Genomic DNA, 72089 nt, shown 5'->3' with positions numbered 1-72089 from the left:
GTGTGAGCCAGTCAACAAGGACAACATATAACCCCCAAAGTCACATTTCCAGTGACCTACTTCCTCCTTACACACCCTATCTGCCCACAGTTACCACCCAGTAATCCACCACAGTTAATCCACCAGTGAATTAGTCCACTAACTTAGTTAAAACTCTCATAATATAATCATTTTACCTCTGAACATTCTTCCATTGTATCACACATGAGCTTTTGGGAGACACCTCATATCTAAAAAATAATATTCTGTCCTGTCCCTCTAAAGCACATGAACATCTCACAATGCAAAATATATTTAGTCCATTTTCAAGAGTACCCATAGTCTTAACATTTTTTAATTTATTTTTAATCTAATTTGTTAGATATGACAGCAAAATTCATTACAATTCATATTACACATATAGAGCACAATTTTTCATATCTCTGGTTGTATACAAAGTATATTCACACCATCATGTCTTCATACATGTACTTATGGTATTGATGTCCATTTCATTCAACTATCTTTTTTTACCACCATGCCCCTTTACCTTTCCCTCCCCACCTTTGCCCTATCTAGAGTTTGTCTAATCCTTCCATATTCCTCCTGCCAACCCCACTATGAAACAGCCTCCTTTTATCAGAGAAAACTTTCAGCATTTGGTTTTTTCAGGATTGGCTAACTTCACTTCGCTTTATATTCTCCAACTCCCATCCATTTACCTGCAAATGCTGTGATTTTATTCTCTTTTATTACTAAGTAATATTCCATTGTGTATATATACCACATTTTCTTTATCTATTCATCTACTGAAAGACATCTAGATTGGTTTCACAGTTTACCTATTGTGAATTTTGTTGCTATACACATTGATGTGGCTGTGTCCCTGTGGTATGCTATTTTTAAGTACTTTGGGTAGAGACTAAGGAATGAGATAGCTGGGATAAATGGTGGTTCCACTCCCAGTTTTTCAAAGACAATGCACCACAATAAGTGAGGCTCATTCCAGGGATGCAAGGTTTATTTAACATATGGAAATCAATAAATGTAATTCATCAATCACATCAATAGATAAGAATCATATGATCATCTCAATAGATGAAGAAAAAGCATTTGACAAAATTCAACACACATTTATATTCAAAACACTAGAAAAACTAGGGATAACAGTAACATATCTCAACATCATAAAAGCTATTTTGCTAAGCTCAAGGACAACATCACTCTAAATGGAGAAAAATTGAAAGCGTTCCCTCTAAAAACTGGAACAAGACAGGGATGCCTTCTTTCACCACTTCTATTTAACATAGTTCTTGAAACACTGGCCAGAGCAATTAGACAGACAAAATAAATTAAAAGGATACAGATTGGAAAAGAAGAACTCAAATTAGCACTATTTGCAGATTATATGATTCTGTACATAGAATACTCAAAATATTTCACCAATAAACTTCTAGAACTAGTAAATGAATTCAGCAAAGTTGCAGGATACAAAATCAAGAACCATGAATCAAAGTCATTCCTGTATATCAGTGACAAATCCTCTGAAAGATAAACTAGGAAAACTACCCCATTTACAATAACCTCAAAAAAACTAAAATACTTGGGAATTAGCCTAACAAAAGAAGTGAAAGACCTCTACAATGAAAACCAGAGAACACTAAAGAAGTAAATGAAAGACGGCCTTAGAAGACAGAAAGTCTTAACAATTTTAACACTATCCAAAAGTTCAAGTCCAAAATCTCATCTGAGTCTCAAAGCAAATTCTTGCTTGATTTCCTGGGGAAGATTAAAAGCAAGTCATATTTATCTGATATATAATGGCATAGAGTGCCATAGTCTGGCTGGGCACAAATAACCGAGCCACCACAAAGCACTTCACGCACACACCCCGGGAACCCTCTCTGCCTCCATTGGGCTCTATGCCCACTCTCTTGGACCCCGCAAGAACTCCAAGGGAACTCCAAAGTTGCTGGCGCCCAAGGCAGCAAGAGCCACCCTATTGCAGGACAGTAAAGGTCTATATACAACTGAATACACAGCTTATACATAACCATCATCATCTCAATGGCTCCTGGCATCACCTCTCAACCACTCCCTTCTGGCAAAATGCCATGCTTCATCCCCATTCAGCTGTGGCCCTCAACATCTCCCCCTTCTGTCTAATTAAACAACAAGCATGTGGCTTAGGGACCATGCCTGTCTTAGGTTGTCCAGTACTACATATGGTCTTACCCATAATCAGATGAGCTGACCTCAAGGCATCAGCCTCCTGTCTTAGATTGGTACCATTCAATTGGATCTTGCCCCTCATTGACTACCAGTCCGCTGGCTCTCAACATCTCCCCCGTTCTGTTTAATTAAACAACAAGCAATGTGGCTTAGGGACCGTGCCTGTTAGGTAGTCCAATTCAACATATGGTCCTTACCCATCATCGGATGAACTGACCTCTAGGCGTCAGCCTCCTGTCTTAGGTTGGTACCCGTCACTGACTACCGGTCCAGCATACAGCCATACTTGTGGATAGGCCTTTGCACCAGTGGGGGGTGAGGTTCTTTGCCTCACCTCTGTTGGCCCCCAAATTTGGCCTTGGTGCCAGTGGGGGGGGTGAGGATCTTTGCCTCACCTCTGTCGGCCCCCAAATTTTAGACCATCACAAGCAGAAGGGAGAAGATGCAAAATGCCATGACACCAAGCCAAATGACGGTTCCTTTTGGAAAAATTGTACCACTGATGACACCATCAGCATAGATACCCCAGCACTACCACAATTCGCTGCACCAACACATAGTTCATAACGCATACAAGTGATACATAGTCCAGGCAAGTTCTGCAAGCAGTTCAAAGGAGACAAATCCATCAATATGTCCATTTCCTCCCAAAGTAAATCGACTCCTTGATTGAGCATCACTTGTTGAGTTATTATTCATTGATGCATCAGTTTATACAGTTTACTGTCATAGCTATCGAAGAAGCTGTAGTTTGGTTTTTTCTTTGTCTTCACCAGCACTGGGATGAAAATAGGAATTCTGGCAATGATGGCTAAAAAAAATCATGTAACATTCCAGCAGGCACTAAGAAAACAATTTTCTGAACAACTTATATTATCCTGAACAGAATTATTAAATATAATGAAAAGAAAAGGTGAAAGTAAACAGACAGATCTGTTAACCACCTTTAAAAACAATCCTCAACAGCTGTTTACCTAATTTAAATTAAACCATTTAAATCACGAGAATAAAAAAAAAATATTTGGATCCATTTTTTCATGAGCACTCCTCATATATGATATACGGACATACGCACATACAGACAAACAACACAAAACACAAGTGTGCACACATAATACAATACATACAATACATAACATAATAGTAAAGGCCTTGTAGTTTTCACAGGTGAAATCTCCATTGCAATGTTTAAAAACTCTACAGTCAAAAATAGAACTGATCAGAAAAACATTAACCTAGGTCTATATGAGCTCAAAGTATTAAATAGAACTTCATGATGTGGAAAAAGGCAATAATAAAATAGTTATTGAAAAAGGCATCCTGGTTACCACCTGGATTTGACTCTTCTTTGGATATCCCATCCTTTTTCCTGTAACTTGCATAATGGGTCTGAAGGTATTCCCACAAGCAAGTCCCAAGGTTTTTTTATATTTGAAATAGGCATTAATGCTGTTCATTATTCATTAGCCTCCAGGTGTGGGAGAACCACCGTCCCAGATGTAAGGATATCAGCTGTTATGGATTTGAGCCAAGTCATTTTATTTTTGGTCTGTGGAAATCGCTTTAGTTAATCTCTCTGGAATCCAAATCGGCTGCTGTTCTCCCTGTGGAAACACACAAACAGACCCCCGACTCCAGACAATCACTGGGTCAGGACCTTTCCGTTGTCCTGTTAGAATATCCTTCCAAAGTACCTTGGGCTTATGTACATTTTTTGGACACATATGCCTTTCCGCAGCACTAAGCCCTGATGAATCCAAATTTAAAAAGTTTAGAGTAAAAAGGGTTATTTTACGTTTATCTTTGAGGGATATAAACCCCTTCCTAATTCCCTCTTTTGCTTTAATAAGTACATTTTAATAGTTTGATGAGCTCTTTCAATTATGACTTGTCCCTGTGGATTGTATGGGATTCCTGTTATATGAATAATGCCAAATGATGAGCAAAATTGTTTAAAAGAGGTAGAAGTATAACAAGGGGTATTATCTGTTTTTAACTCTAGGAACGCCCACAGTGGCAAAATTTTGTAAGCAATGAGCTATAATATCTTTAGTTTTTTCTCTGGCATGAAGGGTGCCCATCAAAAATCCAGAAGAAGTATCAACTGTAACATGCAAATATTTTAATTTTCCAAATTCTGGCAAGTATGTGACGTCCATCTACCAAATATGGTTAGGTATCAGTCCTCTAGTATTGACTCCAAGACTAACTTGTGGTAAAAAGGTCACACAATTTTGACATTGTTTTATTATTTGTCTAGCTTGTTTCTTAGTTATTTTAAAATGCTTTTGTAAAGTATTAGCATTGACATGGAACCTTTTATGAAAATTTGTAGCTTCTTCTAGTGTAGAGAAAATATGTATGTCATGTGTAGTTTTATCTGCTAAATCATTGCCCAAACAAAGGGCTCCAGGCAATCCTGTATGTGCCCTGATATGTCCTATAAGGAATGGATCTTTTCTGTCCCAGATTAGACTTTGTAGAGTGGAAAACAAAGAGAAAACAGTAGAGGAAGGGGAAATACTACCAGCATCTTCAAGGGATATTATAGCATTAACTATATACTGACTATCAGAAAATAAATTAAATACAGAATCTTTAAACATCACAAAAGCTTGTAATACTGCATTAAGCTCTACATTTTGAGCTGATTGTTTGGATACTAAAAATGTAAAAGTTTGATCAGGGGTAACTACTGCTGCTGTACCATTATTTGACCCATCAGAGAATATATTTGGAGCATTCAAGATAGGTGTTTTTCTTGTCATTTTTGGAAAAACTACAGGATGCAAAGACCAAAAAGACAATAAAGGATTAGATGGTAAGTGGTTATCAAATGAAACATTAGATTTACACATGATTATTGCCCAAGTATTTAACTCATTAGCTAACTCATTAATTGATCCATAGTATATGGGATAATAATTTATTGGGAGAAATTCCAAACACTCCCTTTGCTGCTTTTATTCCTTTGAGTATTAATTGTCCTACAGACTCAGGATACCTGGTAAGAATAGTGTTAGGAGAATAAGATAAATGTATCCACAATAATGGACCTTCTTACCAAAATACTCCTGTAGGAATATTTTTTGTTGGTAGTACAATAAATAATAAAGGCAAACATATCAATTCTATCCAAATGCATATTTTCCATATATGTTTCAATAATTTTAATGCTTTTCTTGCTTCAGGTGTTAACATGCAGGGTGAATTTGGATCTGATGGACCTTTTAGGACACAAAATAAAGGTCCCAACTCTCCTGTTGGTATGCCTCGATAAGGCCTTATCCAATTTATGTCTCCTGATAACTTTTGAAAATCGTTAAGTGATTTGAATTGATCTACTTGTATTTGAATTTTTGGTGGATGGACCATGGTTGAAGATAATAGAACTCCTAAATAATTAATTGGAAAATTTAATTGTACTTTATCTATTGCTATCTCTAGATTATAATTTTTTAATAAGTTTGTAAGTGTGGCATAACATTCTAGCAATGTGTTTTTATCTTTGTGTGCTAACAATATATCATCCATATAGTGAAATATTTGTAGTTCAGGATTTTGATTTCTAAGTGGCTGGATTGCTTTGTTAACATAAATTTGACACATAGTTGGGCTGTTAGCCATCCCTTGAGGGAGTAGTTTCCATTCATATCTCTGATTGGGACCTTCATGATTCAATGAAGGGACAGTAAGTGCAAAACATGGACTATCCTCAGGATGAATTGGAATTGAAAAAAAGCAATCTTTAATATCTATAGCTAAAACAAACCAGGTTTTTGGCAAAGCAGACAATTGAGGAATCCCCTATTGAGCAGGTTTCATAATAACCATCTCATTATTAATGGCTCTTAAATATTGCAATAATCTCCATTTACTAGATTTCTTTTTAATGACAAAAATGGGAGTATTATGGGGAGATATGGAAGGATGTATATGTCCTTCCGCTCATTGTTGTTTGACCAGGTCATGGGCTGCTTGTGTCTTTTCTTTAGTCAGGGGCCACTGAGGAACCCACACTGGTCTTTCTGATTTCCAAGTAATTTTTATTGTCTCAGTGACCCCTCCTGAAAACCCAATCCATGTCTATCTATTTCTTGATCTATTTGTATTGGTGCCACTATACTTTGTCCTTTTCCTCCTAATCCTTTTCCTTTCCTAAAATTTTGTTTAGCCATAATAGTGGGTACATTTGAATTGATGTTATTTGTTAATGTCAAACCTAATTGATCTAGGACATCTCGTCCCCATAAATTTATAGGAAGATGATCCAATACATATGGCAGTATAGTTCCTTCACATCCTTCAGGATCCTTCCAATCTAATACCATTGCACTTCTATGGGGATTAGTTGCCGCTCCTAGGCCTTGAATTGTTTGAGTGGCTTGTTGTAATGGCCAATGTTTTGGCCATTCTTGATGAGAAATGATGCTAAGGTCTGCACCTGTGTCCAGTAGCCCATTAAATTCATGTCCTTGAATATTTAGTTTTAGCATTGGGCGAGAATCTAAATTTAAAGACAGCATAGCCCAGTCTACACCTGTAGAGTCTAATCCCCTGGAACCTCTTTCTATAGTACTACTGGGAAATTTATCATGCAGGCTGGGTATTATTAATAACTGTGCTATTCTATCTCCTGGTTAAAATTACTGATATACCTATTGGAGAACTAGCTATAATTTTTATTTCACCTTCATAATCGGGATCAATTATCCCAGGACTTGTCATAAGTCCTTTTAGAGTAGAAGAACTACATCCTAATAATAAGCCTACTGTTCCTTGGGGAAGAGGTCCTTTTACCCCTGTGGGAATGATTTGAACTCCCATCTCTGGAGTTAGTACTGCTCTGGCGGAGGTGCAGATGTCCAACCCTGCGCTCCCTCTGGTTTGTCTGATGAGAGAGCTGATGGATAATGTGTCCTGGGCACTACACAGATGGTGTTGCTGGGTTCCTCCAGTGCCCCATATATTTGTGGTTGTGGGCCCCAGAGCATTGGGCCCCCCTGTCCGTTTTTTGGCAATGGAGCCCGATGCCTTTCTCCACAATATCGTGGATAAACACCTGGTCCTTGTCCATTTTTTGATAACAGAGTACCCTCTATGGTGGTTTGAGAACGGCATTCATCAGCCCAATGTCTCCCTCTACGGCATCGTGGGCAAATACCTGGTATTCTACCCCTTTGATACCTGGTTTTTTAAATCCTCCTCCTATGGGGCAACTCCTTTTAAAATGTCCTGTTTGTTCACAATTGTAGCATGTTTTTGGCCTGGCATCTAAAGCCTGTTGTATTGCAGCTTCCAAGACTTGCCCTTGTTCATTAATGTCTCTACATAATTTAATATATGTGTTTAAATCTTCATGTTTCCATGGTCTAATGACCTCCCTGCACCCTTTGTTTGCTTGCTCATAGGCTAGCTGTTTAATTAATGGCATTGCTTGCTCTGTATCCCCCAAAACTCTGGTAGCTGTTTGAATAAGCCTATCTACAAATTCAGCGTAAGGTTCATTAGCTCCTTGTATTACCTTAGATAATTTACCTTGTAAATCTCCATGTCCTTGTAAAGTCTTCCATGCCCTAACAGAATCTGCAGCAATTTGTAAGTATATGGCAGGATCATATGCAATTTGTTGCAGCTGACCCTCATAAGGTCCTTTTCCTAACAACATATCTAGATTTCTCTGAGGATTACCAGCTGCTGCATTTCGCCTAGCTGTCTCCGTGCAAAATTCCTCATTGGCAACCTTCCATAACAAATATTGCCCTCCATTTAGCACAGCTTTACACATGCTAGTCCAATCTGCTGGCATCATGTCCAAGTTGGTAATGGATTTGACCATGCTTACAGTGAAGAGTGCTTGGGGACCATAGGTTGTTATAGCCTCTTTTAGCTGCTTCACTGTTTTGAAATCTAGAGCAGGGTGAATTCGCTGCCCTCCTGTCTGCTCAAGTACAGGGCATACTAATCTTTGAGGTCCTGTCTCAGGATCCCATCTATCAACTACAGGGGTTGGGAGCCCCCCAGCATATGTTGTCTCCATAGGTGGAGCTGTTGGTTGGACACTTCCACCCTCTGGTGATAGAAAGGTGTTATTAGCAGCCTCCTGTTGTAACTTTTTTCCTCCTGATGGCCCTTCTTCCTTTAAATTTTCTTCCTCTGTCTGACTAGCTCGAGAGACCTTCTCTTTTGCTTGATCTAACATGTTTTCTACCATAGTCTGAACCTCTAACAATTTACTTAACACTCTTTTGGTTTGTTTTTTACTAATTTCTGATCCCATATTTCTACTATAAAGATAACACAAAACAAAACTGAAACAGAATTAAACCAAAACGGAACAAAAATTCACTGTATCAATTTTCCTATTTTCTTTTTTTTTAAAGAGAGAGAGAGAGAGAGAGAGAGAGAGAGAGAGAGAGAGAATTTTTTAATGTTTTTTTTTTTTTTAGTTTTCGGTGGACACAACATCTTTGTTTGTATGTGGTGCTGAGGATCGAACCTGGGCAGCACACATGCCAGGCAAGCGCGCTACTGCTTGAGTCACATCTCCAGTCCAATTTTCCTATTTTCTTGAAATGTATATTCCTGGTCTATTTCTATCTCTATCTCAGGGGCGAACAACTTCAAACCTTGAGCCAACCATTTTCCCCAGTTTGTCTGAGAAAGTTCTAGGGATAGGCAGCTTGAAACAAAAACAAAAGAAATCAATACAAGAACACATTGTGTTTTGAAATGGTCACCCATTCTCTTGCTCTTCCTCAGGGGTGAGCAATTTTACTTACCCCCAAGCTTCAGGAGTCCCCCGCACGGGCCACCAAATGCCGTAGTCTGGCTGGGCACAAATAACCGAGCTGCCACAAAGCACTTCACGCACACTCCCCGGGAACCCTCTCTGCCTCCACTGGGCTCTGCGGCCACTCTCTTGACCTGCAAGACTCCACAGGAACTCCAAAGTCATGGGCACCCAAGGCAGCAAGAGCTGGCCTATTGCAGGACAGTAAAGGTCTATATACAATTTAATACACAGCTTAACATAACCATCATCATCTCAATGGCTCGCTGGTGTTATCTCTCAACCACTCCCTTCTGGCAAAATGCCATGCATCATCCCGACTGGCTGTGGCCCTCAACAATAGAGTAAATATTTTCATTTCACAAAGGAGAAATAGGGGTATGAATTAAGGGATAATACCAAAGCAAAACTAAAATCTAGCTGGACAAACAAGTTCTAAGCTCTCTGTTCATTATGTCGGGCACAAGTTATGGTGATAATCTTTCAAAAGGGATTGTGTAGATTCACCCCTATAACCTTGCTGGTTGCAAACCACATAGTCTTTCTATTGGACTGTTTTTGGTCAATTTCTGCAGCTTTCTTTGGTTAATGGACCACATTATTGGCATCTCTCATTTTGGAGCACTATTCTGCAGCTTCAGTTTTTCTTCTCCCATCTTCCATCTCAGGGATAGTCTTCAGGGACTTTAACACTGTTTACCCTTTGCCTGGCTTCCCAGGACTTTCTTTGACATCCTAGTGGAAATCTTTATGATTCTCTAACTCCAACATCCTTCATCCTTGCAGAACCAGCACCATATGGTTGATGCCAAGTTCTGCCACCATCTCAAGCAGTAGTCTGGTCTCTTGGGACCATGGTTGAAATATCCTCTTAGTTTCTTGGTGGCTTAGCATGGTGAAACAACTTCCTAAGCTCTCCAGAGCAAGCAGGATGCCCCACTGATTTTTATCAAAGGGATTTTTACCTTCATTTCCTTGGGCCTGATATGAATATGGTCTTGCCAATTCTTAAGATGCCTTAAAGTAATTATTCCTATTGTCTTTGTGCAAAGTATTTAGCATCTCTCTGTTTTAAAAAGTACTTCTTAGTTATCCATGACATTAGAATCCATTTTGATAAAAGTATACAAGCATGGAACATATATTATTCTAATTAGGATCCCATTCTTATGGGTGGGTTTGATGATGGAATTCACTTAGGAATTTTCATATGTGTACATAGAAAAATTACAATAGTTTTATTCTACTGTATTTCCTATATCCATCCCCCTCCCTCCCTTTTGTTTCTCTTTATCTAATCTATTGAATTTCTTTTCTTCCCTCCCCATTTATTGTGGTTTAGCTTCCACATATTAGCAAAAACTTTTGACCTCTGTTTTTGAAGGTATTTGTTTATTTTACTTATCATGCTAATTTCCAGATTTATTCATTTACTGGCAAATGTCAAAAAGTCATTCTTATTCTTTATGGCTGAGTAATATCTCATCATGTGTATATGTGTATGTGTGTGTGTGTGTGTGTGTGTGTGTGTGTATATATATATATATATATATATATATATATCATATATAACCTTTCTTTATTCCATTCATCTGTTGAAAGGAACCAAAGTTTATTCCATAGCTTAGCGATTGTGAATTGTGCTACTATGAATGTTGATGTGACTGCGTCACTATAATATGCTGATTTTAATTCCTTTGTATATATATCAAGGAGTGGAATAACTGGGTAAATGGTGGTTCCATTCTTAGTTTTCTGAGAAATCTTCATAATTCTTTCCAGTTGTCTGCACCAGTTTGCAGTCCCACCAACAATATATGAGCATACCCATATCCTTTTCCCATATCCTCACCAACATTTTTGCTTGTATTCTTAATAGTTGCCACTCTGAATGGAATAAGATGAAATCTCAGTGTAGCTTTAATTTGCATTTCCCTAATTGATAATAATGTTGAACATTTTTAATATATTTGTTGACCATTCATATTGTTTCTTCTGAGAGGGTTCATTCAATTCCTTTGCCCATTTATTGATTTTTTTTTGGTGTTAAGCTTTTTGAGTTCTTTGTATATCCTGGAAATTATATCTGAGATATAATTTCATCTGAGGAATTAGCATCAAATATTTTCCCCCTTCTGTAGGCTCTCCATTCATGCTCTTGATTGTTTCTTTCTCTGTGAAGAAGTTTTTATGTTTGATGTCATCTCATCTATTGATTTTGATTTTATTTCATGTGCTTTAGGAGTTTTGTTCAGGAAGTAAGTTCATGAGCCAATATGTTGAAGTGTTGGACCTACATTTTCTCTATTATGTGTTGTATTCCTGGTCTAATTTCTAGGTCTTTGACCTACTTAGAGTTGTTTTTTGTGCAGTGTAAGAGATAGGGGTTAAATTTCATTCTGCTACATATTGATTTACAATTTTCCTGGAACCTTTTTTGAACAGGCCTTTGTCTACCATGAGATAACAGTATCTATGTGGCTTTTCTGTTACTTATATTCTAGTCCATTGATTTCCGTGCCTGGTTTGATGCCAGTAACATACTATCTTTTTTACTATAGGTCTATAGTGTAATTTGAGGTCTGACACTGTGATGACACTTGCTTCACATTTCTCACCAAGGATTGATTTGGCTATTCTGGGCCTCTTACTTTTCCAAATTAATTTCATGACTTTTTAAAAATTTATATGAATTTATTAGAACTCTAATGGAAATTCCATTGAATCTGTATAATGGTTTCTGTAGTATCATCATTTTGACAATATTGATTCCACCTATCCAAGAACATGGGAGGTCTTTCCTTCAATTTATTTCTTTAGTTGTCATTGTAGAGATCCTTCACCTCTTTTATTAGAATGATTGCTAATTTTTTTTTTCTGCGAGACTATTTTGAATGAGGTAGTTTTTCTTATTCTTCTTTTAGCTGATTCATTGTAGTTGAATAAGAATGCAGTTGTATATTGTTGTGCCTTGTTTTGTGATTTAATCTATCAGCCTATGTCTTTTGACTGATAAATTTGGACCATTTACATTCAGTGTTATTACTGAAAGATGCTTTTTATTTCCTGTAACTTTGATCTATTTCTAGTTTTCAAATTGAATTAGATTCTCATTAGATTGAGTATTCTCCTAGTGTAGTTTCTTCCTCTGCTGGTTTTCATTTTATTGTCCATTTCTTCTTTATGAACTATTTATTAAGTATGTTTAATACTGCCAGGTTTCTAGTTGGGAATTCTTTTAAATTTTACTTACCATGGAAGGTTTTTATTCCATCTATAAATCTGTATCTCATGAGATAGACATTTACCCTTGGTACATGTATGACTGCACATATGGTGTGACACTACATGATTTACAAACAGAGAAATGAAAAGTTGTGATACAATTCTGTACAATGAATCAAAATGCATCCTGCTGTCATATGTACCTAATTAAAATAAATAAAATTTTTAAAAGCTGAAGCTTAATTTTGCTGGATATAGTATTCTTGGTTGGCATGCATTTTCTTTTCTTTTTTTTTAAAAAAGAGAGAGAATTTGTAAATATTTCTTTTGTTTTAGTTTTTGGTGGACACAACATCTTTATTTATTTTATATTTTTTATGTGGTGCTGAGGATTGAACCCAGCGCCCCAGGCAAGCCAGGTGAGCAAGTTACTGCTTGAGCCACATCCCCAGCCTAACATGCATTTTCTATTAGAGCTTGGTATATATTCTTCCAAGACCACCTAGATTTTTGGGTCTGGGTTGAAAATTGGCTGAGATGTGGATTTGTTTACTCTAAATGTGACCAGTAATTTTTCTCTTACTGCTTCTAAAATTTTATCCTTTTTCTGTATGTTAGGCATTTTCATAATAATATTTCTTGGAGTGGGTCTGTATTAATTTTGTATTTTTGAAGTCTTGTATGCCTCCTATATTTGATTTTCCATTTAATTCTTAAAGTTTGGGATATTTTCTGATATTTTGTTAAAAATATTGTACATATATTTGGGTTTTTATTTCTGAGGCTTCATCTATCCTGATGAATCTTAAGTTTAGCCTTTTATGTTATCCCATATTTCTTGCATGATCTATAAAATGAAAAAAAAAAAAAAAAATATATATATATATATATATATATATATATATATATATATATATAGTAATTTTGCTAATGACACATACTCAGAAATTGTATTTTAACAATTGGAAACAGAAATATTATAAATAGGAGACAAAATGTTTGGATCATTCATTATATGTGTATGTATTCATGTGTGCATATGTGTTTGGCAATCCTTCATATTTAAAAAAAATTTCATATACATTCTGAGAGCTTATAAGAAGACTATATATACCATATTGGAGACATCATTACTGCTTCACGTGGAAAAATCCCCATATGTCATGTCTAGTTGCCCACTTCATTTGTTTCTTCAGAACTTAGAAAAATAATTAACATTAACATTGCTGAAGGTAAATCAAAGCAGATTGTAGATTGTTTCTCTGATTCATGTTCCTTCACTTTGCCTACAGACATTTGACTTAAGTCATCTGAAGTAAAACTAGTCTTACTTTTCTCAAATACCAAAACTCAAATAAAGAACTTCTAATAACAGATAGAATAATAACTTGACATCAGTGACACTATGACCAATACTAGTTTGCTTTATTCCAGTGTGGAAAACTGTACACACCGACATTTGAGATATTTATCTAAAGACAAATATTTTTCTGATGATTGAAAATAAACTCATCTAAAGGAAAAGTCTCTCAGAAAATGTCAAGGACATTTGACTTTTAGTTATATTCATTTTCTATTCATTGGTCCTGCTATATGATAATGATTGGATTTAGAGAATAGTTAGAATTAATCTTTTTGTGTCCAATAATTCAGAATTCAGAGATTCAGTAATTTCAATATCTTGTGAAGTTTAGTGGCTTTAAAATTTTGTTGATTAGCTGATTATCAATATTTAACATTAAATAATACTACATCTTGTGTTGATCAAAACATCTAAGTGAAAATTTATGTAAAACTTGTAAACGATGCTTGTATATAAAAGACTCTTAATAATCAATACCAAGAGCAGTAACATTGCCATTCCCATTACTAATTATTCCGTATCTGACACTTTCACTCATTTCCTAGGCAGCCAAGATAAAATTCAAACAGAAGTGATTACATCTAATTAATTTGTATTACCCTATAATACCAGCACTAACAGAGTACAACATGGTACATCAACAATTAATTTTTAAAATCAAACAATGACTTTGACTTTCAAATTAAGGTTGATTTTTTTCTCTCTTAAAGTGGAAACTATAAAGAAAAAAGAAATAAAAAATGGAATCTCAAGAAAACAGAAAGTAGAACAGAATAATATAGAAGGAAATTGAGGGAGAGTGAGGCAACAGGGAGGGGGAAGTAGTGATGAATGAGACTGAAAAAAATGATGCTAAGCTAATGCATGAATATGTCCCAATGAATTCTATTGTGTATGATTAAAATGTGCTAATAAAATCAAAATATTCCTTCATTTATATAGAACTAGAAGGACAGAAAGAAATCTTTTAATTATCCATATAAATATTTATTTCATCTTTTCTCTAACAGTGAAAATATATATTATTTCCTAAAATACAAAGATAGATATAAATTCTCAACTCCATTATTGATTCTTTTGCTGCTCAGTTTACTTCATTAAGAAGTGGCAGATTTTTTCTTAAGGCAATTCATCAAAAACCTTATAATCCTGCATTTCACATCTAATAATACCAAAGGGAATTTGGTGTGATTAGTAGTGATATAATGAATATCATATGAATTAATAATATTTGTCCATTTCTTGAAATTTTAATGGTTCCATCTGTCTCTTAGTGCATTTGTAATAATTAATACTCTCTTTTCCTTGTGACAGTAATTCATACATTTTAGCCTCTGGTGATAATATGTGTCTTCAAACATAGAAAGAATTTGAAGAAGAGAGGATATATAGATTAAATCTTACCTCTTTGCCTCATGAAAAATAGACCCACACTTGTTTGGTGAATTCTTACTTATGAAATTCGGCCTCAAGGTTTTCAGAATGACAGAGAAAAGGAAACAAATGCAGGGCATCTAATAACCATGTCAGTATTGCCACTGTGATAAACAAAACAAAATCAAATAAGCCTTTCCACACCTTCACTTGGATTTCATTTTCTCAAAATATTTTGTTGACTGTCACACATTTACAGAACTCAACGATTATTTAATTGTCTACCATCTGAATTTTTCTTTTTTACATTTTACTTTACTTGCTTATATTTACCTAAAGCACAGTGTCCACTTAAAACCTAACTCTATGAATATTACTCTGAACTAAAATTAATATCTTAAAAAGATAATTTTAAACTATACTTTAGTATAAAATATGTTATGGAAGTTAAAAGCACAACTATAAACCTGAAGCTCAACTTTGTTTCAACTGGTAGTAGCATAGTTAGAAAGAATGTTACAATGTAAATGTAATATTAGAAACCAATATAAATTAGAAACAATGTTTTTAGAAATCAAGAGAAGTTCTAAAAACCTCATGACTGAACTGTTCAGGCACTTGGCATTATTATTTTACTGTCACTTTTGAATGTAAATTGTCACAGAGAATAAGGTTATTATTAATTTTTACACATTCTTTAATTCTCCGTAATTGTAAAAAAAAAAAAGTCCTCATTTTCTTTTCCGTGTAATAAAGTATATACAGTTGCAGACATCAAGGCAGAGAGTTGCTGCCTTGACATAGAAAACACAGACCCTATTGACTGTGAAGAAGGTAAGATGTCTAGCATATTGCTTTTTAGTACCAAGGGATTCATATTAACAGAGCTGTCACATTAAGAACCACTTGTGATTGAGCCACACCCAATAGTGATGCTACCAATAAAATCCAACCTTTTACCAAGCACACAAAAATATCTAATAAATATTAGATTAAAATATCAAATTTTATAATTAGATATGGGGCTGAGCCAAAACAATATTTTTAGGCAGGGAATCCCACACATATTTGACTAGCAATCATGTGAAAAACACATGAATAGATAATATTTTCTCTAAAGAGTATTATGAACATCTTGTCTTCAAATTACAAGGTGAAAACATCTTACTTGTAAACTATCTTTCTTTTTGGTGAGAAGTGAGCCTAGGGTGTTTAACCACTGAGCTACACTCCGGACCTCAATATTTTCTATTTTATTTAGAGAAAGGTGCTTGCTGAGCTGATTTGGACTCATGATCCTCCTGCCTCAGACTCTGGAGTACCTAGAATTATAGGCAAGTGCTACTGTGCCTGACTGTAATTTAAATAATTCTTAATTTTACACAGTTCTTAAATGCAAACATATTCATAAACTCAACTAAATAAGCACAAACAGAAATTAGTAAAGAATAATTACAAAAAACTACATAACTGATGAATTGATAAATCAGTGAATTTTACTGGTAGTTCCAATTAAAAGTATACATAGATAAATAAACACATTTAAAATGTTTTAGAAACAAGATGTTAATTAGCAATACCAATTAGTAAATACCAAATACAACACTTTAAAAGACTACATGTTGAATCAATATTAATCTTACACTAGTGCATTTTTTTAATTTATCCTTGAACATATTATATATTTATTGATAGGCTATGGCTGTGAGGCCAAGGTCATCATATCTTCTCACTTACATGTAAACTCTCAGTTCCTATTCTAGTTGTATCTGAGTTTGTGTCTTTTTAAAAGCAACTTATTATTTTAATGTCACTTTTGAATGTAAATTGTCACAGAGAATAAGGTTATTATTAATTTTTACATGTTCTTTAATTCTCTGTAATTGTAAAAAAAAAGTTCTCATTTTCTTTTCCATGTAATAAAGTATAATAAACTTTAGAATAACTATCAAATTTGTTGATTCTGCACTGTTACAAATCTGAACCAACTTATAAAGAGGAATATAATTTTTTAATTGTATGAGTCAAATATTTGTATGTCATACAAAGTTCAAATGGCAAGTAGAAAAGCATGAGCACTACAATTGAAATTACTTGTCGTAAATTTTCCTGCAAGGTGATGTGATTTTGTTCTTCTTTATAGCTACATAAAATTCCATTGTGTATATATATCATATTTTCTTCATCCATTCATCCATCAATGGACAATTAGTCTATTTCCATAATTTGACAGAAAGTGGATGGAACCACAGAACAACATGTTATGTCAAATAAGCCAAAGGTCAAGGGTTATAATTTTTCTCTCATTTGCGGAAAATATAGAGGAAAAAATGGCAAAAGGAGGATTTTTATGAAAAAAAGATAGGAGACCAGTAGAAGATGGGGATGTGGGGGTGGAGAGAAGGTGGGAGGAAGGAAGAAGGGAGGTAATGGGCAGTGAAACTGAACTAATTATGTTCATATATGAATATATCACAATGAATACCACTGTTTTTATAATAATAATGCACCAATAAAAATTTAACTGCACATAAAAGAATTCTAGTAGCTAGTTAGGTTTCAGCACATCAGTGGTTAGTCAATGAGAGGTAGGCATTTTTTTAAGTAAACAGGAGAAGAAAGCATAAGGAAATATATGCTATTCTGCAGCTCTTAAAAAAACTGAGCTGCATGTATGAAGCTGGGTTACATCTACTTTTGCATGGCAACTTGTGGAAGAAAGAAATGGTCAAATTCTAGGAAAAATAAGGGTCAGGAGTCTGAAGTCACACCTGTAATTTGTACCCTTGGTTACGATTTTTTTTTAAATTGATAACACTTATTTTTTACCATATGGGTTTAATGTCCTGATTTGATCCACCAGCAAAACTCTATATAGAGATCAGCTATCCCTATTTTTAAAACATTTCTTTTACAAAATTGCTTTTTTTATAAATACTAGAAAATACACATACACAAAATGTAAGTGGCAGCTAATAGAACTAGGATATGCTTTTTATCAAGTATAATAAGGTCAGTGAGCCTGCATTTGAATCCTAATAGACAATAATTACTAACGTTCTCTTGAAAATTTGAGTTCTTTTGTTGATTGATATTAATTGTCCCCTGAAATTGTATTCTACTAATCTTTTTTTTTTTTTTTTGGTTGTAACTCTCTGTCCTTCCATTTAGCAAAATTAGACACCACATTCCTCACCCCAGGACCTGGCATGGCCTAACAGGTGATTAAAAGTCACATAATAAACCTGTTCTCTCAGTAGCTTTGCGATGGCCATTTAACTGTTAGAATCTGGACATGAACAACAGTGGGCTCAATCTAATCAGAGATTTTGATAAGCTCTGTATGTTTTTTTCACTTCTCCTTGTACTTACTACAAGAGGAAAAACTGTACTAAATAGTGATTGCTCCTTGAGGCTATCCAGAATAAAAAAGATTTTATAGGCCAATTCTAAGAAGAAACCACATTTTGTTCACTGTTTTTCAAAGAGCTTGTTTTTACATTTTGGCTCTTAGGAATAATGTTTCTATGAATGTTGGTATAGAGTTTTTGTATACATGCATGTTTTCATTCTGTTGAATATCTACCCAGTAGGGAACTTCTGGGTCACATGGTAACTCAATGCTTAATTGTTTATAAACTGCCAGGTGGTACCAAGGTGGCTGAAACATTTCCTATTCCCAGCAGCATCATATATTGGTACAGATTCCTCCAAATCTTCGCTAACACTTATTAAGATTAGATATTTTGTTCTTGTTCTTGCCATTCTAGTATATGTGAAGTAGTATCTTTTTGTGACTTTTGCTTTATACTTTCCTGAGGGAACATCTTTTATGTATTTTTGACTCTTTACTATCTTGCGTGAGAAAAAGTCTATAAATCCTTTGCTCAATTTTTAATCAGGTTGTCTTTTAATTATTGAGTTGTGAGAGTTTTGTATATTCTGAATACAAGGTCCTAATCTCACATATGGTTTTCAAATTATTTTCAACCATTCTTATGTTTTTTGTTTAATTTTAAATCATGACTGTCCTTTGAAGAAATACAGTTTGTTTTTAATTTTTATGAAGTTTAATTTATGTATTTTCTTTTATTTTTCATGCTTCTGATTAGTACCTAGAAATTCTTTTCCAATTCCAAGTTCATGATTCCCTCAATGTTTTCTTTTAAGAGTTTTGGATTTTTTGGAACTTTGTTCCATTTTTAATTACTATTTTTTTGTTTATGGTGTGAGAGAGGGATCTAATTTCATTTTGTTGCATGTAGCTATTCAAGTGTCTCAGCATCATTTCTTAAGACTATCAATTCCATTTTGGATATTCCTGTTACCCTTGATTAAAGTCAGTTGAATATAGATGGATGGCTTTATTTCTGTACTTGGAATTTCATTCCATGTATCTTTATTTCATCCACACTGCCATGATTACTGTTGTTTTGTAGTAAGATAAATATTGTAAAGTGTGGATCCTCTTACTTTGTTCTGAATTCCAGTGATATAAAAGCATTACTCATAAATATCTATTTTCTTTCCTCTTTCTGTGGTATTAATGTTGTGCATATTACATGTTAAAGTCCACCTATAATTACTTTTTTATCTATAGACGTATACTGAGTTCAATGCAACATTATTCTCATTTGCTTCTTGAATATGCACAATTATTGAATGTTCATTAAATAGGAAAAAAATAAAGTTAAAAAAATGATAACAAAATTGAGCCTCTGATCCATGAACAGAGACTGGAGGTATTAGGGCACTCCCACCTCTCCATCACATTTTGTGGCACTTTGCCTCAGCAATGGAGAGCTGAGGAAAGAACATCAGGTTCTTAAAACATGCCCTTTTCAGAAAGAAAGCATTCTTCTAGGGTACTGGGGTAGGAAGGTTCTTGGCTCTTCCACTAGTTCAAAGTGGAGTTTCTGCCTCACTGAGCTGGGAGGAGCAAGGGAGCAAGTAGTCTTGGTCCAAATGCCATTTACTCTCTGCTTTCATACTAATTTTCATAGATTTCTTAAATAATTGTTGTAGATCCTTCTTAAGCCCATTTACAGAAGTTTTGGGTGTTATAGTAATGGTTTTAATGAGTCTCTGGGAAACCAATTTGCAGAGCTACTCACAACCCCATGTTGGAAGTAAAGAGTTGAGCTGTTTCAAAGTGAAGTCTAACTGGTTCTTCTAGAATTCCAAGATCCCACTTTGTGTGATTATTCTCTTTTCATTTCTTTGTTCCTTGCATTGTTTGGATATTTAATGTATTATATCTAATGTTTATTAACCTAAGGTTTCTTTCCAATTATTAATATCTTAATTGTAGAGAACTGTATAATACCAACTTACCATTAAATGGCAAGATGCTTTTAACTATCTCATATAGGTTTTAGAAGAACATACAAACTATAAAGTCAGGTTCAAAAAATTATTGAAACAAATGTGATAACATTTTTTCTATCATAGTTATCATGTTAAAATTCACATGACATATTAGCCACACATAGTTAATATGTATGTAAATGATGTCTGATAATGTATCACGAGACACTCAAAACATGAGATTTCTTAGATGAGTTTCTTGCACATAATCCATTCTGATTCAATGAGTATAGACAATCTACTTCTGATTGTCCAATACATGAAGATTTTGTTATTGATGACATAAAATTGAACCTCAAATCTGTTTATACATATAGTACTGCTAACTCATAGCCAGATTTATAGAATGACTATGATTTATCGCAAAATGTCAGATGAATAAAAAGAAAATTAAAATAGCTCCAGAGTCAATTTATATACCATTTTAGAAACACATTAGTTTTATTTTACATCTTTCCAAAAGACAGATGGTTATTAGCTAAGCTTTAGAATGAAACTTGTATACTATCCAAGTAACAAGCAAAATGCCCAAGACTATATTGTCATAATTTAACAAATACAATTATTGGGCAAGGCAGTCTGTGAAATTAATGGTTCCTGCATGTAGAGTTTCTAAACATACACTATAGTGTTTGGTAGAGGTGTTTTAGTCTTAAATACACAATACTAACTCCAAGTTACTAATGTAATCTCTGATGTCAAAGGAGGATGTTGTCATTTTAAGAATTAAGAAAGTCACTACTTCATTTTATTCAGGTAGGGTTTTAGTCGGAGACAATGAAGCTTAATGTAGTAGACACCTTGGTTGTCTATTTCAAAATACAAATTTTATTTAATTATTAAATGTTTAATTATATGATGCTACCCTGGTATTGATTTTGTAAAATATTTCAACCAAAAATTTTTCAAAACAAAAACATGCATATTCACAAATATTAATCATGTATTTTTAATAACTACTTTTGCACATTAGTACAGCTTTATTATTATGGAAAAATAACAGAATGTAATAATAGGAACATAATAATAGTTGATACTTACAAAGTAAGTATCTCTCAAAACTTTTAAGTACTTTACAAACACAATTTATTTAATGCCTACAACATATTTTTCATGCAACCTGTTATGAAATGTGTTCTGGTTGAAAAAGATAATATCTGTATTTCAATTTTAGTAGATTACCTTAATATTGTGGAACTCAGCATCGAAGTGAGAATCCTGTTTGTCATAACTAATGAGTGCCTCCTGGAAGCTGATGGCAGACTATTACCATTATTCAAATTTATATGATCAGCCTATCCTATCTAGACTCATTTGCAATGATAGATAGATTAATAAGACTTCCTGTATTTGTGTTCTTCTTCATACTTTTTTAAGCAAAATAGCAATGCCTTGTACTATATTCTGAAGATTTGAAAGATTGACCCTATTATTCTTTTAGCTCATTCCAAACTGACAACCTCATTCTTTGCTCCCACCAGACACTGTCAGCATCTTCAAGAGTGAAAAACAGAATGTAACTTCAAAGTCAAATTGAACTTAGTGGAGGAAAAAATTACTGAATATTAAAAAACAGCTTAAAGCAACAGTAGAAAAGAGCTAAAACAATAAAATCAGAATTTTAAAATTATGTTAATAAATTATTAAACAATTTTTAAAACAATAATTATTAGTTATATAAGCACTATGAATTAAAATTAACATTAACATTTTATTTATTCAAAAGTGTCATTGAGCTATCTTTGGACTGTCATATAGGTGAAATGAGATAACATGCTTTACTTATTGTCTCACATGCAATGAGTTTATATCTTTTGATTACTATACATGTATTCTACAATAGCCATTACTGGAGGAGGAAATAGAGAAAAACAATATGAAAATAGTCCCCTACACTGACCCCAGTGTATATTTCTGTCTTTTGAAAACAAATGTGTAAGTAGAATTACAGTATAATACCAAAGCAGAAAAAAAAAATAGGGGAATAAAATAATCAAAGAGAATGACCCAGAAGACTCTTTAAAGGATGGAATCAAATGATGTATATTGAATTCTCAATGGTTTGGGATTTTTGCCAAAGGAAAACAGGCCTGCTCCAGGGATTACATTATCACCTAAGAAACTTACAGTGTTTAAGGCATTGATAATAATAAGTATTTTTCCTGACTACAGGACTGCAGGCACCTGAGTACAAAAAAAAAGTACATTACTCATGCAGCACCGGTGGAAAACATTAATATAATTAAAAGTGATATTAGTTTATGGCAAACAATATCTGTTATGAAAGAGATGAAGAATGCTTATTATTTGTGCTTATAACTTGACAAAAGGATAGGTAGGTTTACGTATTGTATAAATATTCAAAATGCAATCTGTTTGGAAGGGGACTATTGTGGAACAATAATTATAGTACAGGCCTGGGAGTCACTTACATCAATTTTGCCTTTATTTCATTGGTCACAGATGCATGACATCATTCCAACTAGCTACAAAGAATGAACTTAGCCACAAATCCCAAGTCACATGTTGAAAAAAAAATGAGATGTGCAAAATTAGCAAAAATAAAAAAGTTATTAAGAATATAACATGTATAAATTCACTAGTAATCTTAAAAACAAATTAAAACTGAAAATGTATTGAAGAGTTACTCTCATTTACTATTAGTAGATACATGTGAAATTCATTTTGAGATTTTTTTCTACATTTTGATCTGAGTATTACAATATTTTAACACAGTAATTTAATCACAACAACTTTAGTCACAAAATAGTAATGTAGATAAATATTTGTGAATTAATATACCATTATAATATCATGTGAAGCATGGGGTGTCTCTCTCGTTGGACAAAAATGAACTCTAAGTGCATCAAAGACCTAGGAATCAAAGACCAGAAGCCCTGTGCATACTAGAGGAAAATGTAGGCCAAATACTTCAACACAGTGTATCAGGAGCTGACTTCCTTAACAAGACTCCTAAAATGCAAGAAGTAAAATCAAAAATCAATAAATGGGATATCATCAAACTAAAAAGCATCTTCCTAGCAAAGGAAACAATCAACAGCATGGCCTATTGACAACAAGGGAGTTTTGTTTAAGTTAAAGGCTATATATGTATGTATATATATATATATATATATATATATATATATATATATATATATATTATAATATATATATATTATTACCTTAATATTGTGGAACTCAGCATCAATATATATATATATATATTGGTGCTTGATATTGAACCCAGGTCCTCATGCATGCTAAGGAAAGCATTCTACCACTGAGCTACAACCCTAGCCCAAGAATAATGTCTTTATCAAGGAAAAATCATAAGGGTTGTTCTTTACACTCACTGTGTGCTCCTCAGCAGTGAAATAGCAGGTAGTGTGCATAGTGAACTCTATATGGGCCTAAGGGTGAGGAGTATGAGTGCTAGCAAGAATCTAAGCTCATGCTAACTTCTGTGTTCTGATACAAATTAAGTGTCTATTTGAACTCATTGTTTTTTTACCAACCAAATTTAGAGTGTGTGGCACTTCAGCCTACAAGCTACACTCCTGTGTAGGAATTGTTTGACAGCTTGACTTAAATGAAAAAAGAAGAAAAAGAAGGGATGTACACAATAACTGTTCTTTAAGAAAGGCTTTTAGAAACAACCATGAGATACTTGGCAAAAATTAGTCAAGCAGCCACATAAAACTCTTAATGGTGGCTGAGAACTATGGTTTTTATCAGCTACGTGGTAAGTAAATTGTCAGCATTTCTGTTACTGTGGAAAGTAAGCTGATGTTATAAGAAAGATAACCATTTTCCTACTATAGTAATTATGGTCAAAGGAGAAATAGGAGACAATGGGTGATAAAAGAGTTAAGAGTGAAATAAACACTCTTTTATATACATTTAATATATGTATTCACACACAAAAAAATATCAAGATAACTTAATAATGTGAATCAGTCCATTGGCCAAAATGGACAATCAATGAAGGATACTGAGTCACATTCTTAAAATGAAATATTTTAACCTTCAGCCAGATTTCAGAAGAAGTTTTAAAATGCTGACAAATAGTTTTATGGAAAGTAATAAAAGAAGCTGAACTTTCAGTCAGTGCATCTTAAGGGAAATATTTAGTTGACTGTCAGAACAAAGGGTGTTGTCAGAATATATATGAATGGGATATAAGAAAGCAAATGTGTTAAGAATATGAAGTCATGAAGGCACTAACAAAAGTTTTGATTCAATTGATTGACATCAGATACTAGCAAAAAGTAAAAGAAGATGTCCATATGGCAAGTATAAGCAAGGATTTCACAGACTGACTTTTTTGCCTCTGAGGTTATTGTAATTGTAAATCTACAGTCAAAGAGAGAGAAAGAACTGGTGAGGTGTTAAGAATCATTTTGTAGCTTACTGAAAGATATATTTAAATACTCTAAGCAATTTCTCAGTCCATTTTGAAGAGGAAGTAAAATAAGTACTAAAACTGTCAAGTATTAGATTTAGACCTCTGTGGTAGTGATTTTGTTTTATTTTCTGTAATTAAACCTGTTTACTCATTTTCTGGAATTTTGCACCAGGTATAAAGGCAGTTTAGGAAAATTTAATTTAATTGAATAAATTTAGGAGGCTGTGATCATGTTATTAATTGTCATTCATTTATTTTATTTGCATATCATGATGGTCTTTTCTATTTTCCAATTAGTTTCCCCTGTTTTTAGATATCAAGTGATTCCAACAAAAAAATTTCAATGTATTTTATTATGGGTTTGGTAAAAGTGCCTGATCTAGCAGATAATTACACATTCTACGACACTTTTATAGGCTTTTATTTCATAGCCCATGAAGCTCAATATTTTGTGGGTTTTATAGTCCATGAAATAAAGAGCTGGTATAGCAATAAGTTAAACCATTTAGGTTTCAAAAATGAATGTTAATTCTGAGACACATTATGCTATAGGCCAATTGGCTAATGAGTTTAAAAGTAATTTTATTTTTTATATATTTAGATCAGTCTCTTTATCACATAAACAAATTTTTACTCAAGAAAAAGTTTGAGACCAAATAAGTCAGATAAAATGAGGAATGGATTTCTACCTGTGATTTCAATCATAAAGATAGGCACATCTCTGTACCCTCCAGAGTTCATTTTAGAGCTCTATAACCTGTGGTGAGGTTTGAAGAAAATCTTAAACTACTATCAAATACAGAGAAGTGCAGGACAAATCAAAAGTAAAGGTAATAAAAGATCATAAATTTAAGTCTATAAAATCATGAAGTATCCATTCTTCTAGTGGATCTTATTTTGAATGGAAGCCAAATATCTCTTACATCCTGAGTGAAAGCAATGAGTTTTTGTACAATATTCACATTTATTTGAACACTGACACAGGCAATGTAATTCTATCCATAGGTTAAGGGTGGGTTTCTCAATGAGAATTCCACAGAACACTAATTTTGTTGGTAATTAAAAGTAAAGATTCTATATAAAAGAGGGGCTGGGGATGTTGCTCAAGCGGTAGCGCGCTAGCCTGGCATGCGTGCCGCCCGGGTTTGATCCTTAGTACCACAAACAAACAAGGATGTTGTGTCCGCGGAAAACTAAAAAATAAATATTAAAATTCTCTCTCCTTCCTCTCTCTCTCTCTCTCTCTCTCTCTCTCTCTCTCTCTCTCTCTCTCTCTCTCTCTTTAAAAAAAAGAAAAAAGAAAAGAAACTACATTAAACCAATGTAAGTGTAAGGAAGGATTTCTAAGAACCTATCTATACAAAAATGTGCCAAAAAGGGTCCCATAGATGACAGACATTGTACTATTTTCCAAACCTGTTTCAATATGAGCCCATTTTGGGGCTAGGGATGTGGCTCAAGCTGTAGCACTCGCCTGGCATGCGTGCGGCCCAGGTTCTATCCTCAGCACCACATACAAACAAAGATGTTGTGTCCGCAGAAAACTAAAAAATAAATATTAAAAAATTCTCTCTCTCTCACTCTCTCTCTTACTCTCTCTCTAAAAAAAAATTTTTTTAAAAATATGACCCCATTTTTCAGAGTGTCACCCAAGAATTGCTTTCCATAGCACACAGTTCCTTATACGGTGATTTGGTGATTCTATGAATATACCCACTTTTAAAATTTTTAATATAAATTCAGTTTATGTTAACTGCTATATAAAAACACAAAATCTTTTCATAAAGGGTGGCATGTGATGTTTTGACAAACCATTTAGGTTTCAACAATGAATGTTAATTTTGAGAATGAATTATGCTATTGGCCAATTGCCTAATGAGTTTGAGTGTAATTTTGTGTAATGTTTAATTCAGGTTAAATGTATCTATCTCCTCAAACAATTATCATTTCTTTGGTTTTTCATTTATGTTTTAGTATTGAGGGTTGAATCTAGGGTCACTATTACACTGAGATACATCTCAGCCATTTAGATTTTATTTTTGAGACAGGATCTGGTTATGCTTGACTCATACTTGTAATATTTCTGCCTCAGCCTCCCAAAGTAGCTGGGATTACAGGTATGTGCCACTATACCTGGCTGTCATTTATTTTTGGTGAAAACTTTCATAATCCCTTCTTCTAGTTTCTTGAAATACACAGTTTTTTATTGTTATCTATAATCTTCTTACTGTGCAATGGAACACCAAAACTTCTTGCTCCTAATTATGACTTAGTACCTACTTATCAGCCTTTCCCTACCTTTCCTTCCTCCAACTATTTATGGGCTCTGGTAACCACTATTTCACTCTCAACTTCAAGATAAACTTCAGTATATTATGTAGATAAAAATGCACTCATTTTTTGAATGTTCAGATCTTCAAAATTTGCAGGTAAAGGCTATACTCTGCAATCTTAGTATAATTCCAATTTAAAGGAGCAATGCTGATGCTGGTGGCTTATTAATGAAGCTTCTTTTATTTACCCTTTCTGACTCTTGCCATCTATATATCCAATTGTCAATTATTTTTATCAGAGGCTGGGGAGGATAGAGGAAAGGAGGATTAGCAAGAAATTGGTCACTGGGTACTATGTTAGGAGTAAGAAATTTCAGTGTGCTGTTGCACAATAGAGTGAATATGTATAGGGATTATGCACTGTGAGTTTCAAAAGGATAGGAGAAAGGATTTTAAATGTTTCCACCATAAACAAAAACAAATATTTGAAAAGATGGACATGTTTCACTTGACTTAAATATTATGCAATTTATATATGTAATGAAACTTGACATAGTAACCTATAAGTATATTCAACTATAATGATTTTAATGTCAGTTAAAATGATTGAAATAGCTGATAAACAAATGTCATATATATCATATATATATCTGCAGATATATATGTACTAAGTGCTCAAAAATAAATAATAAGAACTTATAGTTCAATATCAGTTTTCTGAGACTTTACTACATGCTTTTACCAAAGCTCTGGTGCTTATAATGTCATCTATCAATTCACTCCAAGACCAGCAACAGAGTCCAGCTGAGACCAGCAGTCCTAAGAAGTAAGAGATGTGATTGTTTTGGCGTACAGGAGAGAGAGAGAGCAAGATCACAGGGGTCACAGAGCAAGAAAGTGCTCCCACTTATTCAAATTCAACTTAAGAGTTCTCTCTCTCATTCTCTTTCCAGTTTGCAGATGGTTTTATTAACTGATAGATTTAGCCAGGCTCTGAAACTACAATCAATGACTTAGGTTTTACAAATTGTTCTTTTGTTTTACAGTTGTGACTATGTGCATATAACCTTTTGGGGTCCAGGTTATTCTTCTATATAATCATGATCATAGTTATATCTAATTATATTTCATTATATGTCTGTTTCATAAGATAGTAGAATTTTTAAGTGGCAATGTATCTTTTATTCAATTAAAATTTATTCAAAAGCCCAATTAATAAGAGATAAAAAGCAACTTGTTCTGGATAAAAAGGGATGGCAGGCTGGCCACAATGAAATGGAGATAAGTCCTGAAGCTGGCTTAAAATCAGGTTTCCTTCCCTGCTGCTCCATCCCACCTACTACAGGGTATCTTAATAACACCTTTGCATATGAATATGATTAAAATAATGCTCTTTGAAATACTTTGCCAATTCAATATTTTCATATGTCTAAAATTGTTTCATTTAATGAAATATTAAATACATTACTGACATTGTGTAGCTAAATTAGTGAGGCAAATCTGTTCTCCAAATATTTTCTGGGATGCAGCACCTTCCAAATATTATTTTGATTATATCTAATGCCTGTGGCAGAGGGCAAGGGCATTCAGTTTTTAAATTACATTCTTAAAATACACAGCTTTAATCATGCATAAGAATCATTTTCAGAATTCTAAACTGCCCTAAATACAACTCCTTATTCATATTTGCATATTTAGTGAATTTTTGAAATGAGATTAAGTATGTTAACAGTTTTGAATCCCAAAAGACAGAGTTTTATTCAGGCATGATCTAAGTTTAATTTTCTTTGTATTATGTAGTACAGATATAAAAAATGGTCCTAAAAGGAATTTGTATTTTGTAGTCAACATAGATTTAATCTGACCTTAAATGTTTATGTTTATCATTTACCACAAACCAAATAAATTTCAATAAAGATGAAATTCTTAGTCAAAAAATTAAATCAGTGAGTATCAAATCTTATGTGTCCATTTGGGGAGAATGAGTGAGGTTTGCAATTAATTACATCAAAATCAATTCATAGAAAATAATGTGAAGTTTGCCTGAATTACTAAATTTTTAAATAAACAAAAATATGTGAGAAATAAGTCCATTTTCAGAAAGAACAAACTATGCATATTATGCAATACATAGATATGGACATATTTAATTTACATATATAACTTACATTATTCTCTATGAGGCTTCATTTGAATTCTTTTTATCTCTCGTCTGTCAATACTTTCACACAAGTAATACTTGCAGAAACTTATTTAATACATAAAATGCAGTGTGAAAGTAGTAGTTTTAAACTTTTTAATTTTTAATATTTATTTGTTTAAATTTTTGATTGATACAGAAAACACAGAAGTTTTACATATTAGTGGATTGCCAAATAATGTATGCTACATATGTTGTGATGATTTGTATGTCTCCCCAAAGCTCATGTGTGAGACAATGCAAGAAGGTTTAGAAGAGAAATGACTGGGTAATGAGAGCCTTGAGTCAATCAGTGAATCAATCTCATAATGGGATTTCCCTTTACCACACTCTTTTGCCATGATATTCTGCCTAGTCTCAATGGAGACTGGCCCTCTAGAAACCAAGACCTCTGAAACCTTGAGTCCCCAAATAAACTTTTCCTCCTCTACAATTGTTCTGGTGAGATTTTTTAAGCATAGCAGTGAAAAAAGCTGACTAAAACATGTGTATGTTGCATAACATTTAAATAAGTTTCAAAATATTTTTCTCCTCAAACACTTGTCATTTCTCTGAAGTGAAAACTTTCAAAATCCTTTCTTCTAGTTATTTTTTTTTGAAAAGTATAGTATCTAATTACTACCTATGGTTACCATACTAAATAGCTGTAATCTTAAGAAAACCTGGCTTCTCTTCTCAAGAGTCAGATTTTCCTTTTCTGGAATGCTCTCCCTTATATTCTGATATCTGACTTCTGGTGATGAAGAAACCACTGTAAACCATAGATTTATATACATAAAACTGAGGGCCATGGGAAGAGAGACAGAGACAGAAATTCAGGTTACATTAAAAAAAATAAGTATCCTCAGATAATTTAGATTAAAAAAATAGAGAAATTAGTACCACTGCCAAACTACGAAAGGTCTGCCTACTTTCGTTAGTTATCAAATTTTTTTTACACCACAACCCCAAAATATTTTTTAAAAAACTTTTTCACAAAAAAATTTAAATAACAGATTTCATTCTTATTCATAGCGTCTTTTTTAAAGTTTTATTGATTTTATCTCTTTTAAATACAGGACAGCGGAATGCATTACAATTCTTATTACACATATAGAGTACAATTTTTTATATCTTTATATATAGAATACGTTCATGACAATTCATGGCTTCATATATGTCCTTTTTTTTTGCATTACAATTCTTATTACACATATATGCCACAATTATTCCAATCTCTGTTTGTATATAAAGTATGTTGACACCCAATTCGTGTCTTCATACATGTACTTTGGATAATGATGTCATCACATTCCACCATCCTTGCTAATCCTCTGCCCCTTCCCTTTCCCTCCCACCCCTCTGCCCTATCTAGAATTCATCTATTCCTCCCATGCCCCCCTCCCTACCCCACCATGAGTCAGCCTCCTTATATCAGAGAAAACATTTGGCATTTGGTTTTCTGGGATTGGCTAACTTCACTTAGCATTGTCTTCTTCAAAGCCATCCATTTACCTGCAAATGTCATGAATTTATTCTCTTTTAATTCGGAATAAAATTCCATTGTGTATATATGCCATATATTCACTAATGTCTTAAGGGAACACAAAGGTTACTTTTTGTTCTTCCATCTGCTTTCATTTGAATTTGATTATTTAAAACTGTACTCCTTTTGTTTGCTATGGATTTTGACATTAAACTAAAAAGACAGGTAAAAAAATTTTTGAACAAATTTGGATCCCACTGAGGATATTTACTTCTTCCTCTCTACTGGACACTCTGAGGAGCCTTGTACTCTTGAATCTGATAGCTGCTATAATAACCTATGGACTTCTGAGTTGGTTCAAATTTGCTGACAAAGTGAGCAAAGAGGATTATTGCATGAGAATGATTCACCCAAATGTTTGATCAGGATTTAGCTGTACTCCTGGGACTGTAAATAGAGAGGAGTGCAAGTTGTAACATATGATGTAAGCACCTAGTGTAGGCTTTCAAAGAAAAATATAGAAATAATTACCAGGAGCTTAATATGTTTAAAAAAACCAACAATACTTTATACTATAGATAATGATATATGGAGAACATGAATAACATCGCATATAGTGTTATGGGCCAGGCTATATGGGCAATGGCCATAAAGATGCCATTTTACCCTGAGACTCCATGTCAGATAAGAAATGCTTCTCCCATGGGAACACTCTGCTTCTGTACCTATCAATAGTTGCTTAGCATAGCACGTTTGGCAAAACAAAATGGCAATTCTTATACAATGTAAAATTGTTCTTTCTTTGGTTCCCAGTTTTCTTGGACAATGTACCCTGTCAGAGACTGATTTTCTAGATGTTAGTAACCATTCTCTAACTTGTACTCAATTAGGGTCATTTTGACACACTTCCCTTCTGCTTACTTGCTGCTATGACAACCTGGAAAGTCCTGTGGGAAATACCAATGTACCCATTGTATTGTTTTGCTGTCTGCTCAGTTCAGCTTCTGTACCTCTGCTGGCTTGCAGCTTCCTCAACCTAGATGTATTTTTTGTGGTTTTTGCCTTTAGAGACTCTGCAATGCTCAGGCCGGGGGCTGTTCCTTGGTTCGTTTTCTAAGCAGTCTGCCCTATAACAATAGTATTATAAACCTAATTTTTGTTTGATACGACAAACATGGGTATGTTTACAGCTTAAAGCAGTGGTTAGTAAAACTTGTAAAGACCTTTAGTTTTATGGAAACTGTTTTCTAGTCTACTGCCTTTTAAATGATTTGTGTAGACATAGAAATTCAATATAGTACAGATTTTATTTTTAAACACAGTCCTATACAAAAGACATTCTTTAATTTATCTGGTTCTGTGTGTCTCTTATATTTTGGGACTGTTTCTTATAAAGCAAATTGCAAAAATTTATAACCTTTCCTAGAAGAGGAGCAGTATTAATTTAAAAATAGAATAGCCAGAATCCACACTTATATCTAGAGATTTTTCCAGGTATAACCAGGTAACTGTTGGCTCACTGAATTAAAATCTCTGTGGGTGGGTATCAAGAGCCTCTATAATTTTATAATTTAAGTAGCTTTTTTAATACTGAGATTAAAATTTAGGGAATATTGTTCTAGATATCTATACTGTACAATGCATAAGCAGAAGAAATAATTTCTAAAAGGATATGAGCATTTTGTTTTATTTGGTATTACAAGGCATCACAGAAAGTCTGACCCCTCATAGAAGATTTTCCAATAATCAAATTATTTAAAAATGATTTTTAGAAAGCATGTAAACCCACTTTAAAAAGATGGTTACTCATTTTCAAACATAAGAAAGATTTTTGTTAGGTCTTTTCACATTCTTGATATGTACTTTATTTTCTTTCTTCTGCATTATCTATTTTAAATTCATTTAACTTTTATATTATTGATTAGATATCCCTTAACAGATGTGGAGGATACCATATTATGTTTTCAGTTTATATTTCCCTAATGACTAACAATGCATAATACTTTTTCATATACTTATTTGTTTTCCATATATCTCTTCAATAGAATTTGATAAAATACTTTGCTCATATTTTTGTTGGGTTCATCAGGTGTTATTGAATTTTAGGGTTGTTTACATATTCTGGACAGAACTCCTTAATTGATTGTAATGTGTACAAATATTTCCACTTAGACTGTGGCTAATTTTTGAATTATTTTCTTTTGTGAATTGTATTTTTAGTTTGTTTCTGGAGAATTGTTGCATAACCAAGTTTATTATATTTTATTCTAGCAGATTGTATTTTATATCCTTTATTAGATTTATGATTTATTTTCAGTGGCTTATATGATGTAAGCTGAGAATAATTTTTAAAAATTTTTTGCATGTAACAGTCATTATAATCCCATTTGTTGAAAAGACTACCCCTTTTCTACTAAATTTTTTGCACTTTAAAAAAATTCCTCTATATATGTATATAGGTCTATTTCTAAATACCCTGTTAGATTCTATATTTCCATCTTGAAACAATCATCACATTGTCTTGTCTTATATAACTTTACAGTGTATATTTCAATATTTGACTACTGTAGTTCCTTTGACAACTCATATGAATTTTAGGATCACATTTTAAATTTCCATAAATAAAGCCTGCTGAGATTTTGATTGGGAATGCAGTGAATTCATAGATCAGTATAGGGAAAACTGTCATCTTTTGAATCATAAATATAGTGGATCTCTCAATTTTTTTAGGTTTCTCTTATTTTTTTCTCCAATAATGTTTTCCAATTTTCCCTGCAGAGGTCTTTTACATTTTTTTTCATTTTTTTTATATATTTTTTATTATTTTGTGCTGTTGTAAACGGTAGTCTGTAAATTTAAGTTTTCAATACTGTGTTCTGGTAATAGAAATAATTTCATTTTTTTTTTTTTACAAGTTCCTTCTTTTCATGACCAGCAATCCTTCTAAAGTGGAGAGATGTGAGATGGTTGCAGCTCCAGGTTCAAATGTCACAGACCCTGTTGTCCTAGTAGGCTTAACAATTTTTTTTAAACAGATGCATTTAGACTGTCCATTCTTACTCAGCTTATGTTAATATATTTGTTAGTATTTTTGTTACTTTGCACAAGATGCAAACTCACTGATGTTTGATGAGTCCTCTACCCACAAATCTTCAATTATAGAATGATTCTATTTCATGCATGTTTTATTTTATAGGTGTCTGGGCAAGAGCCATTTTATTTTTCCTCTCTCTTTATAGATTTAGATTGCTTACAATGAATATGTACTCAATTTTCATTTGACATTTCTGTTCACTACCGGATACCTTGAGAGTTAATAATATCATTTCTTGAGATACTATTCCTAAGAAGTAACCTGATACTGGACTGGACTGGAATACTGGAATAATGAAGATCAACTTTATATTCACCAGCACACAAAGTCCTCAATTAAGAGTTGGCTCATAAGTATCATCCACACTAGCTTAATATTTAAGGAAATTTTAATTTACAAATAGTTTTGCTCAGTTTGATACTTTTTTAAAAGGAAGTTCTATATTATTGATATTTGTTTTACTATGAGGATATTTATTATTCAGAAAGTTTTTATCTGTATTAAAATTTTGCAAGGCTTCCAAGTGGAAGACATTAGGATAATAATAATCCACTGATAATTTCCAATGTTAATATGATATAATGAGCACTTTAACCTATATAATAGTCCCAGGAAATAAATGCTGCTCTGACTTGAATACTTTTGTCCCTCCAAAAAACTTAGACTCCATCTTGGTGGTATGAAAAAGTGGAAGGTTTGGGGAAGTGACAGAGTTACAATGGTTCCACCTCATGGGTTCCTTTAATGACCTTAGGAAAGAGACACCAGGGAGATGCATTTATGGTCATGTGAGAATAGAACATTAAATCCTTTGCTGCTGAGAACACAGCAACAAGATATCATCTTAGGAGCAGAAAGCCCTCACCAGATTTCAAATCTGCTGGCACCTTGATGTTGGACTTCCTGACCTCCTTAATTATAAGAAATAAAATCCTGATAATTGTAAACTTCTCACCTAAGATACTAGCAGTAGTAGCATATCAAAAGAGGCACAATTATTGTACCAACTTAGCAACTGAAGAAATTTTACCTATCAAAGGTTTTATAATTCAAAGATGTAGAGAGTTTTTGAGAGAGAAATGTATCCCAGTTCATTTAAATGGGATTTAGCAGAAATAAAATTACAGGAAAAGAATGGACAGGAAAGAATGGCAAGGGATATGAAATATGACATCAATAAATAAGGACAAATGACTGAACTAGATAATCCTTTCAATAAAACATGAGATGTCAGGCAGGCTACTAGTGACATCACTGTGTCAAGAGGCAAACAGAACAGATAGCTTTGAAAAGAGAAGCAAATATTGGAGTTAGGTTGTTCACATGATGTTGGAAATTCTGAATGCATAATGCATCATAATTTTGATATGGAAATTATTTTAGATTCTAAATTCTAATTACAACAACACTTGGATTGATTATGACTTTATCAGTTGTAATTGATTTAATTTTGTCTTCATTTTTGTACATTATTAATAATAAAATCAGTATCCACATATCAGGAATGCTCTCTTTGATATGTGAATGCTAACACACAATAAGGGTGGGATGGGAGGGAAGAATAGAAATTCAATTGTTTAGACAAAGGGGAATGACAAAAGTGGGGGTGAGATTAGGAAAGAGAGTAGAATGAATCAGACATAACTTTCCTATTTATACGTGATCATGAATATATGACCAGTGAAACTCCACATTATGTACAACAAAAAACATAGGATCCTAATTAGAATCAGTTATACTCCATGTATGTGTAAAGTGTCAAAATCTACTCTACAGTCAAGTGTATCTAAAAAAAATAAATTAAAAAACAGCATCAGTAAATACAGTTAATAAATGACCTATAGTTTCCAATACAAATACATATTCTCTCTCTCCCTCTCTCTCTCTCTCTCTCTCTCTCTCTCTCTCTCACACACACACACACACACACACACACACACACACACTCAGACACACACTTACACATAAATTACTAATTAGATAAACCTGAACTATAATCTCAGAGTTATACTCATATTAACTTAAAATTTATACTCAAAAGCCTGTGAGAAAGTTAGTACTTGATATGTTGGAAAATTATTTGTGAGACTAAAAATAAAATCAGTGTTTACTTGAAGTTATTGCTGTCCATTATTTCAGACAGATCATTCATTTGACAAAATGCTCATAGAAGATGATAATTAGAAGGGAATTCTCATATTAATTGCACAATTTATTCAAACATACTTTTTACAGTAATAAATATTAAACAAGCAATTTATAAATTTTAAAAAATAATTTCTAATATTCACACTTATGAAAGAAAATATTTAGTTATGTTTAGGGCAATTTTAATCAATTTTATCCAAATTAATTTTGAGCTAAAATTATATTTTAAAGACTTAGCAATATCAGTATGTTTTATCTGTAAAAAACCTCATAGAATAAACAAATTTCTGAGCTAAAAATGTAAGCATGATTTTGTCAACTAAAATTAGAAATTCTGTTACTCAAGTGAGGGAGAAATAAGACATACTATTTTCTCATTAAATGCTTGAACAGATTGTCACCATAGTAACTAAGAGACGCATCAGTAGAAAATCATTCAAGTATATATTCTTGCAGGTGACTCCCACACTCACAATCTTTCTTTCAGCTACCTCCACAACTTATTATTAGAACCAAAACAAATATTAGTGGAAAAAGAAGAGAAGTTTGCTTGAAAAGCATTGCTTTCCAAGCAGAATTGATTTATAATATTACATGTAGTCAAAGTGGTAAATATACATTTATTCAGTCCATATACCATTTCCTGCCTATTTGATTGAAATGCAACAATAGTCTTTCATTAGCTCATTTTTCTTTATCTTAGAAATAATTATTTCTGATATTTCTAATATACACAGGTTATCTGTAGTGTGTATGTGTTATAAGAAGCAAATCTACTCTGGGGTTGTACTTCATTGGTAGAAGTTATACTTAGCATTCATGAAGTCCTAGTTCAAGCCCCAACAGTCAAAAAAAGTTTCAGAAGAAAAGAAGAAATAGTGTTGATTGAGGCATCATCTTAATTAATGAAGAAAGAGTAAACTATTTTATTGAACACCAGTTTACAATACTTCTTAGATAATAATTTATCTCCACTTTTAATGTTAAAAATCATACCTAAGTCAAGAGATCCTCAGTTATTCCATTAAGAATGTGACAAGACTGAGTTGAGGTTGTGGCTCAGCGGTAGAGCACTCACCTAGCATGTGCACCGCCTGGGTTCGATCCTCATCATCACATATAAATAAATAAATAAAATAAAGATTGTGTTCAACAAAACTAAAAAATAAATATTAAAAAATAACAATGTGACAAGACAACCCATGGAATCAAAGAAAATATTTACAAACCACCACACAGGCTAAGAATCTCATATATGGAATATATAAAGAACTCTTACAACTCAACAATAAATATAACCCACTTAGAATATGAGCAAAATTTTTCCACATTTATCTCCCCTGAGATGGTACAAAAATGGCCAGTAAGCACATGAAAAGACAATCACATTTGTGATCATCATGGAAATGCAAACCAATACTTCAATAAGATACTACTTCATGTCCACTAGGATGGCGTGTGTGTGTGTGTGTTTGTTTGTGTGTGTGTTATATGTGTGTAAAAACTCAGAAGCATTAAGTAACTTGAAAAATATTTCAGTTGGTGATCAGTGGGACTGAGGGCCAAACTATGCTTATTTCTCAAGCTAAAGACTTTCCACCACAGTATACTGTCACTTTGTTATTAAACATTGAGGCTAGATGGCAAATTGGAAACATTTCAGGCTGAGAGGTATGGCAGAGACAGTAATTTTCCTCTAATAACTACCTCCTCTCTTCATATAGATATATAAATATCACTTCCCTCAATTTTAGACAGGCACAGGGCTTGTCTTTGTCACTTATTAGCTTTTCTTCCAGCTATGAATTGTCGTGTGATTAAATTCAGGGCAATGGGAAGTAAACAGAAATGATGTGTGCAATTTCTGAGACTCTTACAAATGCTAATACTTTCCTAAGGCTTTCTATTTTTTCCCCCATGGGGTTAAATGCAGGGGTGGGGGTAAAGTAGTTAAAACAATGCAGAATTGCAAACTAAAGATATCAGGAATCTGGGTGCCTTGTAGCGTGATACCTTACCAGTTTTGGACTTTTTATGCCTAGATTCTTCAGAAAGAGAGGAATGAATTTTTTTTTTTCCATTTTCATTATTGTTTTGGGATCTCTTTGGTATAAAAGCCTGAATAATATCCTAAATAGTATAGATGCTCATTAGCAGCCTTTGTTAGCTTTGATCTTTCCTAGTTGTCTGATACCTAGAGTAATTTGATTCACATGATGAACTTCCAAGACACACTCCCTGACATATTAAAGTTTTCTTATATCCTGTGTAATTGAATGAAGAAAACACATGAATATTAAAGGTGATAGTTATCCCATGGTTAACAAAATTCAAAAAATAAAAGAAGATGTATCTGGAAACAATCCACAGGCCCTTGGCAACCAGGCCTGAAAGTGAAATACCATGGATTCCTCAGCTCTCACTTCCCAAAACAAAACCAAGCAGTGCATCAGAGAAGACAAGAAAAAACAAAAATTCTTAGCTCTGAATTCTGAAAATAAGAAAAAAATCCATTAAAAATTATTTATTGGCACTTTTTCATATGCAAGAAACAATTTAAAATAATTAAGGAACACTGGAGGTATTACCATTTTTAAATTTTGACATTGAACAACAGAATGTGAAGATGCACTTGGAGAAAAGACTCTAAAATTTGATATAATATAGAGAATAGTTTTATTTTTATGTGTTTGTCATCTTATTAAAACAAATTAATGGATTATTCCCTTGTACCACTATATATATATATATATATATATATATATATATATATATATATATATATATATATATATATATATATAATCATTATATATTCATATTCACTACTTTCTTGTTTGTAAATCAGTAATTACTATAGATCCAAGTGATTTGGAAAAACCACTGACATTATTTTACAATGTATAGCATGTGCATTTAAAAATCAAGAAAGAAGCCATAAAAAAAGATAGTCTGATGTTGAAATACATATTGTAACAAATGTATTCTTCACAACCATTTGATGTGGATGATAAGGTAAAAGTTGGTTGTAGTTATAATGAATATCAAATTCATTATCTTACTTCAAACAAAAATTTACCTGCTTTTGAGTAATGCAATGCCTCATTATTTTTAGATTCTCTATTAACATTTGGATTTTTTTATTAAGTTTAACAACAATGTTTAAAAAATTTTGAATTGAGGTTTAGAATAACAATAGCTTGCCATCACTGGATCACTAACAAAATTTCTACAAATTAGTAACTATGGCCAAATTTCCAAGGCTTACTGATATTTTCCTACCTTTCACATAAGTATGTAAAAATCACTAAATTCAGCAAGACACATTTTTTTTATGATGCATCTTCACATTGATTATCAAACTAAAAGATGTATTTGGCAACAATTTATCTGGTTTCTTCTGAAGTTCTTCTGCTATCCCTCAATTTAAAATATTTAAAATACATTTGGAGTTTATGTCAATAAATTTATATTCACCTTTAGTGCCATGATTTGCATATGGTTTGAGTGTGTCCTGCAAAAGTTCCTGTGTTGGGATCTTGGTCCCTAGTTATTTATAAAAGGAGTAAAAACCTTTGAGTGGTGGGGTCTATGGTGAGATGGTTAGATCACTGTGGACACTGCCCTCCAAAGTGATGAAGGTAATTCTCATGGGATTCTAAGTTAATTATTATGAGAGCATGAGAGCCAATTGTATAAAAGAGAGACTGACTCCGAAATTACTGACTCCCTGTCTTGCCATGAGTTTTATTTTCATCAAATATACTTCCACTATTATGTCGTCTGCCGTTAAGCCCTCTCCTGAGTGAAGGTAATGTTAGTGTAATACCTTTGAAATTCCAAAACTAAGTTAAAAAAACCTCTTTTCTTTATGAAGTATTAAGCTTCAACTATTTTGTTCCAGTAATGGAAGACAGAATAATACAGTTAGATTTTTCTTTATATTAAAATATATTTGCTTATGCCTGTTTGTATATTATTTTATCAATTTTGGATCTGTTTTGAACATTCTAGGGAATGATCTGTAAATTATACTTAAGGCCTTCATGATTTATAGGTTACAAGAATTGTCATTGTTGCTCCTCAAAGGTTAAATCTTTTTAAGCACTCAACTATTTTTTAAAGTTTATTTTTGTTTCTTTACCTCTAATCTCTGTTTATTTTTCCTTCTAATATTTTTCCTTCTTTTAGTTATAGATATTTTCCTTGGAGAATATCATATAAATATTTATTTTTCCCCAAAGATCTAAGTGCTTTGTAAGTTAATGTTTTTTTTAGAACCTTGATTCTTTTCAATAAATATCACATTGACATTTAAAATATAGCTGCATTGTGTGACTGAGTCAAATCTCATTTTATAAGTATGTACAAATTTTTTGAAGTAAGCATCTCACATAAGGAGTTTGGTTACTTTTAAAAAACTATTTATTTAGTTGTAGATGAACACACAATATTTTTATTTATTTTTAGATGGTGCTGAGAATTGAATCCAGTGCTTCACACATGCCAAGCATGCACTTTACCACTGAGCTACAGCCTCAGACCTAGAGTTTGGTTATGTTATACTTAAATATATAGTTGTTCCCACCCATGTAGAAGCTCATTTATCAATGCATGATTATTTTTATTCTTCCATTACTCTTGGGCCACTTATGCTTTATCAATTTTTTTAGAATACACGAGTGATTTTTATTCTCTTTCCATAATTTACTTGCTGGAGAACTGCTGTTATTGTCATGAACGATCATTGGTTTTCAGAGTCTATTTAAAGATTCCATGAGAGCAGTTAAATAACTGGACTTGTCTTATTGGTTATTTGAGCATGAAAGCACTTTATTTTTCCCCCTTTTTAAAAATTTGCTCATTTTAGTTATACATGACCCTCAAATGTATTTTGACATATTATACATACATGGAGTATAACTTCCCATTTTTGTGGTGTACATGGAATAGTTACACTGGTCGTATATTCATATATGAACATAGGATAATTATGTCTGATTCATTCCACTGTCTTTCCTATTCCCATCCGCTCTTCCCTTTATTCTTTGTCTAATACAATGAACTTCTATTCCCCTCCCCTCCCCTTATTGTGAGTTACCATATGCATATCAGAGAGAGAGCATTTGGCCTTTGTTTTTAATTTTTTTTGGATTGGCTTATGAAAAATGAAAACATTTTCAAGTTCTGATTGGAACATGTAATTTAGATATATTCTACTCTTTGATTTCCAAATAGTTTGCCCTTTCACAGATAATTATGCTGTGTGTATTAAAGTTGAAAGGATTTTTACAAATATGGAGATTACACAGCTGTTCATACTACAGACTTGCTTCTATCAGTCACTTTTTTCAATTGTTAGACATCAACATATTTGGAAATTATTATGAATCCCATGCAGCTCTGAGTCCATGTTACCCTGTATGTGTATCTCCATAGCACATCTCTTTCAGTATGCAAAGCACAAGATAGTGGCCCACAGCTACAGAGTTAGCAGGCTAAGATAGAAAATGCAAGAAATTTCATTCCACAACATCATTTTCAATTCCTGATGCTAAAACTCATTATTTCATATTAATGTTAGTAGGTTACTTACATCTCTGTGTCTCAGTTTCTTCATATATAAAATGTATCAGAGTTGATTTCAGGATTACAGTATAAGTGAGCATCTGTTCATCAATGACAATAAATAAAATCCTGTTATTATAATCATCTTGGGTATATGTAGAAAAACATGTAATAGCACACCTCACAATATCTTAATAAAATTAACCAAGATTTTTCTCTTTAATAATTTTATATAAAAATTATAATAATTTTATAATGATGATACTTTTTATAAATAAAGGAGATATGCACAAGCAGCATATTTGTTTTGTAGAATTTGTAAAAATAAATAAAATATGTTGACATCACTTTAAATATCCAGATGAATTATGAAAAATAAAATTAAGTTATTGTGGTCTAGGTCAGTGGTAATGTCCATTGAATACTAGCAATTAAACTGTTAAGCTTCTACCTCTAAAATATCATTTCAGAATCCCTATTTACATATATTTCTTGAAAACAAAGTGTTTATTAACATGGAAATATTTTCCTCAGTCTTAAGTATATTCAAAATCTTTTGCAGTCTTAAACTACTAAAAATACATTTTCTACACAATATCAAGGTGCTTACAATAGCACTATTTTCCTACATGGTTCAGGAATGTCACAGTTAATTATGCCAATTAAGCAAATATTATTACATACTTAAGTCCAAAAACTTTTGCAGTGTTCATGGTATATGAAATGGTAGTGATTAAGGAACATCTTTAAGTAGCTACTGTATCATAGCCCTTTATGTATATAAATCTATTTTTCTGTCTCCAACAACCTATATAATATCTAGCTAACCATTTATATGCCTTATTTTATAATCTACTAGATTCTAAAACAAAACCATATACCACACAGACAAAAATGAAAAACTGAGGTAACTATTTTCATGTTTCAAATATTTAAGGAGGCATCTGAATAACAATTATAACATACTTTTCTTAGTTTGCATTATTTTTAAATTTTTCTTAATTTACTCTTGGCTAATATATGAACGTTCATTAGGAATATATTATATTATTGCATTTATTCTATGCTTAATTTATTATAAAAATACTGTTCTATAGTTGTGTGATAATTATAGTAATATAATTCTAAATGACACAACTCAAGACCCATTGCTCTATCTTGGTGAATATCTTTATGTTTTAGTAAGTATGTATGCTGAAATTCATATTCTGGTTGTAGCAGAAAAGAAAAGCCAAAAGACATAGTTTTATACAACATTTAACATGACCATGTTTCACTACAGAAGCAGAGAAACTGACCTCTGGTATTAAGTTCTCTGAGGAATACTAAAAGTAAGGAAAGCACATTAATATTAAAGACATTTATATAATTTTAAGACAGCTGCAAAGGGTCTAAATACCTTTTCCTTTCTTTGGTGATGAATAGTAGATTTTTGACCTTCACTATTTATAAAAGAAAGAATCTGTCTTCTATAACTTACTGAATTTGCTATAAGGTCATGAACTTGTACTAACTAGATCTAAGTGCTTTGTAAGTAAATTAATTAATCACAATGCAGTAAATAACAACGCTAACATCTAATATTCTGTTTAGAAGAAATAGCCTCCCATACATAAAATTTTAGAGAGACTTAAATGGGAGTGAATGTCGTTGAAATGATTTTTTTATTCTATATTATATTCAGCACATTTCTTAGAACTATGATCTCAATTGATGTGCCAAGTTACATTAAAAATTTTTATGAAGTAGAATAAATAAATTTGAGGTAAGAAATGCATTCACAGATTTAATTATAGTCTTTTTAGTTGATGGAAATAGATGTGCACCATTTCATAAATACTTTTTGGTCATTCTTGCAGTGAAATATTTTTGGAACAAAAGTTCAATTTAATTTGCCTTTAGATGCAGCATTATGACTTTTGTATAACCAAGACACATATACATAAAAATGATGTAATTGTCTGGAAGTATTCCATTGATAAAGAATTTAGATCCTGGCAGGACAAACTGATAAAATCTACTTAGGAATAATTGATTCGTCTACTGATTATGCTTCTCCAGGAAATCTGTGCATGTGTATGTGTGTGTGCGTGTGTAGACTATGTATTTCCTATATTGTTTTCTGAAAAATTTGTCATTATGCCCCAAGTTTTTAAGTGTTTTCATTTTTCCTTGACGTGTACACTATCATAAGGAGAACAAATACTGTATACCTTCTTTATTTTTATTTTCAATTTTTGTATTGGGGTTTGAATCTAGAGGTGCTTAACCATGGAGCAACATCCCCAGACCTCTTTTATGTTTTATTTTGAGGCAGGGCCTTGCTAAGCTTGCTTTGAATTCATGATCCTCCTGCCTCAGCGTCCCATGCTGCTGGAATTATAGGGGTTCACCACCATGCCTGCCTGAATATCTTCTTTGGTATAAATATCAACTCAAAGTAAATTATTTTGAGCATAAGATTCATATTAAATTACAAGTGTGCTAGGAATTATACACTTAAATAAATAAATATATATATATATATATATATATATATATATATATATATTTAACAGTATAACATATATATACGTTTATATATATATATATATATATATATTTAAGTGTATAAACATACACACACACACATATAATGATGCTTTAACATTTTAAAAGAATTAAACATAAAAATCATATTATTCTTCCAGTATATTCATTCATAATTTTATATATTGCCTCACATAAAATGCATAGTTCCACTGAGTATTTGAACATGCTAATGGATGCATTAACCACATTTTTGGAGAAAAAAAATATCTAATTTCAATAATCTTTACAGTTAATTAAGTCATCTTTATTTCTTCATAATTCATAACTCCCCCCAAATCATCTCTAGCTACAGAACTTCCTCTCAAAAGGAGTCTGTAATTTAAACAGGGTTTCAAATTAACAGAGTTTTAAAAAAAAAGCCTTAGCATATTGTGTAAAATTTCCCAGGACTTTTGGTAGAGAGGTCAATTTGTATCCAGAAAGTCTATGAATTATACAAAAGAAATTTATCTATAAAGATGAATATGGTTAATGACAACCAAAAAAAGAAGGACAAGAAGGAAGTTGACCCAGTAAAACAAAACAAAACAAAAATGTTATATGTAGGAGTGTTTGGGGCACAGAAGTAATAGCTTGACAGCAGGAATATGTGCCTGAGTGAAAAATAAAGCAGTTAGAATATTTCTAAACCACAATTTTCTAAAACAAAAGTCTAGATTAATCAAGTCAAGTGGTTAAGTGTCATGTATATTTTTTTCTTTCTTATTTTTTTCTTTTATTTCTACTTTTATTCTGAAACAGGGTCTTTCTTAACTTACTGAAGCTGGCCTCAAACTTGCAATCCTCCTGTTTCAGTGCACCCCCAGCCCCAAATCACTGGGATTGCAGGCATGCACCACCAGCCAGGCAAATATCATGTATTTGAAGTCATAAGCTTCAGTTTCCTTTCTTTGCTTCGTTACCTATCACAGTGAGCCTTTCCCTGCTGATTTTGAGCCATGTTTTCCAGTCCTCTCCAATGAAGTTCCAGCTGGAACTCTTCACTGAGTTACCTGATATTCCCAAACCATCTTCTCTATGCTCACTGGCCCTATCAAGAGAACATACATGTGTGAATCACATCCTATTCTTGCCCAATTAACTATGACCCCTAACTTGTACTACTTACTTATTGCATTAACTCTAATAACATAGTTACATTAATGTACACTAAACAACCCCTGAATATACAGCCCTATAATCCAACATTAACAACACAAGTATTGTGGACATTGCTGACAATTTAAGAATTGGTGGGGTTTAAGAGTGTGCTAAGAAGTCTTTTTCAAGGGCTAGGGTTGTGGCTCCATGGCAGAGTGCTTGCCTTACACATGTGAGGCACTGGGTTCAATCCTCAGCACCACATAAAAATAAATAAAACAAATAAACAAACTAGATAGATAGATAGATAGATATCTAGATAGATAGTCTTTTTCTAGGTTTCAAACCTAACCTCAAAACTCAGGTCTATGAGATCTCTAGTTATTTTTAGTGCTGTAGACTCAGGGACAATTAAAATAATAGCTGTTTGTTGGCTGTTTGTGTTTCAGCAGAACTCTCCTCTCCTTTGAATGTTTTTGTGGACATTCCTTAAAAGCATTTCCTTAAAATTTCTTTCTTAGGCTTATTCCATCTTTACTTTTATTGAAATTCATGAACTCTATAAACTCACAGTGAATTTCAATGCTCAATAATATTCACTCTGTATTAATCCTAACATCAGAGTTTACTCTGATGTTAGATCTTGTTTTTCTCTTAGACATGTTGATGGGAATATGAAACAAAAATGTCCAACTCTATGAATGCTAAATGAATATTAGAGTGTATATTGATGATGTTAATGTGTTAACAAAGATATTTTGAATTTGGTGAGTTTGTTGATTTTTACTTGCTAACATGGTAACAATTTTGCTAAATATAAAAAATTATTCCAAGAAAAATGAAACAGCATGAGACTATGTTCACCACTTTCAGCAGCACGTTCAGGAAAAATAGAAGGTGTAAATTACTTTCAAAGATAATTTATTTTTGTCTTATAATTGAGGGAATCAAAATGATCTTTCCTTTGTGATATCCACTAGGGACAGGTAAAATGTTCTTAGTTTATCATAATTATTCTGCAGATAATTTAGCTTTCCCTTAAGAAATATATTGAGAAGAGGCACTTAACTCATAGTGACTGAGTCATAAGTCTCAGGAGGCCATCCCAGGGAGTGTGAGAGAAGCAGATGTTTCCCTCACCCACTCCTGAAGTGGTATCATTAAAACTCTTACCAATCAAGTGCTGTAAATTGCAGGCGTTCTCCATTTACGTGGATAGGTATACCAATTTGAAAAAGTGATATTCCACCTGGTCTTTAATTTTTTGCTGCTTCTTGGTACCACTTTCCTTTGTATAGAAATGATTATTTTCCATGAAAACTAAAGGAATATAGCTTGTATATCAATAAAGTGGGGAAACATAATTTTATAAATATAAGAGGTAGATTTGTACATCATTTAAAGTATTTTTAAATGCTTATTGGGACAATATTGATTAGTACAGTTATATTCCCTCTTCAGTTATTTGATGATCATTAGAATTTATTGTGGAATATTTCATAAAAATTGTTATCTTTTATGAACAGGAAGCTTGAAAAACCTCTCTGAACACAAAATATTACATATTTGCAATATATGTACATGAGGCTATTTTCACCAATTAACAAAATTCTCCAGCATGCCCATGGTTCCTAATGCAAAGCCCCATTAGTCACCTACATATGTTCGTTTGAAGTACAATGTTTTGAAAGGCTTTTTAAGAAAATGTATGTATATTCACTTCAGTTCTTCAAGATACTGCCTAAGGGCAAAAAACACAAAAACTTAATTTATTCCCCTTAAAAAGAGGAAGAAAGCAATAACTATAATCAGGCTGTGAACTAATTGGAACTCCCAAATGATACTGAAACACAAAGCTTTATATTTCTACTTTATGAAGAAGTCTTGATTGTCAAATAGGGAGAGAGCCAGAGTAAGATTGCAAATAAAAGAAATTACAAATTTAAATGATAGGCACATAATCATATATTTTAAATGCATATTTTATCTTATTGCTTTTATTCTCCTGAAGTTTGTTTAGTAGTAATTAAGGAAGGGGCAGGATGGAAGATACAATTTAGAACATACAACTCCCCAGTACTCATATCCACTGAAAAAAAATCATGTGTGAAAGGAAATGGCCTTGGACAATAAATGGGAGTGACTTATATATTCCCTGTGTAATTCTATTAGTAAAGTTCTGGGAAAGAGGGTATTCTTTATGATTTGATAATACTGATATTTTACTATAAAATCTGTCTAATTATGTCACTGGATGAATTTCTAAAAAGAATAAGTGTGGAAATCTAATTTTCATGGAGGTATTCACTCTTAACATTATCCAGTGTCCCCTGATACTGCTGCTTAATTTCTATAGGTGGGTGAAATTTTATAGTACTATTCTAATCTTTTGAGCCTCTGGCTTAACTAAGCATACTCCTGACCTAATTTAAATAGGATTTTAGTCATAATAAGTTCTACTTATAGATATTATAGATATTTGATTATAGATATTGAAATAATGGTCTTAAATTGCTTGTATTTACTCACATTAGAAAGTTGAGTGTTGTTTTAAACCATTCCATATGTCCTGTTGTCTTAAAATATTTCATTTGGAACTCAGATCTATTTAGACTACATTTATGCATTGTAATTTTCTTATTTTCCACTATACTTTGTCTTTCAATCTTCATAAATTATTCAACAGGGATTCCAAGTAATTATGTAACTGGGGGCTTAGAAGTGATGCACAATAACAATGTTTTTTTAAAAAAAAATATTAAAAATAAGTTGATTCTTCCTTTATTGCAAAAATATTATGTTTTTTAAAATTAAAATGATTTAATAATTTAGCTAATCATGTTGTTTATCCTATTTTTCATCTTTCTCCATCAAATGAAATAAATGAAAAATATAAGTAAAAATAAATGACAAAGTGTTTCTGATGTAGACCTATAACCTGTGTATTCATTTTCATCCCAGTTTCAAATTTCTTTTTTTTAAAGAGAGAGAGAGAGAGAGAGAGAGAGAATTTTTTAATATCTATTTTTTTAGTTTTCGGCGGACACAACATCTTTGTTTGTATGTGGTGCTGAGGATTGAACCCGGGCCACATGCATGCCAGGCAAGCGCGCTACCGCTTGAGCCACATCCCCAGCCCTCAAATTTCTTATCTGTTTAAATATTTCTTTAATTTGCTTCCTTATAGATGCAAGGCTAAGATTAGATAATAACTTTAAGAACTTGATTTTGGTCTTTCACAGTATTTTATTTATTGGTTCTTTTTAATTAGGTATGGCAGAATAATTCATTTGGATATAATTATACAAGTATGGAATATATCTTATTCTACTTAGGATCTCATTCTTATGCATCTACATGATAATTGGATTTATTGTGTTGTTTTTATACATGTACTCGGGAAAAGTATGTCAGATTTATTCCACTCTTTCCTCTTATCCCCATTTCTTTCCCTCCATTCCCCATTATCTAATCTACTACACTTCTATTCTTCCCCACACTGCCCCTTATTGTGGGTTAGGTTTCACATACCAGAGAAAACATTTGACCATGGGTTTTGGGGGACTCATTTATTTCACTTAGCATGATAGTCTCCAGATCCATCAATTGGCTGGAAATGTCACATAGTCAGTCTTCTTTATGGCTAATATTTTTTGTGTATATATACCACATATTATTTATCCAGTCTTCTGTTGAAAAGCACCTTCATTGGTCTGGAGCTTAGCCACAGTTATTTGAGCTGTTATAAACATTAAAGTGGCTGTGTCACTGTAGTATGCTGATTTTAAATCCTTTGGGTATATACCGAGGAGTGGGACAGCTAGGTCATATGGTGTTTCCATTCCAAGTTTTCTGAGGAATCTCCATACTGCTTTCCAGAGTGTTTGCACGAATTTGTGTCCAACCATCAATGAATGAGTGTACCTTTCCCCACACATCCTTCCCAATGAATAACAGAAAACTATTCTTTTTAAGAAGAGCACAGTGTATACATTATATAAATAAGAAAGGGGCAAGAAAGCCTATCTTGCACTAAGTTATGCCAACTAAAAATATAGAATTTTAATAAAACAAAAGATGCTATAATATCAGAATAAATAATAGATCTGCTTATATGAGAATATGCATGAATACCCTTCTGAGTACAATTTAAAAATAAAATTATCATATACATCTGTTAGTGACATCTGTCAGTTAGCTCTGAGAACTTGAGTTCTGCCCTTTCTCTTGATTTATCAATATTAACCTTCTTGGAGAAAAAGAAGTTAGTGAGGAATATGCTGGAAAATTCATGAATATAAAAGTGAGGCACTCTGTTGAAATCCCTAAGCTTTGATCAGATTTAAGATCATTTGATTCTAGGCAAGGCATTTCTTCTTAGTTGAAAAAAGAGAGCAAATACATGTACAAAGAAAAGCACCAATAATCTTAAATGTTAAAAAGTTAGATTTAAAAGGTAGCAATCAACATGAAATAATAATTTAAGACATGGTTTAGAACAAATGCCTTCTGATAATTTGAAATGTGCATGCATGATTTCTTCATTCAGGCATTAATTGGGAAAATTAATATAAGATTCTCATTTTTCAGTAGTAATGTATTACCAGATAAGTGGGGGTGGGGGTAATTATTTGGTCATTATTTGCATTCCTCCACACTCTTCAAGCCTCACAATGAAGTCTTTCTGCTTACTATGGGCATTCCCTACTCTCACTTTTGCAAATGCGTCTTTAGACGCATTTTATTAATCCTGCACTTATAGATGATGGTTGGAAATACATCATTTCCTTCCCTCATTGCATGAATGACTGACTGATGCAGGTACTAATGCTACATCGCCTTTATCACAGCATTGTTCCAGGAATAAGTTCACAACTCAAGCTAGCTAACCAGAGTGATTGTTTTGTGTGTGTTTACAGAATTATCATGAGTAATACCGAAGATGACAAAGGCCAGTGCTCCTTTCTTTGGAGAAACTGATGAGAAAGAATGATGCTGAGACTATTGAGATTTTAGAAGAAAGCAAAAGAGTAACAGTATTTGTGCTATGGTTTCTATTTCTGTTTAAGGTAAATTCTGTTTGTAAAATCTGCTTTACAAAATCTCAATTTTTACCTTATTTATTTCTGTTTAACTTTCTTCTATGTCAGCACAGAAGTCCTGATTGACTGCATGTCTCTCTCAACTAATTCTTGTATGGGACAGAGGCATATGATGAGAATTTGTTCTTTCTCTACTTATTTTTTTGGTTTGACTGTTTTGATCTTAGTAAAGAATGTCTAGATAATCAATTATCTGGAGGAAAAAGCAACAGAAAGAACATTGCTTAAGCAGTCCCTCTGCCCTTCAAATGTCATTCACTCACTTTTGTACGCTCTCTCAATGACCTAGTCTGCTCAGGGACTTATTTATGAGAAACCCGATAAACACTAAAACTTGACAGTATGTTATGGCTACATTCCTTACATTTACAAAAATTCTGTTTTATGATAATGGTTGCTTACTTTCAGAAATTTTGTAAAAGGTTGCCGCAGTCCAGCTGCAGCAAAATAACCGGGGGGGGGGTGACGAACAACTTGTGTACTTTGATACAGCAGGAGTGGGAGCCTTTTATTGTAGGACAACAGAGGTATTTATACATTCCACACAGCTTATCTTAATTAACATAAAATAGATACAATAGTCAACCAATAAGGAATCTCCACACTTAATGGCTCGCTGGCATTACTTCAAAAAACAATCCCGCTGGCAAAATGCCAGGAGCCATCCTGACTTGTTTACAGACTCTAACAAAAGGTGACTAAAATATTAATTAATATCAAATATTCCTTAATGGAATTCATGAATTACCTGCTTTCTTTATTATCAACTGTCAGGAGTCTTCCATGGGCTGTGTGTGGATTGTTGTACATAATAGACTCCTGAGGAGGTAAGCCTGGCATTGGGAACTCCCTGTGGCACCCCGCCACACACACAGGGACTGACCACCTGATGTAGGTGAACTTTCCCCTCAAGCTCCGCCAAAGATCCCACACAGCACCTGAGATGGGTGTGACCTGCCAAGACATCAATGAACCTGTGGACTGCAAGACATCACAAGCAATACTCTGCCCTTGAAAACTTATCTCAGTCTTTGATGTACCCCTTTAAATAAAGCACCAGAGCCATTTTGTCTTTTGTTTAGTTCCAGAACCCATGTGGACTAGATCAGGGGCTTCGCTTTCTATAAATATTTCTGAGTATTTGTGCTTTGTTATTTACTAATTATTTAAGATTGTAAGTCATAGAATGGCTTGGATTATCCTGGGCAGGAAGAAGGAAACCTTAATGAGATGTTCGCCATCGTCCCTCCAATAATCACCCTCAAAATCAATTTTTCTTTCTCTCTTTCTTGGTCATGATTGTTGGAATTTTGCACTTATTTGAAGGAAACCAGAAAATAGAGTGTCTTTGTGCCATTGTTTCTATTTATGTTTAAGGTAAATTCTGTTTGTAAAATCTGCTTTACAAAAATCTCAATTTTTACCTTATTTATTTCTGTTTAACATTCTTCTACTTCAGCAAAGGAGTCCTGATTGACTGCATGTCTCTCTCAACTAATCTTGTATGGGACAGAGGCATAGGACATTATGTTAAAATAATTGATGATGAGCTAAATTTATGTTTAAGTGAAACTAGTATTTGAAGAGCTGACTTAAAAACAAAATTTTAAGTTCTATACCATAAAAGTAGGCTTTCTGACACCATTGTGAACTGGGTGGTGAGATATTTTGAATACTAGAAACTACAAAGTAATCTGTTTGTTCTCTCTTTGCCAGGAGGGTCAGAATGATGCAAGCTTGAACACTTTGTATGCATCTAAATAAATTTTAAAAGACTCCACAGTCTTCTAGTGAAAAGCAGAAATGCAGGTAAATATATAGTATTTCCCAGTAAACCCAACTCTTGACTACATAGATAAAGAGTCAGACAATCAGAGACAGTATTTAACAATGTAACACAGGCATCCGGCATTCTGGCTTCGGCTTTTCCCTTTCAGTGAGCTGTCCTGTTTACAGTAATGGAAACAGATTTGGACAGGCATTGTGCCATGGGGACCTGGGTCCTAATGACCTTTATGCTCCAGTGTGTTTGTGAAGTTAGCATTCATCTCTGGCCCATCAAAATTAACAAATAGCCTAAGAATAAAGTGTTAATAGTTATAAGAGAATTATCATTGACTTCTATTTTGTTATAATTATGAATAGTGATTTAATTTTCACTTTTCATTTATACAAGTTGGCAATTTGCATGTTATTATGTAATCTACCAAAATGTGGATTTTATTTGGCAAAACTGTGAATAAGCATTGTTATTTTTCAAGAAGCTTTACAAATGTATTTTATTTTGAATTCTAAATTCCCACCTACTCTAATTTTCATAAATAATATTATTGGTACCACAAGACTTAAGTGCCTTAAACTAAAAGGTCAACTCATTGATTAAAGAAATCAGAAAAGAAATATCTTGAATGGAAAACAGTATTTCATAATAAATACCAAATAAAGCACCAATTTAAAAAATATTATAGATGAATAGAAAGAAGACCAATAGAGTAGAGGAAGGGGAGTATGTGGAAAAGAGGAAATACTGGATATTGAAGTGGAGCAAATTTTTGTTTCATGCATATGTGATTATGTCAAAATGAACTTCAATATTATGCATGTCTCCAATGCACTAAATAAAACATCAAAAGATTAATGCAAATTCAAAAAATCCCAACATCTGTTAGAACATCAGTATAGTTATCAGGGTTTACTGGGAAATACCATATATTTATTTATTGCAAACTTGTTTGCTCAGATAAATTGTCAAATTATAATTAGTCATCTCACATATCTCTGAACCTCATTAAAGATTTATGATGCTGGAGCTCTAGAACTGGGCCTCGCACATGCACATTCTAGGCAACTTCTCTACCACTTAACTACCCCCACAGCCCCACTGTTCAAACTTGTGTATAACTATACTCTATTTATTCATCAATCCTTACATAATATATCATTCACCCATTAATATGTCTCATTATATTAAATTTTTATTTGGAGCATATGCTTAAAACCAATATATACCATCCCCATCAGAAAATAATTTGATGATTCCATCTTAAATACTGCCTATATAGGTGTATGACTTGTCTTATTTGAATTTCATAGTAACATATGAAAAAATATAAACCAGAACCTGTTAAATAGAATCAAATTATTAATGAACTTTTAAATTGAAGTGGGGATATTAATGTTGAAGAGATTGTAGAAGATAAGTGAAAACAATGAGGTCATACAAACTATTTCATTAGCCAATACATTTATAAAAAGGATGGAAAAATTACCATTAGAAGTTAATGTGTTTTCAGGCAGATAGTGTCTTGAATAGAACTTTGCTGTCGCACTGTATTTCTAATTCAAAATCATGACCCAAAATACATTATTTTCCAAGTAATGAGTGATTTAATGACAAAGATGAATGATGCTATAATATTTTAGAAACCAATGTATGCGCAGTATAAGCTGTGCATGCATTTTCAAAATCATGTGCTAGGAATGAGCAGGTATTTACAATGCACCACACCCCAGAGGTTGTGAATAGCACACTAATGTCCTAAGTGTCAGGCCTGGAGAATCATTTTGAGAACTTGCAGCTACTCACATGCACCGAACAATGTACATTCCTGGATCCGAAGGTTGCAGAGCTCTCACCAATGTTTATAGGGCAAGGGGCCAAAGGCAAAATATCTATAATGAGTACAGAGACAAATGCCGACCTAGGTATATTATACTAAATAAAAATAGAATAAAATTCAGTGAACACTTCTTATGTCACTCTTACGAACACACAAATTTTTTGAAACCATCTTAGCAGAAAATAGAGCAGAGCAACAGAGGTATTTTCCTGGTTCTATCAGTCACAGTTCTATCTTCAGAAAAACAGAACTAACAGAAGACACATAGACATATAAGAGGAGCTGAACTGGTCCTGTGAGTAGGGAGGCCCAGAAATCCTGTGATATGGCATCTGTAATCTGCATAATCAGGAAAGCTGGAGGTATTATGTAATTGGAGGCTGAAGGCCTGAGAACTGGCCTTGAACTCCAGAGTTCGAACACCCCAGAAAAGATTTGATGTCTGAGAGCCAGCGAATAGGGCTGTTGTGGGTCAAATACAGAGAAGCAATTCATCTTTCCTTATTCTATTTCTTCAATTCCAGCCCTGAACCTATTGAATGGTGCCTTCTTCCTTTGGTCAGGATAATTTTTCTTAACTCATATTCTGATCAAATGCTAATCTCTTCTGGAAATACCATCACAAAGCACCCAGGAATAATCTTTTACCAGCTATCTGGATATCCTTTAACTCAGTCAAGCTGACATATAAAATAACCTATTACACTAACATATTTGAGATGCTGAATTTAGAAATCAGAGTCTATCATAATGCTGGATTCCCAACTGAGATTATAAATAATTTTACCATTAAACTAGTTTGATTCAAGTTTCTTTTACATATAGCTGAAGCCTATTTAATAGGTTACTAGTATAATTATACCTTGGTTAATTCTGGTATTTATGACCAAAACCTTCTTTTTAATTTTCTTATTGGTGCATTCTAATTATACATAATAGTGGGATTCATTATGATATATTCACACATGGCATGCAGCATGGACTTTTCTATTTAATCCTCTGTATCTTCTCTTTCCTTCCTCCCCTGAATCCTTTTCTCTACTCTTTTGGTCTCCTGTTTTCAAGAGGTCACTTTTCTTTCCTAGTTTTCTGTCTAGCTTCCTCTTGAAAGTCAGCATGTGATCCTTGACTTTTTGAGTCTAGCTTATCTCACTTAGCATTTTGTTCTTCAGTTCCATCTATTTTTCTTTGAATGCCATAATTTCTTTTATGGTTGATTAAAACTCCATTGTGTATATATAGATATCACCACCTCTTAACTATATCTACTACCTAGATTTTTGCGATTTTTAAAAATCCTATTGAAGTGCCTCCTATGATCAGTATTCCCAGAAACTCTCATGCCTCAAATGGAGTCTCAAATGAGATCACTCTGGTAATTGTGATTACTCATTTATAAGCTGGGCCTCAGTCTCCAAGATTGTGAGGTTCCACAGAGCAAGGATCATTTATGAGTCATTACACCACTGGTTCTCAGAAGAGTGCTTGACTGGAGACATCTCCTCCATGACTAGTTAAGTAAATAAACTGCAATTATAACTAGATTTAAAACTACTGCCCAAATTAATTATTGTGGCACAGATTTGGGCTTTGAAAATTATAACAGCTAACATCTGATCTGAAATACTGTGTCAGCATGTACATCCATGGTGGCTAGTTTCATGTACTGAGAGAATTTCTAAAATTTACGAAAGAGCTCCTGAAGAAAATACTATTTTCTAATAGTGACATTTTTTCAGTAAGACTTCAGGATGTCTTACAGTTTCTTAATATTTAGCTGTACTCTCAGATGTCTGTCCTTTGCTGTCAAGAAGGCAGAGCAGAGATGTTGCAAGTGAAAGGTAGAATACAACCCTTATAAATTTGTCCAGTAGCATATTATCAATTCAGTTGAATTTATCAAATTTTCCTAATAATTGTTGTATGTGGATTCTTTGCTAAACAATGTAGAATACAATGTAGTAAGAATGTCTTGATTTTTTTTCTCTTAAATAATTAACATTTAGCAAGTTAATAAATAAAACTGAAACTAAATATTGGGTAAGTTATAATATTTACTAAAGTTTCAATATTGATTCATTATTTTCTATATATAAAATGGCATTTGACACATTTTGGATAAATAAGAGCTTTTAACTGATGGTTTGTGGCTAGAAACCATCAGAGAAAGGACTGTATAAAGGAAACATTTGAGAAGCTGGAGCAAAGGGCGTGAATAGAGGCATGGAAGTAGTAGTATCTACGATGTTCTCAGAAAACATTAAATTATTTATTTTGAGCAAATATTTTTTTTTCTTTGTGGTGTGCTGGGAATTGATCTCAGGGAAAAATTGATCTCAGGGAAACTGTACCATTGAGCTACAGCCCCAGACCTTTTTGGGTTATGTTAATACAGGATGATATCCCCAGGTTGCCCAGGCTGATCTTGAACTTGCAATGCTCACGACTCAGCTTCTCAAGTTAATGGGATTTTAGCTGTGCACCTCTACATGCATCATGAAGCAAACTGTTTTTATGAGGAAGAAGTGTCAGATAAAGCTAGACAGATCCACATCCTATCAGTGAAGATCTTTAATTCATACTGTATGATATTCTAGCCACTACAAGATTTTGAGGAAGATTGATATTTAGTAAGCACAATGTGATAATTATTGTGGAATAAACTGGAATATGGAAGGAAAAGAGTTGGAGAAATTGTTTAAAGCATTTATAGCCATAGTCCTTGGGAAGGTTTAACAGGAGCAATAGAAGAAAAAAAGGGAAAAAAAAGAATTCTTAGAGTCTTTAAAGTCCTGCTGATTTTTTCCTCTGAAATTATACATATGTTTCTGGCTTTGCAGACAAAGATAATGGCTGATTAATTCTTTCTCGTTCTGGAGGGACAGGGGAAATGGATATCTTAGCAGCTGTCCTTTCTACATTGAATACACATGTTGTCTGGTCTCTGGCAATCATCCAGATAACATCATGTCAGGAAGAAATAAATTATATGTCAAAAACGAGTCTCAGGTTGTGTTATAGATAATATCACATGACCTTTCCCATCACTATATAAGACTTTTGATCCCAATGGAATAATTTAAGAGCAACCCAGAAAAGGAACAATTTATTGAAAAAAGAATGATTGCCTCATGATCCATGATGCTATGCTCCACCTGGGAATGGCCAGCCCTTCAGTGCACAGCTGCCTAAGCATCTGCCTTAGCACTGCCAGTATTTACTGTCCCTTGTGCTTCTTGACTGTGTTCAAAAAGGAATTCAAGAAGAAATCAAGAGTTTTTCCCAATCTTCCCAATTTAGATAACCTGAAGGTTTATAATTCAGTGCCAAAACTCTTTCGTGTGTTTTGGCCCAGAATTTTCATTAAAAGAACTATTCTATTGTTTGATCAAAGATATTGCTCAAAATAATTTATGGGTTAGGTTTATTTAAAAAAAATTATTAGCATTTAGTACTATTACTCTTTAATAATAATTTAAAAGAATTAGATTTTGACTCAGCTGCTTAGAGTTTTCTTTCTGAATCCTTAAATGACTTAAGCCTTTTTCTTTATTTTGCCTCCAAACATGAAAAAGTTCTTAGAGTTCTATCTGGCTACTGTAGTTTACCTCTCCTTCATGTCTTTCCATGACCTCTGGCCTAATAATTTCATAATGTAATTTCTCTCCATCATCCTATGCCCCTATGACTGAATGACCAATTTCAAAATTGTGATAAAAACAGTTAATCATGCAAACAAATAAAATGTATTAATGAAATCACAATTAAGCATGACTCATACTTAATTAACACGAGTTTAATCAAATGCAGTTTTGATAATGTTGGAAAAAGAAACAGATTGAAAAATGGTGGTGATCTTTTAGAACCACAGAGAAATAAACATGTCACCGTGAGTAGTTTATAAATCTTCTAGATAGTTGACAAGTTCTTAATTCTGGAAATTTGGGTGAACATAGAAAGCAATACTCTGGTGAGTGATCTTCAATATAATTTAGTGCTGCTCAAAATTTTATTTCATGAATTCTTCCTGAGGAAAAGTCTTAAGTTTTTAACTTAATCAACTCATCCAAGAAATTTTGATGCTGTCAAGATACAGTGCTCTGCATGTATTGTTTATTTTATGTGTATCTATCTGTGCTATGTACAACAAAAGCCAACTTCTGCTTGCATGATGGAGAGATCTCCATTCAGATTTCATGCTCCAATGAAACTTAGGATGTAATTGACACAAGGCTCTACCCTCAAATCTAGAGTTGACAGAGAGTCAAAGAGCTACATGAAGGCATGTGTATAACAGGGCTAAGGGAAGCATAGCAATTATGTAGGCGAGAGAGGCAGATAGTCGTATTAGAACTATCAGTTTGTGACACTGGTGTGGAAAAATAGAGGCAAAAAATTACAAAGATCTACCAAATTAATCTCAGGCACAAGAGTATTATTATTCCAAATAATTTCTGTAGTGTTTGATTTTTTTTTTAGTAAAGGAAAGCCCTGAGACAACTCTGGGTGTACTAATCAAATCACTTATTTTGGTGACCAGAAAACAATAATCTATGGAAATTAAGTTAATAATCTGTAAATAGGAAAATTATGTGTATTATTACTTTGGACTTTAGTACACAAGATCAGATTCTGACAGTATAACTTCATGGTTTTAAATAAGAACTAAGAAATATTGACTAAAGGACTGAAAAGTCAACTTGACAAGAATCTGCTCTGAATTTCTTTTTTTCTTTACTTTTTATTAGTAAGAACTTGGTTCAGGAAATGTTTATACTTAGTTAGTGAGTCTGTCATTATCCAAAGGGCTACTCTATTACTCTATTAGCTAGTTGAGGGAGAGAGATGAAAGTTGATTCCATTTTTCCATTTACAAAAAAAAAAAATTGCTGAGCTAAAACAATATCATGCAAGAAAACTAAAAAGAAAACTTTTTCATGGCGAGAAGTGCTCCACGTTTAATGAAAAATTCTCAGAAATTTCTATTGTGATCATTTTATTTCTCCTAATTTAATTGGCAATGACAATGTGTTCATGTTAATGAAAACTCATTAAAGAGGTAGACAGTAGGTGTTTCCTATTAAGGAAAAGTTTAAGATGTTAATTCAGTGGATGCTCAGATATAGCCATCACGGAATTGAAGTGTTTCAGTGCATAATTAAAAGGTGTATTCTTCCATCAAAACAACAACAGCCTGCATGCCAGTCATTTTTTAATCAGAAAGGAAATAGAGCAAATAGAATAATTCTGTGTTTTTCTTACTATGATAAAGAAAAGTTGTGAGCATTACATATGTATTAAAAAAACAAATTATTCTCTATTACTTTCAGTGTTGGAATAGTAAGAATCAAGTTAAAGAATTTGTTTATCAATATTATTTTGAGGACTTTTTATAATTGCATGTGTACACATTGATATATTCCAAATTTGTGAGACAATTACCTGAAGTATTTTTGCTTTTTTTCCAAAGGATATTTCTCTCTGTATCTTATCAAAAGATAAAAAAAGTAAAATTTGAAATCATAATGGACTAAAACACCAATACTATAAATAGATCAATACAGAAATATAAAGAATATAAAGGGAAATAGTATTAGCTGTAATTAAATGATATAAATTCCACTTTAAGCTTCTTATATTACAAAAAAATCAAAAGAAAAAGAAAAAGATAAAAATTAGACAATAAATAACAAGAAGTATTTTCTTTTAAAAGTTAAAACTCACCTCAAAATTTTACAAACTAAAATAAAATTTAGGCTATACCATGACATTTTTTAATGTTTCACCAATATTTACTGAAACACACATTATCTGAAGAGAGTAAACAAAAAGTTTTAAGAATTACATATGCAAGTATTTTAAGATAGAAACATTTATTTCTCGTATATATGTGTATATATAAGTGTGTGTATGTATATACATACAAAATTTAAAGTACTAGAGACTTGAAAGTGTATTTAATTTGAATTGAATCCAAAATGATAGAGAAATTAAGTTAGTTTTATTACAATTTAATTATAGAATCCTTTAAAAATCTCTGAATTTTTCAGAAAATAACATGCTGTGAGTCAATTCAACTGCAAAAATTAATATGTATGTTTACATATATACATATATATGATATAATGATAGACATGTGATAGACCAATTGATAGATAAAATTTTCAAGAAAAGTCAAAGTAACTAGCCTGCATGATACAACATCAATGCTCTAGAAATTTACATTCTTATTCACTGAATAGTTTTAGATACAGATTTATCTCTTGGGATGACTATCCATTCACTATGAAGATGTCTGTTTTGGAGGGTTTACCCTCATAGTTTATCCCAGATTGTTCACTCACTTTGTCTGCTAGCCATCTAATTCTAGTTTACTTCTTTTTATAAAGACAAAATTGCTTATGAATTTTTATCAAGAAGATGAGTAATGACATTCTGATTACACTAAAGGCAAAGTTAATGACTTGCCTAGGAGTGACGAGGTCTGGGTTCATCAAATGAAGGCTTTGTTGAGTTTGGCCTGACACAGAAAAATGAAAGACTAAGGAAAACATAAATCTTTAGTTTGCTTTAGTCAGGTTGAGGAATACTAGGTTTTGAGAAAAATTCTTATTTCAGAATTACAAGTTATATAATGTTAGATTTATTGGATCTCCGTTAGATTCATTCAGCTACATGCAGATTACTAAATATAGTAATTAGATAATTTTGATGCTGAATTAAGTGAAATCAAATTTTGAAAGTGTTTTTTGAAATAAATTTTATTATGTAGAAATTTGGAACTGGAATTTATAATAGTGGTATAGATGCAAAATACAATAAAACATTTAATGCAAGATAAAATAGGTAATCTTTAGGGTAAAAATATTTTATAAAACTAAATGTATTTTATAAAAGTTACAAATTTGTAATGAAATAAATTCACATTTGCATTGCCTTAATGACAAGCGATTTAAGTTTCACAATAAGAAATTCATTAAAATTATCTAATCTCTAACTTTAATATTTCATTTTCCTTCTTTTTGTCACTTAAATTATACTCTGTTTTTTAGTGCAATTGTACGTGACATGTGCACAGTAACTTTTAGACCATCTGTTATTGGTAACTGTTTGGTTTCTCTTAAAAAAATTATAATAACTGTCATGAATTCTGAAATGGAGTATTCTTCTGGCCTTCTGGTTAAGATCATTTCTACATCTGCTCCTAGGAAAATTGAAGTGAATGTGGAATAGAATGAGCTCTGTGATCAACTATGGCTCATTTATTTCTAACTATTATGACTAGAGGTGTGTCTGAAATCTTAGTGACATAAAAATGCTCTAAAGACAGTCTTTCATTTAATGTGCAATATTAATAACATTCCTTTTTACACATGAATGACCAGGAAAAATGGATTCTTTTCTTTTTTGCTTTTCACAATTTTAAATCATTGATACTTATGGTGTTTTCCTTCCCCCAATGTCCTCTACCAATTATAAGTCCTAACAAATATGTTCTCTATTGCTGTCTGTTCTGTAAAGAATGAGTACATTTTTTGAAATAACTTACTTCTTGTGGGAATTTTTAAAGGATCACTGGTATTTCTGTTTTTACTCAGAAAAAAAAAAGAACAGGCTTTAAAGGCCAAGGATTTAGATAAGAATACTTATTTTTCTTACTATAAATCTACATAAATAAAATAAGAATAATTTGATAATTCTTTAAATATACCCCATTATTTTTGATGACTGAACCATATACTTTGTAAATAGCCTGGTTTACATGTAAATAATATTGGACAATATGGTTTGACTTGGACAAGGTTTCAAATGACACAGTCACTGTAGAATTTTTGTGAAAAACCAGAAAATATATTATAATTTAATTGCGAAAGTTTTGTCTAGAAATAGGTTTTATAAAATATTGACTACTTTTAATTCTTTGATTTTTGCTTTTTACATATGCTTTGTGAGCTGGAAAACTGGGATTTTCAGTGGATGTAAGTTTTACAGCACAGTGATGATGAATACATACAATAGAGCTTTAGTTCCGAAACATGAATGCCACTTCTTGACTTGAAGCAATCTTGTCAACAGCAGTGATTCCTCAAGATGTTTGTCTACCAAAAGCAGCTCACCCTCAACTTGTCCCACTCATTTAGCTACCACTTGCATAATCTATCTTCTTATTCACTCCCAAGGAAACTCACATTTTCAAATAGCAGTTTTGTCATCACTAAAAAGGAGTTAGCATTAAATAACTACATAGAAAACCAGGTCATTATTATTTCAGTGAAAAATGCTTCAGGGTGACATGAAATAATTTGTATATAATTTAACGTGCACACTGTGAACACAATTTATTTAAACCCACTACATCTCTAACAAAAATAATTTTGACATATTCTAGTACTAGATGAGGGTCTTGAGACAAATAAACCTCTCAGGATTATAATTTTACTGTCTGTCATATCAACTGCAGGGCCTGTTCATGATGCTTGTGGATATTAATTAATATTTTGAAAGTGAATGCCTATGTTTATATTCAGACTGCTATGGCAGATTATTCATGAGTTGCACATATGTTCTCAAGTTGTTCCTAAATTTCTTTCAATTTTTTTAGATGTGTAATTTACATATAATTAAATGCATAGGATAAATGTATATGGATCAAGTTTCAACAAACATAACTCTAACTTATATCAAAGTATGAAATATTTTCTTCCTCTGCAAAAGTTACCTTGAACTTCATGTAGTCAATTTTTGCTCCAAACCCACCTCAGGCAAACACTACTGTGACTATCATTAATACAGATTAGTTTTTGCTCGTTCTTGAATTTTACATGCATGGTATCAATAGGTATACATATATACTTTTTTCATAATGAAGACTTTTTGCACACACATAAACTTCCTGAGACTGATCTGGGGTTGTAGATCAGTGGTAGGGCACTAGCCTTGCATGTGTGAGACACTGGGTTTAATCCTCAGCATCAAATAAAAATAAATCAATTAAATAAAGGTATTTTGTCCATTTACTACTAAAAAAATATTTGAAATAAAACTTTAAAATGTTAAAAAAATATCTTTCTGAGACTGGCATTGTATCTAAACAAGCAGTTTGTGTTTTCCTGTTTGAACAAATTTCTTGTCTTAGAGATGCCTCAAGCTCTGCTCAATTTTCTTAAATATTTTTCTTTCTGTTCTTTATATTAAATATCTGCTAGATTATTTCTTCTGTCATTTTCAATCTTCTATTAAGTAAACTAGTAAATATTTTATTTAGTTAGTGCTTACTATTTTATTATTTCATTTACTTTTTTGAATTTTTTATTTCCTTATCATTTTGTCTTCTTTCCTGAAAGTTCCTAAATGAAAATTTATTATAACCACATTAGTCTTTAACTCTTTGAATATATAGATGATATAGACTTTTGAAGTTTTTGGTACTATTTCTTTTCTTCTTGACTATAAATTCCATTTTTCTGTTTCTTTATGTGCTTGATAATTTTTGTGTTTTAGACATTATGAGCAATTCAATTACTGGGTGATTACCTTAACTTTTGGTAGGCCTAGCCTTATACTTTAGTTTATGAGATATCTAAGCTGGTTCACAAACCCCTCAACTTCCAATTTCAGCCCTTTGAATTTAAGATTTTAGGGTGAACCTAAACTAAACTTTTCTAGATTATTATGCTTAATTCTAAAGTGAGACATTTTTACTGTTCTAGGTGTCTTCTAAGCTTGCTAATGATGTGTTTTAACTTTTTGTCTACAATCTAATTGAATTTTGGTCAACTGTTTTTAAAACAAGAATTTTACCCAGACCAAGCCAGAATAATCCTTGACTTGCTTCCCGAGTTTTCATTCTCTTATTGTTGTAGTAATTCTTTGCTAAGTTGTTATATGTGAAAACAATTGCCTATTTTGGTCCAATTGTATGACTTTTGAACCAAGGACAGGTTCAATATTAGTTAATCCATCATAACTGGAAGCTAAGTCTTAAATTATTTGGTATCTATACCTTTAATGTAACTTCATCTCTGATCTCCTCTAGTATATATCTCTAAACACAGACATTTCTTAAACTTCATGTTTTTATAAGAAGCACCTATAAATAGGTCAGAAAAAAAGTTGGCACATTTTTATTTTTGATATACTCCTATGCTCATGTGGAAAAAGGATGGGAAGTCTTTTCTGAGATTAGATCTCTAACCTATAGATTGGAACTTGGAATTCTAGCAATACAGTTTGATTCTCAAAATCAAAACGTGCTTCTACAGACATTAAAGGATGAAATGTAACATACCTGACACATTTTAGATATATAATTAAATCACCTTTGTCTTTATTAATGGTGTTCTAGCCCAGAGTATCTCTTTAGATTTATTCTCTTGACCCAAATAATGATTTAACAATTTTGTGATATGAGGTGTGTTTTATCCACTTTAATAATATGAAGAAGATAAAGTTGAAAACATCGCCAATAATTTCCCAAGAAATAAGTAACTTCAAAATACAAAATCAAGTTTCTTTTATTACCAATGCTTTTTTTTTTTTTGTTACCCTATCTCTAGATATAAAAATTCAAAAACATGAGAGTAGGGTCATCAAGTTGTTTCAAACTACTAGTATCTGGTTTACAGTTACATAAAATTATTAACCTATTTATCCTTATGAAAATAATGGGACTTTTTTTTTAAACATAAAAGTGTAACAGAAAGCATAATTTCCCTGTCTGTATAGAGCAATTAAAACTCAATAGTGTCTTCCATTCTGAAACCAAAATACTCTGTTTGCTGCTTTCTGAGACAGTTGAATGTCTGTTAAAAAAAAAAAAAAAATCAAATAACACCTTTTAGTCAATGACTCAAGTATTCCAGAGAGCAAATCCTGAAGATATCTGAATATGATACCCATTTCTAATTCCTATAGTATGGTACCCGCATCTAGGGAAATTATATTGTTTTTATGTATATATCTGAGAATAGTTTAAGTCTGTAATTCCACTATGAGGATAGACCTAAACTAATTGATTTTAATTTTGAAAAGCAACACAAAATTTATCCAAACATTTAGTGAACTATTTGAAATCAGAATACTCTTATAATAACTTTCTAATATTTTATGAATTTACATAACATCAAACTCCTCTGCCTAAAGTTAGATTCAAAATGGAATATAAAGTTCCTAAATTACTTAATATGTGAAACTTACATAAATGACTTAGCAGCTAATTGATCATTGTCAGATTATTCAGCTAAATTTAAGCAAACTGCAGGGCATGGTGGCACACACCTGTAATCCCAGTGGCTCCAAAGACTGAGGCAGGAGGATCACAAATTCAAAGCCAGCCTTAGCAAAAGTGAGAAACAAGCAATTCATTGAGACCATTTCTCTAAATAAAATACAAAAGAGAGCTAGGGATGTGGCTCCATGGTTGAGTGCCCCTGAGTTCAATTCCTGATAACCTCCCAAATTTTTTAAATAAATTGTCTAAAATTTATAAATCACTTGTATAGATTTGTACACTGAATAACCAGAAATTTAGAAATTATTGCAAAATTTGTTTGCTGTAATGTTATTGAGTTTATGTTTTAAAGAGCTTTTATCTTTTAGAAATACATAGTGAAATACTCAAAACTTAAGTGATATGATTTTGGGGATGAAGTACAGATAAGTATTAAAGGTAGGAAATAAGGGTGAGAAAGTAGAAATAAATTGATAGTTGATAAAGTTGGATTATTGGTTCACGAATATTTATATCAATATTTCTTTCTTTTGAATTTTTGCTATTTTTGACCATAAACTAATAAAGATTTGTCTACTATAGTTTATATCCGTCTTTATAACAACTGTTCCTAAATTCATAGAAATAAGATCTTATTCAAACATGCAGGCAGAGTCCTTATTAAATAGCATATAGCAAAATATGGATAGGATGAGTAGTGATGAGGGGATAATCAAGCCCAGATCTCAGGAAGGTTCATATAACTAAGATGAAACAAAGGAAAAATAGAGGACATACAATTTAAAGAAAATAAGTAACAGGAGGAAATAAAATTAAAATAGGTATAAACATGCATGATGATTGTGGGGGGCAGAACACAGAACACTTTCTATTGAGTCCATTTGTTTGCATCTCAAAACCACAAAATCCAGAGTACTGGGATCATGTACTCACGAAGGCAGGATGAGTCTCACCATGATTGTCTCATATTTGAACTAGGTAGGGGTAAAAATGAAATGTTCCATGTGATTGAGCTTCTATCCATTTTATGACAATACTGCAGTGCACCTCTTTCTCTCATTTAATATCCTGTGTATCAACATTCATGGTCTTTGGCACTCATGTCTTCAAGTTATCTTTTCTACATTGAATATTTATACTTTGAGCATTTCTTGTTTTCGTGCATTTTTACTAAACGTTGACTTCGATTATTTTGACTGAATCTCAGTTTCTGAATGTGCTTCTTTTTAACTACATAGAATAGCTGAGAATGATTTATTTGTCCTTGCTGGGTTTCACATCTCCTTCCTAATTTTTATGTTCACATTTTTTATTATGTAACTTTGTCCTTCAGAAAGTCAAATGTACTTGTTAATGTTTTTATTTTTGTAGACGGAAGCCAAGTCCCATGGGTTTGAGGTTGACTTTTTCAAGGGACTAAATAATAATGTGAAAAATGATTCCTCATTGTGCAAGACAAATAGTGCTTTTATCAATCAATTTAAAAAACATGATTGAAATGAAATAAAATGTGATGGCTGTACCTTTTTAAATACCTTTCCTGGCTAAATCACACAACTTAAGTCTTTGCTGATCATATTGACTGTGCTTATTTATTTATTTGTCTGTTTCTTTCTTTCTTTATTTATTTTTGTCAGTTGTGTGAATAAAAAATAAACAATATATATATGAAGTAGCTTTAAAAATACAAAAGATCAATTTCATAATAGTGCACCATTAAATACTTCTCTTGCAGTCATATTATACAAAACCTTTCCATCTAAAAATAATTTAGATTTAAAATATAAGATATCAGATTTGTTTCATACTGTTTATATTTACTGATGATTCTTACCTGAAAGTAATGCACTTCAGTTTTCGTATGCTCTTACTTTTGGATCATAAAAATAAAATGCCTCCACAACTTAGCAAAGCCATATTAAAATTTATATCAAAATAGGAAACTTTGAAAATGCAAATACTTTTTAATAAAATATATTTCTCCCTTTATTGAGTTAAACTTTATGATATAACATTTAGTACCAGGTCCACAGTAATATGATGGAACCCATAAAGAATAAGCCCAAAGCCTGACCCAAGAATATTTGTTTGTTCTTGTCTACACACTCTTAATTTTGTAATTTATGTGATTTAATTTGAGCAATGCCTTTAGAAATAGCCTGTGCTTTAGAATTCAAGTATTAGAGAAAGTTCAATCTGTATCTTATTTGTCCTAGATGTCAGTGTGTGATTTCAGATTATTTTCTCAGACTTTTAAAAGTTCAATGTTCAAATATTTATTATGTGAATAATAATGATGTATAATAGATAAAAGATTTTGAGAAAAACAAAGTCTATCAAAATTGTGTCTGATACAATATGATCTTGTAATATTTGCTAGCAATTAGCATCAATATCATGTATACTGATACTTTAAAAACTTTAGGATGTTAGCTAAAATTCCATAATATCTATATTGGTACTATAGCTGTATTTTATACAGATCATTTACTTAAATGACAACTTCAATGACTTTGTGGTACCTTGTAAAATATTCACACACATGCACACATGCACACGGACACATCTATAGCTCATGGCAGTTCTACTAGCAAAAATTTCAAAGAATTATATAATAAAAAAGTTTTAAAATCTATTCAACTCTATTTTGGTATTCTCACTTGTGAAGGTCTTCTTTGCTTCCCAGAGTGGAAAACTCTTGGAGAGGTGACAACACAGGAAAATGTATCCTTTCCACTGCACTTAAAATATAATTCTCTGAGAGGTGTAAAAATATGCCAAAAAGAAAAAAAAAACTTAGAAGATTTTAGGAGTTTTCATTACCTCCTTTCGTTACCTTCATTTTTTGGTAACAAAAATAATATATATTTTTCATTAATCCACAATGGAATTATACATTTAGTCTGGGAACAAAATACTGATATCTTCCTTTAAATTCTGAGAACAATTTCCCATTAGAATCTTAAAAGGATGAGAGTCTCAAGTGTTCTGATGTTGTTAATAATGCAACCATAAATGTGAAGCCTTGATGTCCCCATTATTTTATTGTTCAAACTTCTGTCCATCTTATGTATATATGGATTGTTAAAGTGTCTTGTTGACATTCTTTTGCCCTTAGGACGATCTAGTAATCATCTTTCCATTTTTTTTTTTCTACAGAGAACATTAAAAGTGAATGAAAAAGTAGCACAGTAATTTCTGAGGTGAATCAAATACTAAGGACCTTTGCTTTAGGGTATTTTTTTTTTTGTTTGAATCAATCAAAAATGTCTATGAAATAAAATGAAACTAGCCACAGAACACCCAGAAGAATATTATATGTTTGTGAGCCTTCTTCCTTGTCAGATGAAGTAAAAATATTCAGGTTGCACAGGGTTTAAAAATTTAGAAATGATAATCACTTGTTGCAGTTTGCTTCTAAGCCTTCTCTTTGGAAGTACAAGCTGTGAACAGGAGAAAGGTGGGATAGTATCCAAAAGGTCATTATTTATGTTTGGGGGTTTTCATTTGTTTGGAACACTTCTGATATGAAAACAAACCTAAGTGAAAACCTCATTATGAAAAAATTTTCTCTTTTAATAGGAACAGGAATGGGGGCAAGATAGTCAAATACAAATATACATAGATTTTTGGTAAGTAAGAAAGAGATTAAAGACAGAGAACATTCAGAGGGTAGTTTAAGAGAGTGGTGACATACCAAGGATATTCAAATGCTCTAAGTGTCAGTGCTCTGCATACACATCCATGGATTTTATGTGTACAGTTTGTGGTTACAAGTATACAGTAAGAGATTAAAGAGCATTCTGAGATTACAGCTTCAATAGATGGCCTGTGGACAAACAGTCCTTGAGAAAGTTTATAAAAGATAGAAGTAAGTGATCTTCTAATTACCTACTTTAAGTTTTTCACAGGAACATTAGGCCAGAAGAATGAATACATGAGAATATTTCAAGTAAGTTAATTTTTTTGAATTAGAAAATAGTCAGTATACACTATACCTATATAACTAAAATGAAAAGAGTAAATTAATATAATGCTTTATACTTCAAAGCTTTATTAAAACATGTAAAAAGGAAATATGCAAGGAAGATGTAATTATCTTGCTTTTTGCAGTATCCTGTTGAGAACCAGATGATAAATAGTCATACATAGTCATTTCTCTATCAGTACAAAACATCATCTATTACAAACATTAACAATTCACTCATTAGTCATAACAGCAGTGTTCTCATTTGAAGTGATCAATTACTAATTATTTCAAAATTCAGAAGCTCTGGTCTTCCTCTAATTATTAAGAAAATGATTGCATCCTGATGAAACACCATGCTCAAGTATAAACTTCGCACATCATCCCAAAGAAATAATGTTTCTAAAGTAACTTGCCATTTAAATACTAATAGCAAGATAGCAGAAAAGATTTAAATATTGTTATACAGGTATTCTTAAAGATTTTGCTCAAATATTTACTGCTAAATAATTCAAAGATGTTTTAATTTAGGAATTATGGATCAACTTAGAAACATAAAGTAAGTCTTCAGAGCCAAATTGATTAAGATGAGCATTTTATTACATGAATCTTACTTCAATATTGAGAGTTTTTTTATTGAAATGTGTTACACTTAAAATATTTTACATCATCTTATCAAATACCTAGAAAAATCACTAGATTAGCTAGAATAGAACATGTTTTATCCACCTTTCCCATTCTCAGTGTCACAAATAGCATTACAGAAACAAGTGCTTACGTGATTTCCATAAAATTGAATACATTTTCACTTAGTAAACATTTATCTGGTTACTATACATGGAATACATTAAAGAGACAGTGCTGAAACACATAGCCCAAGTCCTCCAGAGCTGCCAGCTAATTAATATTTGGAAGTTGAGAATTTCATTTTAAGTTGTGAAGCTTTTCAAGTCATGCCGCTTCTCAGCCCTGGGTAATATGTCCATATACTCTTTCAATTTTCTTTTCTCATTCTCTATTCTTAGTTAATTGATTTGGAATAATACTTTTGGTTAACGTTTATTTTAAGATGACTCTCCACTCTTCCAATTGTATTTCCTCTAAAATGAGGCAATATTCATGATGAAGTAACCATAGTGCTCGAGATTTAGTTATTAGTTCTCTCTTCCTATCCTTATGCTCAAAGCATTCAAAACTCACTGAAACTTTGATTTTATTCAATTCTTCAAAACTAAATGATGTATATTTTGCCCATTAAAGATTATTGTGCATTTTGTCACCATATCCAATGATCAAGCAGTCCACGATTCTAAATCAAAGACTCTTATCAGCTTGAAGTTTTGTATTGCTATTAACCAGAGTGAGGTTAAATTGTTCCTAATGCTTCTAAGGATTATTCTCTAGCAATATTGCTGCTGAACTTTGAAAGAAGGGAACTTCTGTAAGGAGGGATTAATGCATCTACAGTAAGATCTGGCCAATCATCACATATTTTGTATTGCTTTTAGATGATATATTTAGCAATTCTGGACACATTTTAATGCACTATTATCAACTGTCAAACTAAATATAACTGTACTAAGTGTTTGTTAACCTTGTGTTGAATAATAAAACTTTTTAAAAATAAGTATGAAAAATGATTTAAGGAATTTTGCCTAGAAAAATAGCTATGGAGTAAATTACAATTTGAACTAGAAGCATATATAATGATGTATCATGCACAGAAAATAGAGAATGGAGAAAGATTCTTGATTTGTTTTTTACAGATATTCTGGTAGTTTTATGAGTTACATATCATCAAGGCTTCTCAAATGAAGAAATTAAATGTCATAAAGAATAATTTCTCCATGATCGTACAGCAAGTAAAGATCATAATGGAAAATAATAATCAGCCTTCAAAAATAATAATCAGCCTGGCATGGTGGCCCGTGATGCCACAGCAGCTTGGGAAGCTGATGCAGGAGGATCATGAGTTCAAAGCCAGACTCAACAATTTAGAAATGCCCTAAGCAGCTTAGACCCTGTCTCTAAATAAGATATACAAAAAGGGCTGGGGATGTGGCTTAGTGGTTAAATACCCCTGGGTTCAATCCCTGATACTAATTCATCATTATCATCATCATCAGCAGCAGCAGCAGCAGCAGCATCAAATGGAATATTTTCCATTTGTATTTTTAACAGAAAATATTTTCATGATATTTAAATATTATTGTGAGTGGATTATTTAAATGTTTCTGGATTTTTAAATACATTTTACATTACACAAAATTTGTTTTTTACCAAGTTACTAAAAGTATAATTTGCTGCTTTGTGTTATGCCTCGGATGCTTTGTGAATGATACTATTGAAGCTAAAGTGAAACCTTTGATCCCCATATGAACCAGTCAATTTACAGAAAGCATGTGGTTGGACACACAGCACTTTTATTGCTGCTGAACCATGAGCCTGAGTGAGAACTAGATTAAAACAGTAGCTTTGAAACTCCATCTACTCTAGGAAAAACAACTCAAAACACAGGTTACATTGATGGTGAATGCATAGCAAAATATTCATACAGAAATGCTTATGATAATGTGCAAAATGACAGTTTCACTGATGGTTGTAACCAAATACATAATTTGACTCCCTCACAATTAATTCTAAGAGAGAGTTGGAAGAATGTGTAATATATAATGAATTATGTATTTAACTTTGCAAGTCCAGAAGTGTGAAAGATTCCTTTTTTTTTTTCACTTATCAGTTTGAATAAAATAGGTAACTTCAACTGGGTCATTGCTTCCAACTAAAATTCAAATACTTTTTAAGAGAAAGATTTTGAAGTAATTATATTATGAGATAGTGTTTTTTGCCTAACTAAGATTTAAATGTAGTATATTTTCCTAATCAAATAAGTGCTATTCAAAATGCATCACTAAATTCTTGCAATCCTGCACTTTTAAGTCTTCAGTTGTTTTGACTCAAATTGTCTGTGTACTTTGAAAGTAGTATGACTAAGAAGTGTTACTTCTG

The sequence above is a fragment of the Callospermophilus lateralis genome, chromosome 9 (assembly GCF_048772815.1).
Source record: "Callospermophilus lateralis isolate mCalLat2 chromosome 9, mCalLat2.hap1, whole genome shotgun sequence".
Classification (NCBI taxonomy): domain Eukaryota; kingdom Metazoa; phylum Chordata; class Mammalia; order Rodentia; family Sciuridae; genus Callospermophilus; species Callospermophilus lateralis.
Note: the sequence above shows the minus strand (reverse complement) of the source record.